At 46.9% G+C, this 67,664-nt stretch overlaps 5 protein-coding genes, 1 long non-coding RNA gene and 1 pseudogene across 19 annotated transcripts in view; 2 read left to right on the top strand and 5 right to left on the bottom strand.

The window, feature by feature from the left end:
* The window catches only part of Snapin (SNAP associated protein), a 2,485-nt gene extending 1,212 nt beyond the window's left edge, over positions 1-1,273 (bottom strand). Inside the window, exons 1-3 of the mRNA XM_005080227.4 lie at positions 1,078-1,273; positions 769-815; positions 381-499 (exon numbers count right to left, since the gene is read on the bottom strand). Coding sequence (XP_005080284.1) covers positions 381-499; positions 769-815; positions 1,078-1,220 — 309 coding nt within the window. The 5' untranslated portion in view covers positions 1,221-1,273. The remainder of the gene's footprint in view (positions 1-380; positions 500-768; positions 816-1,077) is intronic.
* A 7,433-nt stretch (positions 1,274-8,706) lies between these two features.
* LOC101827613 (chromatin target of PRMT1) lies at positions 8,707-19,446 on the bottom strand. 8 transcript variants are annotated; one of them, XM_021233033.2, is made up of 7 exons: positions 19,116-19,443; positions 17,615-17,696; positions 16,192-16,345; positions 15,099-15,182; positions 12,821-13,007; positions 11,842-11,979; positions 8,707-9,873 (listed from the first exon to the last, which is right to left on the bottom strand). In XM_021233033.2, exons 2-7 carry the CDS (start codon positions 17,677-17,679, stop codon positions 9,668-9,670), a joined length of 834 nt encoding a protein of 277 aa, XP_021088692.1. In that variant the 5' UTR covers positions 17,680-17,696; positions 19,116-19,443; the 3' UTR covers positions 8,707-9,667. The 8 variants fall into 8 exon arrangements, with proteins under 8 accessions (XP_021088692.1, XP_040608248.1, XP_040608246.1 ...); XM_040752314.1 differs by having other exon boundaries at positions 12,821-13,004; XM_040752312.1 differs by lacking the exon at positions 19,116-19,443 and adding an exon at positions 18,135-18,157.
* Positions 19,447-20,338: 892 nt separating this feature from the next.
* Positions 20,339-24,967, bottom strand: S100a1 (S100 calcium binding protein A1). Its single transcript, XM_005080230.4, has 3 exons — positions 24,817-24,967; positions 22,641-22,794; positions 20,339-20,667 (listed from the first exon to the last, which is right to left on the bottom strand). Exons 2-3 carry the CDS (start codon positions 22,779-22,781, stop codon positions 20,524-20,526), a joined length of 285 nt encoding a protein of 94 aa, XP_005080287.2. The 5' UTR covers positions 22,782-22,794; positions 24,817-24,967; the 3' UTR covers positions 20,339-20,523.
* Positions 24,968-25,145: 178 nt separating this feature from the next.
* On the top strand, positions 25,146-32,529 carry S100a13 (S100 calcium binding protein A13). Its single transcript, XM_005080231.4, has 3 exons — positions 25,146-25,635; positions 26,438-26,630; positions 32,289-32,529. Exons 2-3 carry the CDS (start codon positions 26,478-26,480, stop codon positions 32,430-32,432), a joined length of 297 nt encoding a protein of 98 aa, XP_005080288.2. The 5' UTR covers positions 25,146-25,635; positions 26,438-26,477; the 3' UTR covers positions 32,433-32,529.
* A 1,335-nt stretch (positions 32,530-33,864) lies between these two features.
* LOC106021954 lies at positions 33,865-49,188 on the bottom strand. 4 transcript variants are annotated; one of them, XR_005879440.1, is made up of 4 exons: positions 48,742-49,188; positions 35,954-37,009; positions 34,153-34,922; positions 33,865-34,046 (listed from the first exon to the last, which is right to left on the bottom strand). It is a non-coding gene; the product is annotated as an uncharacterized LOC106021954 (long non-coding RNA). The 4 variants fall into 4 exon arrangements; XR_005879441.1 differs by having other exon boundaries at positions 34,153-37,009; positions 48,742-48,803; positions 48,992-49,188; XR_005879439.1 differs by having other exon boundaries at positions 34,153-34,361; positions 48,742-49,187.
* On the top strand, positions 45,372-51,135 carry S100a16 (S100 calcium binding protein A16). 4 transcript variants are annotated; one of them, XM_013120692.3, is made up of 3 exons: positions 45,372-45,551; positions 50,027-50,204; positions 50,397-51,135. In XM_013120692.3, exons 2-3 carry the CDS (start codon positions 50,052-50,054, stop codon positions 50,565-50,567), a joined length of 324 nt encoding a protein of 107 aa, XP_012976146.1. In that variant the 5' UTR covers positions 45,372-45,551; positions 50,027-50,051; the 3' UTR covers positions 50,568-51,135. The 4 variants fall into 4 exon arrangements, with proteins under 4 accessions (XP_012976146.1, XP_005080366.1, XP_012976145.1 ...); XM_005080309.4 differs by having other exon boundaries at positions 45,374-45,538; XM_013120691.2 differs by lacking the exon at positions 45,372-45,551 and adding an exon at positions 47,557-47,833.
* Positions 51,136-60,998: 9,863 nt separating this feature from the next.
* LOC121142491 lies at positions 60,999-61,099 on the bottom strand (annotated as a pseudogene).
* Between the last annotated feature and the right edge of the window lie 6,565 nt (positions 61,100-67,664).

The following is a 67,664-nucleotide window of genomic DNA, read 5'->3' as shown; positions in this document are numbered from 1 at the left end:
GAGTCAAGTAGGCACTGAAAGATATCTTAGGCTTGGATTTTTTTTTTTCTTTTTCTTTTTGGTGTTTAAAGTCAGGGTTTCTCTGTATAACAGCCTTGGCTGTCCTGGAACTCGCTCTGTAGATCGGGCTGGCCTTGAACTCACAGAGACCCACCTGCCTCTGCCTCCAGCAGGATAAAGAATTGTGAGAATTTTATTGTGTTGTTTTGATCCAGGGTCTTGCTATGTAGCCCTAGCTGATCTGATAGTCCCTGTGTAGACCAGGCTATGCTCCAAGTCCCAGCCAACCTTCTTGCCTTAGCCCACCAAATGCTGAACTTTCATTATGTGTCACCGTGCTCTGCTAGGATATATTTTTTAAAATTTTCTTTTTTTATTACCTGGGCATTCTGTAAAATATTGTTAACCAAAACAACTCGTCGCCTGGCATTAAGCAGCTTCTTAACATAGGGGTCCAGATCCAGGGCCACCTTCTGATCCTCGTTGATCCGGCAAAGTTCTGGGAAGAGGAAATGGGAAACCAACATCTAATGTCTCATTGTTTTGTTCTTAGGGGATGTAAAAGTGGAATGGGACGAAAAACACTCTTGTAGTCTTGTGCGACCACAGACACCTTCCCTTCACTCCCTTTCACTCTGTCCTAAGATACTCCCAGAAATTAGTCCGTGGGTAGTTCTGATATCGAGGGAACCTAACCTAAAGACTGCGAAACCAAGGCTCGTATAAAAGTGAGTTCAAGGGTTCTAGGTATTCCGGGCGCTCACTCACCTGTAGCTAGGTTGTCAATTTGTTCCCGGAGCTCTACCTGGCTTTCTCTGCAAAGAGGTACAAAGGCCTGCACGGTCAGTGAATGGAACGCGGGAAACTAAATCTACTCATTCCTCCAGGACTGAGACAAGCCAACCTCAGCTTAAAGGGCTCACCTACGCCCTTGCTCCTCTTTTACCCAGCCTCAACATCAGTTTCCCAGCAGAGCCTTGGTCTCAAGAACTTACTGGTCTGGCCTCTTCCTTTCGTGGCCCCGCCCCTACAAAGCCAGTTCCAAAGGCCCCGCCCCCAGCCGTCCCGGTCCAGCACCTGACCGCGTGCACGTGAGAGTCGAGCTGCTGCACAGCGGGTCTCAGGAACTCCAGGAGCCCCTCGGCAAAGAGGTCGCGGCCCGTGAGCCCCGCCACTGGGGTCCCTGCCCCTGACACAGCAGCGGAGCCGGCCGCGGCCATCACGAACTGCCTGACGCCCGAAGCCTGCCGCGAGGGCCGCCGGGAACTACGGCGCGTCGCTGTGCGCCGCGAGGGGGCGCTGAGGTATACAGTCTGTGCGGCAGAGGGATGGCTGGGAAATGGAGTCCTCAGAGAGCCGGGGGCGAGCATGGCCGGGTTTAGAGCCCCCTGGAAATTGTAGTTCTTTCGTGGGTCTGAGGTGGGCGGGATCCAGAACCATGTTTTTGGATTGGGTATTTTTAGATTTTATTTTATTTTTAGAAATAGGGTCTCTCTACATTGCCCTGACTGATTTGGAACTATGTAGACCAGGCTGACCTGGAACTCACCGAGATGAAGCTGGCCTTGAACTCAGAGTACCGCCTGCTTCTGCTTCCTGAGTGCTGGGATCAAAGGCTTGCACCACCACCGTCTGGTGAATTTTATATTTCTAAATATTGTATTATTATGTCATGTAGCCCAAGCTAGCCTTGAGCTCACAATGTTACTATTTCTCTCTCTAGGGCTGGAGTTACCGGGTTGTGCAGCCATAACAGGTTTTACAATTTTTATGCTTTTTTGGGGGGGGCAGGGAGGATCCCTCGGGTTTGAACCCAGGTCCTCGTGATTGCTAGACAAATGCTCCACTGAGCTATATCCCCATAATACCTTTCTCCCCACCCCCCACTTTTTTATTTTTGAGATAAGGTTTCACCGAATTGCCAGAGTGGACTTGGATTTGCTTTTAGTTCCATGCAGGCCTCGAATATGTGATCCTCCTGGTTCAGGTACAGGCTTGCACCAGGTCTGGATCCTAAGGAAGTTTCCAATTTGTTTTTCAGTTTTACTTCCTGTGTGTTTATGTGTATGTATGTAGACCTGTGCCATGGCACATGTGTAGAGTCAGAGGACAACTTGTGAAGTCGGTTCTCGCCTTCCAGCATGTGGGTCCCTGGCATTGAATTCGAGGCTTCAGATTTGGCCCCTTAGCGTTCGGAACCATTTTGTTGCCCTGGTTTGGGAGTTTTTGTGTGTATACATGACTGCAATGAGATCAGAAGTGTTGGTGTTACAGGCAGTTGTAAGCTGTTTGACAAGATACAAGGAAACAAACTAATTCTCTGGAAAAGCGTTACATATGTGCTCTTAACTGCTGAGTCACCCCTTCAGCCCCTAATTGGTTACTTTTTTTTTTTTTTCCCCTTCCGAGGCAGGGTTTCTCTGACCTGGAACCCGCTCTGCAGACCAGGCTGGCCTCGAACTCACAGAAATCCACCTGCCTCTGCCTCCCGAGTGCTGGGATTAAAGGCGTGTGCCACTAAATTATTACTTTAAAACTATGTGTATGCCGGGCGGTGGTGGCGCACGCCTTTAAGCCCAGCACTCGGGAGGCAGAGGTAGGTGGATCTCTGTGAGTTCGAGGCCAGGATGGACCGACAGCCTCCAAGACAATACAGAGAAACCCTGTCTCGAAAAACCAAAAAAAATAAAATAAAATAAAAAATAAAACTATGTGTATGTGTGTATATGGGTGCACATGACTGCTCCTTAAGAACATTTTGTGTTACACAAAATAACCTGGCCTCCAAAGGATAAATATTATATGGTTTCATTTATATGAATGGCCAAATTCATAGAGATAAAAGTGTAGGATGGGGCTGTGTGAAGGCACTTGTGTAGCATGCCAGAGGCTCCAGGTTACATTATCTGCACTGAGAAACAACAAAAGTAGACCTGGATTGAGAGGCAGGAAGAATGGGATTGCTTGATGGGTAAAGTATCCCATCTTGGGAAGATGCGTAACTATGCACTTGCTGCTAGTGAACTGTATATTTTGACATACCTTAAGTGGATCATGTAAAACATACTTCCGTGGCGCACGCCTTTAATCCCAGCACTCGGAAGGCAGAGGCAGGCGGATCTCTGTGAGTTCGAGGCCGGGCTGGACCGATAGCCTCCAAAACAATACAGAGAAACCCTGTCTCGTAAAAACCAAAAAAACAAAAAAAACAAAAAAAACCCCCCATACTTCCTGTCTGGTTTTTGAGGCAGGTCTCACTCTGTAGCCTTGGTTGACCTAGAACTCATAGAGATCAAGCATACAGGGGAAAAGCAGATAAGCAGAGTAGCAGACATGAAGTCCTGTGTCCCTGGTCTGAGGTACAGATACTGTTGAAGAGGGCATAGATCAAGTTCACTGTAATGCTATGTTGGTGGACTGCGCTGGATCCTGTCCTCTGGAGTCCCTGCTGGAGTGCTTTATGGGAGATGGCCCTCTTAGTATGCTGCTGTAAAACACCTTGAGGACACTGGGTGTCACTAGCTGTTCTGTATCTCAGGACCTTGGACGTGGGAGAAGCCACCAAAGCCAGAAAGCAGCATTTCCTCCTGAATGTTTTTCCAGCCTTCTCTGAAGAGGGCAAAGGAAATGTTTAAGAGTTCCAGGACTATTTTTACTGAGTAGATTAGATAAAGAGTTAATACAGGGGCCAGGCGTTGGTGGCGCAAGCCTTTAATCCCAGTACTCGGGAGGCAGAAGCAGGCGGATCTCTGTGAGTTCGAGGCCAGCCTGGTCTACAGAGTGAGTTCCAGGACAGCCTCCAAAACAATACAGAGAAACCCTGTCTCGAAAAACAAAACAAACAAACACAAAAAAAAGAGTTAATACAGGGCTGGAGAGATGGCTCAGAGGTTAAGAGCACTGCATGCTCTTCCAGAGGTCCTGAGTTCAGTTCCCAGCAACCACATGGTGGCTCACAACCACCTATAATGAGGTCTGATGCCTTCTCCTGGGGTACAAGCATGTACACAGATAAAAAACTGTATACATAATAAATAAATAATTAAAAAAAGAGTTAATACAGCATTGTGAGGGTATCTTTTGTTTGAGACAAGGTTTCACTGTGTACTCCTGGCTGGTCTGGAACTCCCTTTGTAGACCAGGTGGGCCTTGAACTCAAGAGATCCTCCTGCCCCTACCTTCCAAGTGCTGAGGTGGAAGGCCTGCACCAGTATCAAAATGTTTACAAAGTATGAAAAGGGCAGAGGGTGCTTGAAATCAGGAGAGAGGAAGGAAGGAAAGGGCAGAATTAGTGGGGAGTTGTATAAGAAAATGCAGAGATCATGATCGTCGCATCCTGGTAACCCTGTGGTCCTCCGCAAACTCACTTTTCTATAGGACTGTCTTTGATTTTTGTTTTCTCCATGCTCCAGCACAGGGCATTTGTGGTTTATCAGTCTTTTCACTTCTGAAATCCTCGTGGTGCATGTAGACTGATGGGGTGAGCTTGAGCAAGGTGTTCATCACCTGTGAAGCAGTAGTAGTACAACAGCGTATACCCAGCCTGGAGTCAGTGACGATGGTATACCATCGATATGGCTGCTAAGCATTCACAAAATTTCGGCAGAGGGCTCTTAGGTACTGTCCATCAACTGTCACAATGTCAGCAGCTTCTCAGTCCTAAGTGGTGGATGGGCTGGATCCTGGGTGACTTTGACTTCTTATCCTCCAACTTGGGCCTCAGTTCTTCGATATCTCATTTCATTTTCTTCTTAACTTTTAACTCAAGAATCCCCTGTATTAGCTGGGCATTGGTGGCACACGCCTTTAATCCCAGCACTCAGGTGCCAGAGGCAGTAGGATCTCTGAGTTTGAGACCAGCCTGGTCTACCAAGCGAGTTCCAGGACAGGCTTCAAAACAATACAGAGAAACCCTGTCTTGAAAAACAAAAACAAACAAATCCCCTGTATTAGACCTACCCAAGCAAGCCACCATCAGCCTGGACAGATACCTCCCTACTCTTTCCATCATCTCCATCAGGAGAAATCACTTCCTTTTTGACTGCTAGGTCACCCCACTGTTCCCTAACAACCTCAACCCAGTGCCCCTTCCCTGTCAGGTCTAGGGGTACTGACCCCCATCACAGTTTGCCTCATAAGTCAGCTGACACACAGAAAGTCCTGTACACAGGCTGGTGAACAGTATACCCTGCTGATCTAGCTGTTCTCTCATGGTTAACCCTCCCTTCTGCCTATTTTTTTTTAAAGGTTTATTTATTATGTATGCAGTGTTCTGCCTACATGCCAGAAGATGGCACCATTTCTCATTATAGGTGGTTGTGAGCCACCATGTGGTTGCTGGGAATTGAACTCAGGACCTCTGGAAGACAAGCCAGTGCTCTTAACCTCTGAGCCATCTCTCCAGCCTAAATTTCTAATCAGCTGGGTTGGTGCTATTGGATCCCAGTGCTTCTAAGCTTTTGTGTTATGTCCTGGAGGTTCTGACCCTGCTCACTTCAAGCTCCCTTTTCTGACTCCACTTCCCCACCCCTTCAACTGTGGCTAGGCTGTCTAGCCTTCGGTCTTGGTTGCCCCAAGGTAGGTAGGTGCATAAGGAAGCTTTGCAGGAATACTTGTGTTGGCTCAGGTAACACAAAGTGCCCCTACCTGAAGGCCACCTGCACCCCGTACTTTTCCTGGGTGAGACATTGTGTACTTGTGGAAGGGAGGGTGCATGAGAACGATGCCTAGCTTTATCCAAGGAACAAGGGTGGGGATAGTCTGGGCTTGCCCTTCTAGGAGGCCAGAACGTAAGGTACCCTACATTTCAGTGGAGAAACTGCAAGAGTTGTAGGGTGTCTGCTGGAAAAGGTTAAACATAGCCAGCCAGGCAGCTTGCGGCTCTAGTTGCTTACTGACAGTTATTCCTGGAGAGCTGCCATCTGCTTGGGTAAAATCTCAGGTGATGCCCAGGATTCCTGCTAACCACAAAGGAAGAGAAATGAGGATGTGGTCCTGGCCTTGGTCTTCCCTCATCTGTTCTCAGCTTTTTCCCCCCCATCCCTTTTGAGAATGTACTGGTGAATTTAAGATTGAAGGGCATTTTGGGAGAACCCTTGTCATTGCACTTCCAGGAAGCTTTTCCATTGCATTCCCTTCCCATGGATGTTGTCTTAAGCTGATGATAGGGTCAAAGCTAATGAAGTGAATCCCGGCCTGGGCCTGCTGGGTGTTTGCAGCTATCAGCACAGATCCCACAGCTGCCCTTGGCCTGCCTCCATTCCCTAGTGTCATTCTGGACTGCTTTATGATATCCCTCTATCCTGAGCTATGTGGTCAGCCTGGAGCCCCAGCATGCTTGGTTGAATCACTAGCCAGATTGTGAAGAGGTTGGAGCTTACCCAAGAAGTGGGGACTTTCATCCCTATCCTCACCCACTCTGCTGTCTATAGTGAGCAGAGGGTACCAGGACCACTCCTCATCGGCATACCAAGCTAAAGAATTGTAGAAACAAGAAAGGCATGGTGGCACATGCCTGTCATCCCAACATTCAGCAAGGTGAGGTAGGACCATGAGTTTGAGGTCAGTTTATGTTGTATCATTAAGAACTAATTTTACAGCCAGGCGTTGGTGGCGCACGCCTTTAATTCCAGCACTCAGGAGGCAGTGGCAGGTGGATCTCTGTGAGGTCGAGGCCAGCCTGGTCTTCAGAGCGAGTTCCAGGACAGCCTCCAAAACAATAGGGAAACCATATCTCGAAAAACAAACAAAGGAAAGAACTAATTTTACCACCAGTTGTTGGTGGTGTACCCCAGTATACCCCCTCAGCCCCAGGAGGTAGAGGCAGGCAGATCTCTAGGTTTGAGGCCGGTCTGGTCTAGAGTGAGTCCCAGGACAGCCAGGTGAAATCTTGACTTGAAAAACAAATCAGTCTTAAAATAAAACAGGAAGCAGAACATCACATATGTACATGTGGATTGCTAGTTAAAAGGGTAGTGTTGGGTATGGGGAGGAGGTAAGGGACCAGAGTCCAGAGAATAGTATTCTCATGATGACAATGTTTGCATATGAGGTTGAGGCAATGAAAATAAGGCCCAAGTACCCTTGGATAGTGGAAAAGCTGGGGCTTAAGTTGGGCAAAAGAGAGGAGACAAGAGACCAGGAGTGGCCCTCTCCAGGTCCAGGCATTTTGAGCCCTTGCATCCTTAGGCCTGCTTTATATTCTGAGCCAGTCTGAATGAGGCTTGGTTCTAGGAAAATAGGCATTAGTGCTAAAAGCCCCAAGACACTCAAGGGTAGGAGGTGCCTTAGGGCTCTTACCATAGCTTAGCAACTGGGTAGCTAGGACTTTGTCCCTGGAGTCTCATCTCCCACCAGGACTGTGAATATTTAAATGGGGGGTGCAGTGCTTCAACAGTTAACCATCTGCAACTCTACTGGGGGATTTGATGGCTTTCTTCTGACCTTCAGCTGGCAAACATGGACACATACACATGCAGACAAACCACTTATATACACGGAAATCTTACACACATGGCTCCAAGATACTTAACATATTTCTGTCTGCTGTAATGCACATATTGCCTTTTCTTATTTTATTTTTTTGGTTTTTTTTTTTTTGAGACAGGGTTTCTCTGTGGCTTTGGAGGCTGTCCTGGAACTAGCTCTTGTAGACCAGGCTGGTCTTGAACTCACAGAGATCCTCCTGCCTCTTCCTCCTGGGATTAAAGGCATGTGTCACCAACACCCTGCTTTTTTTTTTTTTTTGACACGTAACCCAGGCTAGCTTCAACTTGTATGTAATCTTCTTGCCTCAGTCTCCAGAGTGCTTGGATTACAAACAACCCCTTTGCCCTTGTCTTGGCTCTTCGCACCTATCTTTAAACTTTCCTCAGCTTCAAATTTCAGTCAAGCTCCAGCTGGTCAGATCTCTTTAGGCACCCATGTACTTCTGTGACACAATGAGGCCTTGTTTGATTCTGGAAGGCAAGCCCTCAGTAGATGGCAACTGAGGTTTCAAAGGTTGATCAGGACTCAGGTTTGCTCTCTGGTCCACCATGAAATGAGACGGCAGAGATGGAAACAGGCCTTAAGAGAGACATTGAGAACTTGTACAGCAGGTGGGGTGAAGGCCTGAGGCTGGTAGGGATTGAACTTTTTCCTGAGGTAGGTAGGAGTGGCAGGAGGTAGGAAGGGGATCCAGGGTCATTCCCCTTTGCTGAGATCTACCCGAGCCCCAGCCTCCTACACTCCAAAGTTTATCTCCCCTGGGTCCTTCAGACTCTCCACCTCAAGCAAGTAAGGATTTCTGTGCAGATGATTATGTTCATTATTTCCTTCCTGGCTCTTAATGCACACCAGTTAGCAGGCTGTGATCTTTCCTCTTAAACAGAAAAAAAAATCAGTACCATGGGCCAATACTTTCTAGGTGGGTAATTCTAAGTGCTTAATTAAAAGAGCAAAAGTTTTACTTTCTACAAAGCCATATACCTCCCCACCCCTGGATTGCTTGTTTTTTGAGACAGCGTTTGCGTAGCCCTAACTGTCCTGGAACTCGGAGAAATCTGCCCGCCTCCGACTCTTAAGTGTTGGGATTAAAGGTGTGTGCCACCCCCAGAATTTTAGCATGAGAACTTTCAACTATAAAAGGAACATAGTAACACACCACAGAAAAAAAAAGGTTATACAGTATTTTAAGGAACCCAAAAAATAAACAGAAAGCTTGGGTTGAATTTGAGAGAACAGTTTGTTATAATGAACCAGAAATACAAGATTTCACTGAAACTGAACAGCTGACAAAGTATGAACTTAAACCTTCAAGAGGGTCAAATAAAGCCAGTTATGTGGATTAGACCGAGACTGGCCGACAAACACAGGTAACTGCAAATGAGCAGCACACGACCCTTCCCAGCAGCGAGCTTGTAAACAGTCTCCCACCCTTGTTTCTTCTGACACATGCGCCACACCAAATGGCTTCTTCCATACCGGATGTGGGCAAGCCTCTTGGACATGACACAAAACCAAAAAAAGAAAGCTAAAAAATCTTATTTTAGTGTGGGAGTTGTACATATCTAACTCAGCGTGTCAGCTACCATTTATGTAATGTCCACGGAGGCAGCACCAACTTTGACCAGATCCAAGTTGCTACCATGTATAAGCCATTCCTGGCCCAGCAACAATACCAGCATTTCCAGTTTACTACCTTCACCATCAACAGAGCAGACACACCTATAGTTTTAGTTATCAACAGGAAGTCTGTAAGGAAGATGTAGAACTCTATCCCAGTGACCACACAGGCTCCTTCTGGGAACCTTTTTTTGGGATCATAAAGATGAACAGAGGAAATAGTAAAACGTCAGAGTGTATGACAGGTGAGGCAGAGGCTGGAAAAATGTTCACTCACAAGGCCAATGCATTCCTGCTCAAACAGAAGTCTGGGTGACTGGATAAACAACAAAACAAACTCAACCAAATCAAAGGAAAACAGGGTTTCATATAACACAGTATCAAAAAGTAGAGGAACAGACTAGATGTGCCAACTGGTGGCAGCTAAGTCCACAGCCTATGTGATAGGTCCTTCCAGCGTCAGTCAGGGTTCTTCTCGTGTTTTCTCAAGGTTATTTTTTCTTTTTATAGATGTGGTGACTTAAACAAGAGTCTAACAGGTGGACAGACAGGCAGGCAGGCTTCAATCATTGGTTTCAGGATCTGTCTGTGCCATGTAGGCATCCAACTCGGCATCCAGGTGTCCTTTAGTTTTCGACATGTATGCATCCAATTGGTTGTCCAGCTGCTCCTTGGTCAATACAGGGCGAGTGAGGGCACCTCTCCCTCGGCCACGACCTCGGCCTCTGCCTCCAAAGCCCCCTCTTCCCCGACCTATCATACCCCGACCTGACCAAATGAAAAAGAAAGAAAGAAAGAAGACAGTTAGATATAGGTTTGATGGGCCCTAGAAAAAGTACCCCATTTGGGGGCCTAGCTGAGACAAGCTCAAGGACAGGGCAAAGAGGAGAAATCTGGAAAAACAAGAAACACACTGGGTAGAAAGCAATACATGGAAAGCACACACAATGAGTCCCTCTTAAGTATTCATCCCTAAATGCTACTCAAAGAAAAAAATCTGTCCCCTCCCACTTTGAGATAGGGTCTTGCCATGCAGACCGGCTAGCCTCAAGCTTGCACTCCTCGGCAGGAGTGTAGCTCAGTCGGTAGGGTGCTTGTCTAGTATGGACGAAGCCCTGGGTTCAATCCTCACCACCACATAAACACCTGTAAGTCTAGCATCTGGGAGGCAAAAGCAGGAGAATCAGAAGTTCAAGGCCAGCCAGGGCTACCGGAGACCCTGTCTCAAAAACAAAGTAAGAGCCTCCCAGTTGCTGGGATTATAGGTGTGTAGTATTAGCTGAAAAATATTAAACAATATTAACAAAGATTAACAAAGATTCCTAATACAAAGAACCACCTAAAGTTTGGGACTTACTGTAAGTTCATATTAAAACATATTGTATATAATCCTAGTTAGTTAGGAGGCAGTAAAAAGGGCAGAGAGAATCAGGGTATTTATATTAACCTTCTGGAGTGTTATCTCATCTGTTCTAAATTTATTAAGCCCAATGAAGAGACTCTTATGTATCCAAAGACCGAAAAGTTATTCTAGAGAAAAAACTTAGCTGCTACTTCTCTGACTGGTTGGTCACTATCATCTGAGAAGTTATTTCAATTCACTAACCAAACACTCAGCTTTCTCAAGATCAACCTTTGTCTTTCCAATCTCTGAAGTCTTTCCCAGAAACCATGTTAAAGACAACCTGGAAATTGTCTTGGAAATATGGAAATCCTGAAACCCATTCAAGCTTGTACTTCACTCAATAAGCCAAGTGACATGTAATGGCAGAGAAGAAAATAAACCTTTGTTATCACATGTTCTTTTCTAAGTTATTCTTCAGCACCATCAAAGTTGTGGATTATAAAGACCTGTCCCACACTTTAGAAAAAACAAGAACAATTATCCACAGAGCTTACTAGAGTAAGACGCTCAACCTATCAATAGGTGTTGGGAGTTTCTTACTAGGCTCTAAGTCAGAAAAGCTCCCATGAAATTTGGTACTGACACCACCATCATTAAACTCTTTCTTAATCTGACCCATGAGATCACAAGACAAGAATCAAGGCACCAGGGTAAGATTACTAATAGTCAGCTGGCTAATTGGTAGTAACACATCTTACTTTCAACCTTGATCTTGGTTCTTCATAAATCCTATGTTTAATTTACTTGGTTTCAGAGTCAACGACAGGTGCCAGGTCTCACCCCACTACCTCACAGTGCTGCTGGATTGGGTCTAGAGTCTCCATGCAGGCTAAGCATGTGCTGTACCGCTGAGCTCCATCCTTCACCTTTGTTTATCTCCCTCTTATTTTGTAAGACTGAACCCAATGCCTCATATACCACAGCTAATTGTTCTATACTGCATTTCGCTCATCTCAGTTCTACTTCTCTTATCTAAGTTAAACTGGCTTCAGGCTATGGAATGGGTGTATAATGGTGGTGGTGATGGCGGTGGCAACAGCAGGTAGATTGTATCCTAAATTGATCATTACATCATTTTAATAGAACAATTTAAATTTCTAAAAACCTGGGGAAGAATGCCTAAAACGTGGCTCTGGCAAATGTACCTGACCTTTAATCCTAACAGATTTTGGATTAGCATGTAAATTTAGAAAACAAGCCAGGGTTTCTAAAAACAAACAAGACAAACAAACAAGCCTGCCTATGATTTGAAGCTGTGCAGAAAGGTGGCTCTGAGTTTTGAAGGGAGGAAAATAAGGGGAGCTACTCTCTGAAGTTGGTAGCTGACTAACCTCTACCACCGATTCCGCCACGACCCATAGCTCCACGCCCTAGGCCCCCTCTCCCAGGACCTCCACGACCTCGAACACCACCTCTTCTTAAGCCCATTCGGGGAGCTACGGCTCGTCCACCTCGGAGCAGGTTTTGACCTTGGAGAGGAGGCATACAATGTATATGCAGGTAAATCCAAGAGAGACAAAGTAGATTCTAACCAAAGGAAGGCGGTGAGGGTTAAATAAGAAAATTAGTTAATGTTTAGTCTGGGTGGGGCAAACTGCAAAGTGTGTGTGAACAGATTAAACAGCTTATCCATCGGATTCAGTAATTCTGACCACAGCTATCTTTGAAAAGAGCTGGGATTTATGTAAGTTCATACATTAATAAGCTAACAACCAGATGCCTGACATTATGGTAGATTTAAAAATAAATACTACGTATTTCTGTTTTTAATACATTCTTGAAGGGATAAGAACTTTATAAAGGGAACAGGTAACAGTATCCAAAGAGTATGATACAGATAGGTAGGCACTATGGATCAAACTGTCCCCTCTCTTTCAGATTAATAGTTTTTCACTTCAGGAAGGAAGATGGTTAGTCATGAAACAGGTCAAAAGACCCATAATTTTTTCTCTTGGTATTGAGGATATTGAACCCAGGGCCTCGCACATGCTAACCACACATTTCTTAGACTTACTTCAGAACTTGAATGTGCTTTGATTCAAGCAACAGCAGGTGTTGTCAAATGGAATGGAGATGACATGGATTACCTGTTGCTATGTAGGTCATAGCCTCTCACTATTGCATATTACCACAAAAGGAATGATATCAATAAAACACATGCAACAGTACTAAAATGGGATTTCAAAAGTTATTAATTAGATTAATACAAATTTAGGATTAAAGATGCTAAACAAATATGACCATAAGCAGCCCAAGTGAAAGGGGAAGAGGATAAAGCCTAACCACTAGCTGTCATACACAAACACTGACCTCGGAGCGACATCCCGCCCCTAAGCAGGGTCCTGGTGGCACGTCCCCCACGTAGTCCTCCTCGGGGCAAGCCTCTCTGGATTATGGGTAGGCCTCTTCCTCCAATTGCTCCCCTGGCCAGCGTACCTATGGGTCGGCCTAAACGTGCCTGGATGTTACTCTTACCCAGGCGCTGCTTTAAGCTCTTCTGGAAGAAAAGGCGTTAGAGGATTGAGATCAAAAAAGCAATTCAGTGGATTTGGCACTTTAAAGTATAGGACAAAAGAGGCAAGTGAGACACTTGGTGTGGAGGGTGTAAGCCTGTTGTGGGTAACGGAAGAATCCCACCCAAGACTTTACCTCAAAATATGGACAAAAGCACAATTCTGACCCAGAAAAAAGCTCTAAGAAGCTTCAGTATGGTCCACAACAGGCACTGGCACAGATAACTTTACTAGTGTGGCTACTCAAGTCACAGTAGCAGCTGTAAACTTGCTGCTTCTCAGTCACAGGTTGATAATGACATTCCTTCATCCATACCTGCCCAAGAGGCTACACTGTTTTCAAAGGCTTACTCACACACCATTGGAAGGGCATCACATTCTGGGCAAACTTAAATTACAAGTTCACTTGAATTCTTGAGACTTAAGACAAGATTGGCTTCTCAGTCAAAGAGGCCAGTGTGCTCCAGCTTCCCTTTGAGTATCTATCTCCAGACGGTCCTTTTTATTTTTACTTTTTACCTTAAGATGCAAATAAACAAACAAAAATCAACATTCCTTTCCTTACATTTCTTAAAAATCTGCAAATTCCACATTTCCCCTTGCCAAGTTTCCTTAAACCATAAGAATGGCCTTAAAAAACACACAATTCAAATGTATCTTCACAGAGTCAGCCAAATCCATGCTAAAATGGAAACAAGTACACTATTAACCACAAAGAGCCACCCAGAGAACAAGGACATACTAGAGATACCAAGTTTCAATAACTAGTTTCTCCAAAAGACTCTGAAGATCACACCTCAGAGTTAGGTTTCTTCAAAGGAAAAGGCGACAATATGCCCTCAAATACAACCAGGGCCCTAGCAATTCTGCTCTCCACACAGCAGTCAATAGGAATGAAAATGGTCTCTTGCACACAATCCACCTCCATCACACACTCATGGCACAGGCATATATACACAAATGCTTATATATACACTTTCCCTAAATTAAGAGCTCTGAAAAAGATGTTGAGACATTATCATTAACTTTTTGGCATAAAATCTTAAAATGCTTCCAATTAGAGGAGAAAGGCTCTTAATATTAGACACTTGACACAGGCAGGTGAAACCAATCCTAAGGACTTGGACTTGTCTTGCCACTCCCCCAACTGGCACAGTAATTATTTTTTGTGCTGCTGAGCATGAAACTCATGCCCATGGTAGGCAAATACTTTACCACTGAACTGTACCTCCAGACCCTAGCACACAATTATGAAGTCACGACTTCATTCTTGTGCTCAATTACTGAGTATACTCATTCTCCTGAACTGTACAGTGTGAAGTCCATCTGCATCCTTAGTTGCTACCCACCTGGACACTTATGTATACTGATAGTACTACTCAGTTTTTACTCTACAACTGTATTGTATAATACAAGGAGCTACTAACCACATGTGTTTACTTAAAAAATTAGTTTTTGATCTGGGTGTGGTGGCATATACCTTAATCCCAGCACTCTGGAGGCACAAGTAGGTACATTTCTATGAGTTTGAGGCCACTCTGAGCTACATATAGAGCTCTATCCAGGCTAGTAGTAGCTACGTAGTAAGACCCTGATCACAAATCCACACAATAGTAAAAACCAAAAACTAAACAAAATTTGGGTTGGCCTTGAGCTATAACGCCTCTGCATGCTGAGATAACCACCATTTGTCCTTCATTTGACCTTAGCCTCTCCATGGCATTAGCCACACTGGAAGTTCTTAACAGGGCATATGACTACTGAACAGATTTAGAACACCTCACCAATGCAGAAGCTGGTGGGATGTTGCTGCTGTAGAGGGTAGTTTGTTCAAAGGACCTGGCACAGTATATCAGAGATATCATGATTTTTATTTATTCTTGAAAAACGGTGGGCCTATGGCTTATTGCTCTCCGGAGTCACAAATGAATCAAACCACTCTAAGGCCGAAAGGTAGACAAAGCAGAAAGCCTTGCTTATTTTCAGTCAGTGAGCTCAAAAGTTCAGAGTGGGGTGGGTGTTGTAAGTGGTGACTCTATGCACAGCCATGCAGTGCTACCAGTTAAAATCCTTACAGTTGCATGGCACCGCCCTCTGGACGCCCAGCCACAGCTTGGACATATCCTTCCACAGCCACTGTCCGGACTTGCATATAAAGTCTACGAATGATAAAGAGCAGGTTTTATTTCAGGCCTAAACAGGATTCCTCTTATTGGAAATGTGAAAGAGAACTACTATCTGATTATCCTATATGCTTGCTCTAGGTGCTGTTTTTAGCAATGAAAACCTTAGACCAAGGCCATTCAGACACTGCACTAGGAAGAATAAGATTATTCTAGTTTGTAAATCATTTTTATAGAGAGCAAAGCAACTAAAACAAAGTTACTCTCCTGTTTTTTGGGAAGATGTGAGAACTGAACCTGGGGACCTTGCACTTGCTAGGCAAGTGCTCTACCATTGAACAATACTTCTAGACTAAACAGGTTCTTTGTAGAAAAAGGTTTTAAAAAATTATATTTTAAGAGCAAGGGTCAGCTGGGAGTTAGTGGCGCATGCCTTTAATCCCAGCACTTGGGAGGCAGAGGCAGGCTGATCTCTTTGAGTTCAAGGCCAGCCTGGTCTGAGCTCTCCAGGATGGGCTCCAAAACAATACAGAGAAACCCTGGAGAAAAAAAAAAGTAAATAGATAGCCAGAAAATAACCAATTAATCCTCACTGATAACACAAACAGGCTATAGACGTGTCACACTCCTTAGAGAAGAAAGATACTTAACTGTTACTTAAACTGGTGGTGGTGTCACAGACTTTTAATCCTGACATTTGGAGAGAGCTGAGGCAGGCAGATCTCTGAGTTCATGACCAGCCTGGTCTACAGAGTGGAGTACTAGGACAGCCAGGGATACAGAGAGAAACCCAGTTCCCCCCCCAAAAAAAACCCCAAACAAACAAACTTTTGTTTTTGTTTTTTTGAGACAGGGTTTCTCTGTATTGTCAAAACTTTTTAAAAACAAAAAAAAATGTTACTTAATTGGTACCTGCCCAAACTGGAATTCTTTGAACATTTGTTCAAGTAAGTTTCAGCTTTTGCCCTGAGCCATCTTTCATCCATTATATCCTGACAGTCTTGGTAGATTGCCTGACATAGACTGCCAAGACCCGTTCTCTCACCTGCTTAAGTTTTAATGCTGCCTGGACAGAGGGTCTATTCTCCATCTGCTGGGCCAGTCTTCTGTTTCTGGCACTGGCTAGCTGCTGCTGCTGCTGCATCGAAGCCCGAATATTCACTGGCATCGGCTGTTTGTTCTTCAGCATATTAGTAAAGCTTCAAGGTCGAACAGAATGGGTGTTTAAATAAAAGCTTTATTATAAAACACTTATTGGCATTTTCATGGCTTGCTAGACCAGGAGCTCCAGATCCCACGAACTTTAAAGTGGTACATTTGGATCAAGGCTGATGTGGGTTAAAGACTCCTCTGCTTCCACAAACTTGCAAGAACCAGAAACTCAGAAATGCAGCCAAGTGCAGCACAATTAAAAGTGATAACAAGGGCTCAGGTAACAGCTCTTAGAGAAGTGGAAAGCATGAAAAACACGCATTAAGCAAATATGATGACAAGAGACAGAGATGCAGTTACAAAGACAAACAAAAATGCCTACATCTTTTGAAGTGAAGGTTCATCCTAAGGACAAACAGGAGGAAGGACCAGAACACTTTCAAAGTCCACTGAAATAACACAGACAAATACATTATGGAAATTTACTACATTCTAGCACGTTACTTAGTAACACATGAATAAAGGTAATGTAACACATCTTAAGATATGAACAGAGAAGTACATCTGCGCTAGAAGCAAGAACAGACATAAAATGCCTTAAGAATTCTAGCAGCAACACGATAAAATGGTGAAAGACACCACATAAATGTAACTCTCAGAAACAAAACTGCCTTTAACTTTTCAGTCTCAAATAGTCAGTTTTTCTAATTCAGTACTTCTGAGAAAGTTAAATTAGTTCAACCACTTAAGAGCCTATGAGGACACTCTATCATTTCTGTTATGAGTTAGGTTTAATGGAAGAAAACACACAGCTGTCAAAAGAATTCAAAACAAAGCAAACTAAAAGCAGAATGGAAGAAAGTGAAATGGAGCAAAGCAAGTGCCTCTTACAAGGCCCAAGAATGCCATTCAGGGGCCTTTGGACATAGTCACGGCTTGCTACCTGCCTCTTACAGGCCAGACACAACACTGCTGGCCTTGGACTAGGCAGCAAGCCTATTGCAGCCAGGATATACCATACCATCATGCTGCACCACCCCTGTATCAATGTTTAAAAAAAGGAGGGTGTGAGGAGTCTTTCAAAAAAGTATATCCCACCAGGTAAATATTTGAGAGCTTAATATAAAAATCTACTGATAAGGGGTTTTGAAACAACCGCCCAATTTGTTTTGTGTACCACATTAGATGCAATTAAGAACAGAGGTCTGTAGCCTTCTGTTATTTAGCTTACAACTGTTTTTTGTGTATTGGACCCCAGGGCCAACTTAAGTAATGTTTTCTTAGGAAGGAGCTGAAGTTGCTGTTGGCTGCCTCACCGCTCATTTAGAGACATCTTGGTGGTGCTTTTTAGCACAACTTTCGGCGCTGACTGTGCAGCCATCTTCAAATCCCGAGAATCTACAAAGGACAACATGCATAATGAGTAAAGTAAATCACTATCAAGACTGCGTTTTCTTTCTTTCCTTTTTTTTGAGACCAGATTCCTGTGTAGCCCTGGGACTCATAGAAATCTGCCTGCTCTGCCTCAGGGTGCTGGGATTAAAGACTTGTACCACAATTACCAGCTGAAGATTACATTTTCACAAGGAGCAAAGCATAAACCAATGAAAGGCCTATATTACAAACTGTTGTCCACATTAAAATTCATTTTAAGAATATGTTTATATCACAGTTATCGCAATTTATTAAAATGTCAAAAACCCCAGTATGGAGAATGTCTGCTAAAGTCTACAAAATGATAGAATCAGATGTAGCCAAAGCCTAGGAGCCTGGCTTTCAATATAGAATAGTCCTTTCAAACTAGACTGATTTTAGCCAAGGAACATGAATTTTTACCTTGATGTCTGGACCCAAGCCAATTAAACTACAATCTGGCCATGAGGACTGGGGAACAGCCACTGGGGTTAGGAGCATCTAGGTACATCTTAGATGTCTACAGAAAACTGAAAGTCATGCATCAGGGTAAATGCAGGATCTGGGAATATAGTCAGTGGTAGAGTGACTAGCACTAATGAAACCCACAGCAGGAGAATGGTGTAACAGGCTGAGGCCACGGCGGGTTACACTGTGACACTGTGAGGTACGGTTTCTCCCCCCACCGCCATCAAATGAAAGAAATGCCTAGTTTCAAAAGATCCTCACAAATCCAAGTGGAGTTCTAGTAAGATACGGCAGGGTAAAGACAGAGAAGGCTTTCCAAATGGGTATTCTGAGAGCTCTGTCAAGAGCACTCTACAAAATTTCACCATAGCCAGACTTGATGGCAGAAGATCAAGGCGAGCCTAGGTTACTTGAGAGGCCCTGTCTCAAGCTACAGCAAAAAAAAAAAAAAAAAAAAAAAAGGTTGGGGACATTAGGTCGGAGCGCTTGTCTAGCCAAATCAGGATTTTGGGTTCAATTTCGGTGCCGCAAAAAGCAAACACCCAGAGCTGCCGCTCAATTCTGTAGCGCTCATCTATTTAACCTCCCATCCCGCCCTCTAAGCTTTTCGAGACCCCCACTTGGGTCAGTTGCTCATTTCCGTTGTTGTCCCCGTCAAACACTACTCCGGGGGGTGCCGGGGCCCGGGCGTAGGGCGCTCGTCCAAGGCGCCGGGTTCAAGGCCCAGGACCGGAAAGCCCAGACCGAACCGCCGCAACCACACCAGCCGCCCAAACCCGCACCAACAGTCCCGCCGGCCGGCCGGCTCGCCCGCCGCGGTTCCGGCTCAGCCTCCGCCCCCCGGCTCCGCCCCCTCCCCGGCCTCCGCGCCCCGCAGCGCCGTCCACACCTGCCGCCCGCCCGCGCCGCCGCCTCTGCTTTCACACGGAAACTCACCGAAGGAGACGGACGCCAGCGCTCCTCCCGGGGCTGCCACCACGGCTGCGGCGGGCGGGCGGGCCGGGGGCCGGCCGAACCTGAGCTGACGGGGGACCGCTGGGGTGAACTTAGCTGGGCGGTTGGGTGAGACGCTTAGACGGTATGGTGCGGAGCTCACTCGTTGTGGGCTGGGTGTCTAGCCGGCCGATCCTCCCGCTCGTCAGGCCTGCCCTTCCCTGCCTCTCGTCTGTGCCACCACAGCCGGCGCCGCCAACTCCCGCTTGGTGTCCCAAACAAAATGGCTGCCAGGCCCACCAGTGCGGCGTGACCGGCTAAAATGGCGCCGGCGGACTTGCGTCATTGCGCGCGCAGCTAGGGGCGTGGCAAGTGGGCGCTTCGGCCGGCGCTGGGATCGCAGGCAGATCTACGGGACTTTGGCGGAGGTTCCCACAGTTAGCCGGAGTGCTCCGCATCAGGGCGCCGTCAGTGGCCTTAATCGCTAGGGTACCTTCTAGACTACTTTCTGGACGAGCTTATGCCCCACTTTGAAGGGGTTTTCTGGTTTGCAAAGACCAGCTTAGGTTTGATTGAAAGCAGTGTTTGTATTGTTATTCCCTCATCACTAAACTAAAGACAACTCTAACATGTTTTTGTTAGGACATCAGAGCCTGGGTGATTTGCTCTGGACTTCTCATCCCTATTTGCGATGTATAGGTATTTGGTTTTGTGTGTGTGTTTTTGAGACAGGGTTTCTTTGTGTTGACCAGGCTGTCTTTGAACTCACAAAGATCCACCTGCCTCTGCCTTCTGAGTGCTATGATTTTTTGTTTGTTTTCAAGGCAGGGTTTCTCTGTAGCTTTGGAACCTGTCCTGGAACTCGCTCTGTAGACCAGGCTGGCCTTGAACTCACAGAGATCCATCTGTCTCTGCCTCCCGAATGCTGGGATTAAGGCTGTGCGCCACCACCGCCCAGCTATTCAGTTTTTTGATGGCTTGTTTGTTTTTGTTTTTGGAGACAGGATCTGGCTATGTAGCATGGGCTGGCTTGGAACTCAAAATCACTTATACAAGTCCCTGAGAAGCCAGTGACACTTCAGTTTCAGTTAAAACTCTGGACACCTACACTTTTGGGTCTTGAGTGTTCCTTAAGTAAGATCTAACCACATAAACTCTCCAAGACAAGGAGTGTCTGGAGTGAGCACCCATACTTCACACATATCCTGACCCAGAGGAGACAGACGTTGACAGCTAGTGAGGGAAGCCTTTATTAGAGTGAATGGCAGACCTGGACCGACACTCTTGTGCCCTTGGTATGGGACCGGGCAAGGATGGGGACATGAGGCGTAGATGGGGTAAGGAGAAAGCAGGATAAAGGGGAAGTCTGATCAGGTCAAGTAGGAGGACACTGCCGGTTAGGGCCAAGTGCTCAACTGTTCTCCCAGAAGAAGTTGTTACAAGCCACCGTGAGAGCAGCCACCAGCACGACATACTCCTGGAAGTCCACCTCCCCATCTCCATTTTCATCCAGTTCCTTCATTACCATGTCCACAGCATCTGCATCCTTCTGGACCTATGGAGGGAGGAGATGGAAATTTATGTCCCTAAGTTAGAGCCTGCACAGTGGTTGAGGAGGCAGAAGTGAGCAAGTGAGAGAATAATATTTATGGGAATCTTCTACAGCACTGAAGAATGGTGAGCTCCTGTTGGGTGCAGAGCCTAGCAGAGTTAATACTAATATCAGTTGTCATACATGATTGTCTACAATGTGACAAATGCTACACTAGGAACCTGACAGACTTTGTTTTAATAATAAACACGAGAGAGAGAGACAGAGAGACAGAGAGAGACAGAGAGAGACAGAGACAGAGACAGAGACAGAGACAGAGAGAGAGAGAGAGAGAGAGAGAGAGAGAGAGAGAGCCTTGAGGTGGTGGCACACACCTTTAGTCTCAGCGCTTGGGAGGCAGATGCCAAGGCCACCAGCCTGTTCTACACAAAGAAACCCTGTCTCAACACCACCCACAAAAAACCAAAACAAAACACCCATGATGACTTTACGGCGCAGTGATAGATGCCTTTAACCCCAGCACTCAGTGGGGAAAGAAGCCGGTGGATCTATTTGAGTTCAGGGTCAGCCTTGTCTACAGAGCAAGTTCCATGACGGACGGCTGGGGCTACATAGTGAGATCCTGTCTCAAAAAACAATCCCAGTTTTTGTCACTTGACCCAGGCTGGCCTGGAACCCAAGGTCTTCCTCAGTCTGCCTTGTCAGTGCCAGTATTAGAGATGGGTGCCACCAAGCCTGTGTTTAACACTGAAGCAAATAATGTGGGAGGCATTTCCACTGCTTGCATTGCAGAGAAGAAACAAATTGACAGTTGGGGTATAAACAAAAGTTATGCAGCAACAAAGTAGCAGGGCCACAGCTTCAGTGAAGCCTAACAAAGCTGGAGGTTTGTATGTGGTGGCTGCCAGCATCTGTCTCCTGCTTCTCTGCATCCTCCAGTCAAAGGAAGCTACTGAGCATACTTTCCACCCTTCTTCCCGTGATTCTTTTCATGGGGATGCCTCTTACAATGTCTTAATTTATCTACAAACTTCCATGGAAACCTATGGCTCAAGTGCCACCTACCTAGAGAAGCCATGTGACTCCAGAGGACTAATCTCCACAATTTTTTCTTTTTTTGGTTTTTCGTGAAAGGATTTCTCTGTGGCTTTGGAGGCTGTCCTGGAGCTAGCTCTTGTAGAGCAGGCTGGTCTCGAACTCACAGAGATCTGCCTGCCTCTGCCTCCGGAGTGCTGGGATTAAAGGCGTGCACCACCACCACCTGGCCTAATCTCCACAATTCTAAGGCTCTGTATTTCTTTGAGTTCATAGTCTTTTTTGGGGGGGGGTTGTGGAGACAGGACTTCTCTGTATAGTTCTGGCTGTCCGGAACTCACTTTGTAGCCTAGGCTGACTTCAAACTCACAGAGATCTACCTGCCTCTGCCTCTTTTTTTTTCCCCTGGATTTTTTTTATTAATTTATTTTTTACATTCTAATCCCGGTTCCGTCTCAGTCCTTTCCTCCTACTCCCTCCACTCTGCCTTCCTCCCATCGGCTCCATGGAGGGTAAGGCTTCCCCTAGGAAGTCTACTAAGTCTGTCCCATCATCTAGTTGGGATAGGACCAACTGCCTCTGCCTCTTGAATCCTGGGATTAAAGGCATGCACCACCAAAGCCTGGTCATGACTCCATTCTATGCAGTGGGTAATGTTATTGGTAAATCTTCAGAGCTTAGTATTGACAGGCGGTCTGTAAACTAGGGCATTTTGACTTTTCCAGGGAGGCATTAAGAAAACCTGGAAAAACCTAGTTAAGAGGTGAAGAGGATCCAGGACAGCTAGGGCTGTTACACAGAGAAACCCTGTCTCGAAAACTAAAAACAAACGAAAGAATGGAAGAGGAAGATGGCTGGACTGAGCTCAGGGTGAGGCAGGGATAGATATAGCAGGGGCTCCCATCCCCTTCCTCCCCCCTGTGCCTCAACCCTCTGCTCACATCCAGGAAGCCAGAGAGTTCCGTTTGTAGCAGGTCTTTCAGCTCCTTCTTGCTCAGCTTGTATTTGTCCCCTTCCTTGCCCGAATGGGCATGGAACACGTTGATGAGGGTTTCCATGGCAGTCTCCAGCTCAGAGCCCATTTCTGCAGCACACCTACCCACCCCCACAAAGACGGAAGTAAATTGTAAACCAGGTTCAGGATATCTGGAGTCTGGGTAAGGGAATCCTCAGACTTGATCCTGGTTTCACAGCTCAAATAGGTACAAGGTGGGCACCCTTGTTCTTTACCTTTCATTGGGATTTTGCAATGTGGGGGAAACCCTAGCACACTTAAATCCAATCCATCGTCCTGGGTCTCTCTAGAGGGAGTCAGGGATGGGCATGGAAACAGCAATAGGAACTGGGCTGTCGTTAAGCCTGAAACAGCTGTGGCTGGCTCCTGGCTGCCTGGGCAGGGGTGGGGTGGGGTGGGGCAGGCATGGGTGGACACAGGACCAAGCAGCCTTCTAGCTCTATTTTTACCTTCCAGGCCTGTCACAGTCAAACTTTGCTCTTAGTAGTAAGTGAGCTGAGGTCTCTACTGCCCACTCCAGGAAGAAGTCTGGTACCTTTGTGGGTAGGCAGTCAGAGTGGGAGACTCAAGAGTTGTTGGGGAGGGAGCCTCACTGGTTTGGAACTTCCTGTCTGTTGGCAGCATGGCCCTTCCTCCTTAGGCATCGAAGATTAAGCCCAGGGCAATTGGCTATATCCCCATTTTTTTGTACTTGGGATGTATTTATTTATATCAGGGTCACATTCTATAGCCTATGCTGTCCTGGAACTAGCTCAGGCTGGCCCTCAACTTGTGGGCAGTCCTGTCTCCATGTGCTGGGATTACTGGTCTGAGCTACCATGCCTGACTCCCCTCTCCTCTCAGTATGTCATTTTGGCTTCTCCGGAGTGTGCTTCCCCAACCTTCTGTTCTACTCATATCTTCTACAAAACCACCCCTGTGCATCAGGTAGGCAGAAGGAAGGGCGAGGGAAATGTCTGAGGTTTTTTCCTTGGAGACAGCTTCTAACCAGGGAGCTAACCTGAAGGCATTGTCCCTGATGCTGTCCATTCCTGCCTCAGGCCCGCTGTCTCTGCAGCTACAGTGGGGTCAGAATGGGGCTGTTGGGTTAGGTAAAGGACTGAGTGCATTGGGTCATCTGAGCCCAAGGGGCTGAGCAAGCGCAGAAGAATGGGACATCTATTGAGAAGGAGCTGCATGCAAGGGGGCCCCAGTCCTGTGGCTCCGGGAGGGTCACGCTCTCCATAGTCTGGGGGCAGCAGCTCAGGTGTCTCAGCTCAGGTGTCCTCCTCCTTCCTCACCACTGGGTGTCCTGGACAATAGGTCCTGATTAGATGTCATCCCAGCACTTCAATGGAGCCCTTGTGACTGTCACCTGAACTCCAGTCACAAGAAGCAGTTGTCACAGAGACAGGGGGAGATAGAACCCAAGACCTGCTGATGAAAGGGATAAGAGGTGCTCAAGGGAGGAATCTGGGTGGCTCAGTTACCATCCTCATCTATGAGGGGCACCCGGAGGTGTGCCTGGAGCCCTCCAGCAGCTTGGAATTTTATGAAAGGGAGGCCCTAGGGGTGCAACAGTGGGGAAACAGAGAGGGGAAAAATTGAGGAGAGAGACGTGGGGGTCAGGACTGAAAAAAGGGATAAGGAGGAGTTCTTGAGAAGGCAGAGATGGGACAGGGCACAGTGCCACAGACCCCCTTCTTCATGATATCACATGGCGTATGAGCTGCTGCTCTAGACTAACCTGGGATCTGTGGCAGGGACTGAGGCTAGAGAGGGGGCAGGAGCAGCCTTTCTAATTCTTACCCTAAAGGAGCAGGGCTGTCTCTCCTTCCTCTGGACACCTAGAGACTGGGGTACCTGGCAGGAGGCACAGGGTTCTGTGTAGGAATGTCTGGTGGCATCTTTATTCACCGAGCTCCTAGTTCTCTGAACTTACCTCACCTCCTCTCACTGCTCTCCAAACCTCATCTCCCCTAGATCCCAAACTCCCCTCTCCCTTGACTGATTCCTCCCAGTCCCTTGCCAGACCCTCCAGGGCTCTTGGGGTCTTTTCGAGAACCCCTTTCCCCCAGGCTGGCCAAGCCAGGAATCTATGCTAGTCAGGGTAGGGTACTCACGGTTGGCCTGGGCCTGAAGTGGGAGCAGGTTCTCGACAGACAGACAGGCAGGCTGCAAATGTGGCACCTGGAGCGGTTTGGGGAGACCTGTCTTTAGCCGTCCTTCCCAGACGATCCTCCTCCCCACCGGCTCCACCCCTTCACAAATGACACCACGAAGGGCAAGGGGCCAGAAGTGGACAGAGGCGCCCTCTGTCTCCCGGGCGGGAACAGGCTGCCCTATGTTTCTTTCCGTTATTTGTTGCACCCCCTCCCCTAGCCCAGCAGGAAGGAGGTGGAAGAGAAGTCCTGGGAAGGGTGCCGCGGTGCGCGCTGAGCAGGGGAAGGGGAGGATTCTGTCCAGGGGTGCTTAGCCACTGCGCCTCCGTGAGGGGCTTCGGTCTCGGAACTCAGGGAAGAATTTCAATTGGGGTTCCATTATAGGGGCCTCAGCCTGGGGCTTTCCGAGTGCCCTTGGACTGAAAGGTCTTTTGCAGGGTCTCTGGTTTCTCAGACTGGGCTTTCCAGCGCTGAATTTCTCAAGTGTTTTTAATTTTTCCAAACAGCAGTAGCAGCGCCCCCTGACAGACTCCTGATTAGTCCCCATAATTGGGAGGGATGGGACCCTAAGGTCCCTCCTGAGCAGGCTCTGTCTGGTCGCGTGGCGCAACGTTGGGATGACTAGTGACAGCAGGGGCGGTCCCGGCTTTTCCGAATCAGCGGAGGCGGAAACTTGACACTTCGGACTTGGGAGTGGCTCTCTCCGTCCCTGGTGCTTAAAAACTTCAGCTTTGAGGCTCTAGCTCGGCTCGCTGCATCCCATCCCATCTCCTTTCCCGGGTGAGTTGCTCTCTCTGACTCTGCAGAGAGGCCGGAGACTTTCTTTTCTTTATCAGCTACCAGGTTCCTTCTTCCAAGCTGGTTCAGGCAGAGATTCAGGAAGTGGCTTTAGGAAAGCAGGCGAAGGTCTTTGCAGGACTATGCGGGTGGGTGGACAGAAATGAGGGGGGTGAGTGAGTAGGCGTGTTTCTTCCCTTCCTGGAGCCCTGACGGCACTGTGGGCTTGAGGAGTTTGAAGAGTCCCTTTCTGGACCTTGTCAACCATGGACAGGAGTGGGGAAGGTCGGTGGGGTCTGGTGCTCAGCACCCTTCGACCCCATTAGAAGAGGTAGAGTATGGGGCAGAGAAGATGGGTCTAGCCCCGATTGAGCCAGACCTGACCTCAATTGGGCCTTCGCCAACCCTAGGCTTCTCTACTAGGAGAGACTCTGGTCTCAACATAAATAAGCATTGGAGACAAACAACTTCCTGACCCTAAGACAGGGAGTGACAACGAGAAAGGGCCATTAGGACGGAGACCCCACCCGGGATGTTACCACACCAGAAGACTCCAAAAAACAAAACAAAACACCCTCAAAGGTAGAGTGGTCGCCATATGGAGGGACCAATGCAGGTGCATCCCAAAGACAGACCCTTAAAAAGGACACACAGACATGAGAGTCAGAGAAAAATCATCTCTGGAAGCGAACCTCAACTACAGTACTTGCCCATTCTGGACCCTTTCATCTTTCCCACACTTTTAGGCAGCCACCTTACCCATGCTCGGATCCCTAACTCTCTTGGTCTCTTTCTGCCCCATCAGGTCAGTCTGTGAGGACATCAGCTCCTACTTCGCGGTACTAATGGCAGAGGAACAGCTGACAGAACTGGAGGCAGCCATTGAGACCGTGGTTACCACTTTCTTCGCCTTTGCAGGGCGGGAAGGACGGAAAGGCAGCCTGAGCACCAACGAGTTTAAGGAACTGGTCACGGAGCAGTTGCCTCATTTGCTAAAGGTTGGTAGAGGTTTCTGGGACTGAGACTGTCTATGAATGCCAGGTGATGACACTGAATAGATAATGTGGCAGAAAAAATGTGAGTGACTGCGTGTGTAGGTGTTCTGTGTTTTCTCTGTGTGTGTGTAAAAACTAGACGAGCAAGGATGCTGTGATGGTGCAAATGGGAATGTGTTATTGAGCTCTATTCTCCTGTCAAGCAGTATTGCTGAGTACTTGAGTCTGCCTGTGTCTCTCCAGTCTCATTTTCTCAACATATTACTGGACCCAGAGGTGGATTCCCAGAGATTTACAGATGGTAAGAGCTAGAAGGAGGCTTAACAAAAATAAAACTACACCCAAGAATGGTGCTGTCTGCCTGTAAGTCTAATCCCAGCACTCAGGAGGCTGAGGCAGAAGGATCAGGAATTTAAAACCAGCTTAGGGAGACCCTTTCTCAACAAACACCACATAAAGTCATAGTGAGCTATATATTCTCAGTGTACCCAGGTCTATGGAGAGCTTCTGTGATTACTTCCATTACCTATGGGCATCTCCTCAATACAGGGAGATGTGATTGGGGGTTCTAATGTATTGACTCTGAGTTTGTATGCTATTCTAGTCTGTTAGCAGTTTATTTTAATCCTTTATGAAAATTCACAGTCACATAAGAGTGTGCGAATATGGCTGGTTGTGGTAGCTCATGCCTTTAGTCCCAGCACTTGGGAGGACGAGGTAGTCGGATCTTTGAGTTTGAGGTCAACCTGGTCTACAGATCGAGTTCCAGAACAGTCAGGGCTCCACAGAGAAACACTGTCTCGAAAAACAACAAAAAAGAGTGTGTGAATATGGATTTTTTTTTTTTTTGAGATAGGGTCTCACTGTGTAGTCTTGGCTGGAATTTGCTATTTAGTCCAGGCTGGCTTAGCCTGCCTCAGCTTTTCAAGTTCTGGGACTGTGCTACCATGCCCAGCAAAGGTTGTCCTCAAAGTCCTGATTCTCCTGTTGCTACTTCACAAGTTCTGAATTATAGGTGCATCCCACCAGTCCCAACATGAATAGGAATTGATATTTTTTTCACTTTCACTTTATATGTATGGGTGTTTCGCTTGCATGTGAGTCTGTGTGCTTAGTGCCCACAGAAACCAGAAGAGGGCATCATCAGGTCGTCTGAAAATGGAGTTACAGGTGATTGTGAACTGCCATGTGGGTTCTGGAAAGGGAAATAGAGACCGCCTGGCCATAGTGGCACACACCTTTAATCCTAGCACTCAGGGGCAGGCAGATTTCTGAGTTCACCTCCAGTCTGCTCTACAGTACAAGTTCCGTGAATGACAGGGAAACAGAGAAAACACTAACCAAAACCAAACAAAACCAATTCCCTTTATCTCTCTTCTAAAGATCGATCATGTTGCACCTCATTGTTCTGTTCAACAGTCCCCGTTTCAGTAGCCATCTCAGTCTGATTTAACTGTATGTGCTTCATTAGCCAAAAATGTGCTAACTGGAGGCTTTCAAAACCTCCTCAACCTCCTTTTGTCTGGTCACCCTCTGTTATTCCACTTCTTGTTTTTGTGTTATTTTTTAACGGATTTATTATTTTGTGTGCACATGTAGCACATTCATCCTGGTGCCTGCCGAGGTCAGAAAAGGGCATCAGATCCCCCGGGACTGGAATTACAGTGAGTGGTAGGATTAAAGGAATACACTACTGTTTGAAGCCACACATTTGTGTGGTTGCTTTTTTCTTTTCCTTTTCATTTCCGTTTTTCGAGACAGGGTTTCTTTGTGTAGCCCTGGCTGTCCTGGAGCTTGCTCTGTAGACCAGGCTGGCCTTGAACTCACAGAGGTCTGCCTGCTTCTGCCTCCTGAGTGCTGGGATTAAAGGTGTGCACCACCATCACCGGGTGACTGCTCTGTTTTCATTTCCACCCGTCAGCTTCATCTCCTCATGGCTCTTCTTGTTTAGTTCATGTTCTAAGATGCATCATTATAACCATGCTTGCAAACCCCCTGATCCTGTCTCTCTGCTGTCAGTCAGGACCCCCACAGACCTACATTTCTGCCTAAATCCACCACCTGTGTCTGCACGTGGAGAGCTAGTCTACTAGAGGAACACACAGCCGGGTTGACTAGTTTCACAAACTCCAAAGGAACCCTTGGCAATGCTGAGCAAGTCTGTATTTTACTTTGAATGGTTAGGACACAACTTTTCCTTCCTCAGATTCCAATACCTGTTTCCACATTCTCCTTGTCACTGAGAAATTAACTCACTTCAAAAATAAGCAATCAAGAGGATTTTATGTGCTTCCCCTGTCCCCAGATCATCTACTGGGTCAGCTTACACTGTGCCTTCCTCCCATTCCTCACAAATGATCTGTCCATGCCTCTAAGGCCAGCTCTCTGCTGGTGTCCTGGATTCCATTCCCTCTCACCTGCTTAGAAGTCTTGTTCCTTTTTCCCGCTGCATGTCACATTTTCCTTTTTTCTGGATCATTTGTATTAGTTTACAATGTGCTGGAATTCATAACAAGATCAGCTTAAAGCTCGATTACTTGGCCCTTTCTCTTCTTTTCACCTTCCAGTTCAAAATGCTTTCATCGCTTTTAAGAGCCAGTATCCTCTCATATCCGCAGTAGGCTCAACTCTCAAGCCTTAGTGAACTCGGGGTAATTTAGCCTTTTTGAGGAAAGTAGACTTAGTGTGCCCACTGTAGCCTGTCACAGGGCCACTTTCCCCAAGCACACAGAGAATCCTTGCTCTTCTGTATTGTGTCACTTTGTGGGGTATAAAGAGTTCTTTTCTGTCCTGCCAGCCAAGCAATGACATGGAGACTTCTTTAATAATAAAAGCTTGGTCATTATCTTAGGCTGGTCCCACTAGCTCTTACAACTTAAATTAGCCCATTTATATTAATCTATGTTCTGCTACTTGGCATTACCTCTCTTCCATTTTGCACCTCCTGTTTCCTCTTGATGTCTGGCTTCTCTATGGTCAATTCCGGTCAGCTAGTCAGTGGTTCTGCCCCCTGATTCAGGGTATAACTTTCCTGGGAAGTCTTGGGAATGTCAGAGGGCGATCAGAATATCCCACAATAGAAGGGTTCATGCTTGTCACATTTCTTGCAGAAAGTCAGGAAGGTTTTAGAAAGTTCAAGATGTTCTTGGGAGTGCCATTGAAACAGAAATCTTTCGCTTATTTATTTTTAATAGTTATTTTTTATTTGATGTGGATGGGTGTTTTGCCTGCGTGCCTATCTGTGCACCATGTGTGTACAGTGTTGGTGGGGGCTGGAAGAGGGCATCAGACCCCCTGGAACTATAGTTACAGACTGTTGTTAGCAGTCATGTGGGTGCTAAGGATTGAACCCAGACCCCCCTTGGAAGATTAGCCAGTGCTCTTAACCACTGAGCCAACTCTCCAGCCCCGTTGTTTTCTTTGTTTTATTTTATTTTTTGAGACAGAGTCCCTCTGTATGTCCCAGGCTGGTCTTGAACTTGAGATCCTCCTGCCTCTTCCTCCCAAGTGTTAAAGGTGGACACCACAGGCTGGCCTTGAACTCAGAGATCCACCTGCCTCCTAAGTACTGGGATTAAAGGCATGCGCCACCCTTCTAGTTTGTTTCTTTTCTCTTTTTTCCTTCTTATTTTTTACTTTTGACACAGGGTTTCTCTATGTAGCCCTAGCTGTCTTGGAACATGATGAGTATCTCCCATTTCACCAGCCCCCTTAAAAATATTGAGACACATATTTTTCCCCTTACTGTGTATTCTCAAACTGGTTTTTACCTCCCACTCTTAAAACAGATTGATATCCAACTCACAGCAGTCATCTTGCCTCAGCTTCCTTTTTTTTTTTTTTTTTTTTTTGGTTTTTACGAGACAGGGTTTCTCTGTATTGTTTCGGAGGCTATCGGTCCAGCCTGGCCTCGAACTCACAGAGATCCGCCTGCCTCTGCCTCCCGAGTGCTGGGATTAAAGGCGTGCACCACCATCACCCGGCTTGCCTCAGCTTCCTAAATGCTGGGATTACAAGGGCACTACAACCTATATGCATTTATTTAAATTCTTTTCTTTTTATCTCCTGAGACAGGGTTTCTCTGTGTCTGTGTAGCCCTACCTGTCTTGAAACTTGATCTGTAAACCAGGCTGACTTCGAACTCACAGAGATTCACCTACTTCTGCCTCCCCAGTGCTAGGATTAAAGGTGTGAGCCTCCACTGCTTGGTTTAAATTCTTATTTTTCAGAAGTTTCAAGGCATTTTATTAATTTATTTGATTATAATTATGTAGTTTTGACTGATCTGGAACTCACTGTACCAAGCTGGCCTTGAATTTACAGTGGTCCACTTGTCTTGCCCTCCTTCCTGATGAGGATTCCAGGCATTTGACACTATACCCAGCCCATAGCATTTTTTAATGTTGAAAAGAGTTCAATAACAGGAGGTGCTGTGTCTGCCCCCTGAGGCTGGGCTTGCAGCCTGGGCCGTCACACCTGGTTTATGTGGTGCTGTGGACAGAACCCCAGGCTTTGTGCATATGCTAGGCCAACACTCTGGCAACTGAGTTGTTTTCCCAGTCTGTAGTTTTCTTAAGGGAGGCTTAATTGTGACATTTATGTATACGTGCTGCTTCACTATTAAAAATATATATTAAATAGGATTTCTCTTTATATTTTCTTGGTTTCTTCTTTTGTTTTGTTTTGTTTTTCGAGACAGGATTTCTTTGTGTAGCCCTGGCTGACTGTCCTGGATCTAGCTCTGCAGATCAGGCTGGTCTTGAACTCAGAGAGACCTACCTGCCTCTGCCTCTGGAGTGCTGGGATTAAAGGCAAGTGCCACCACCACCCAGTCTCTCTTTATATTTTCTAACTGGTTAACGTTCTTTTTAAAAAACAAAAGAGGAAAAAGCAACCTGGATTCAAGTACAAGTCTAACTGTTCATCTATGCTTGATGCCACTACCTGGCCTTTCTGAGGTTTAAGTTTCTCATCTGCTAGACAGGCTTATGCCTTTTTTGTTGGACTGGTGATGTACTTCAACTTATTGAAGATCTACTCTGTCTTTTCCTGTCTTGGTAAACAAACTTAAGCTGTGTACTTGACAGTGAAAGGATCATGTTGAACGAGATAGTACATACATATGCATACCACATGTTGGCAAAATGCACATAAAATAAAATGAATGAATCTAACCCACCCCCCCTCCAGAAACCCCTCAATGTTGAGAATCAAGCTCCATGTGGAACATCCTTCAATCTGACACCCATCACCCTACCATACACTTATGGTTGTAATTGTTTATCTGGCAACAAATCCTTTCATCACGAAGGCAGGCTTACAGTATCTTCTGGTTTTATAGCCATGAGATACTTTGTCAAGAGCACCCTAGAAAAACATAACCCAGTGTTTTTACTACTCCTCTGACCTACCCGGTGGTGACTAAGTTGAGATGTCAGGATGATGCAAATGAGCAGCAGTGGCAGTAATATAAAGGAGAGAGGCAGTTTATGCTCAGCCACAGTGTCTGCTGGTGTCCCTTGGATATGGGACCTCAGGCAGTGCAGTCCCAGGTCTATAGCCTCATCCTTAGGGCAGGCATCACTGAGGGAAGTACCTGATGGTTCTTCCGGCTTTCCCTGCCTCAAGAGCCCTAGTTTCTAACCCTTTTATGTCTTCTAGGACGTGGGCTCTCTAGATGAGAAGATGAAGAGCTTGGATGTGAACCAGGACTCGGAGCTGAAGTTCAGCGAGTACTGGAGACTGATTGGGGAACTGGCGAAGGAAATCAGGAAGGAGAAAGCCTTGGAAATCCAGAAGAAGTAAAGCTTGCTTGTTGGAGTGGGAGTCCAGCATGGCCTGCTGGGCAGGGCCAGGAAGAACCCCACTCCCCCTAATAAAAGCTTCCTTCTTGAAACACAAATTTCTATCCAGATTTCTTTTATTGAGACCAGGGGATGGGAAAACTCTGTCTTTACCTGAGGTGAAAAAATGAAATTGTAGGCACTTGGAAGGCAAGAAGTGTGATTCATCTTCAAATACCCTACAGCATCTAGCATCCTACATACAATGAGATTTGTTTTGTCCCTCTGGTGTCAAGGACAGAACTCAGGTCCTTGAGCACATGTGGCATAGCAATAGGTCTTGCATTAAGTAGGTGCTCAATACGTAGTTGATGAGTGATTTGAGGCAGGCGGCTCCTGGGGCTCAGCTCCATGGCTCTAGTTCCTATAGGTTTCTCCCATATAGCTCCTGGAGTTTGTTCTTTGGCTGGTAGTGATAATAATGAGCACCTGCTAAATATTTTACTCACATTCCTCTAATTAACTGTCACAGCAGTTAAGGTTGACTAATTCAATTAATTTTTGCAGTATTGAAGATTAGCCTAAGATCGTGCGCATGTTAGGCAATTGGGAGTAGTCACACCCCTAGTCCTCTTTTAGCTTTTTTCTTTATTTTTGTGTTGTGTTGTTATTGTTTTAATAACTTACTTATTTTTATTTTATGTGCATTGGTGTTTTGCCTGCACGTATGTCTGTGTGAGGGTGTCAGATAATTAGAGTGAGCTGCCATGTGGGTCCTCTGGAAGAGCCGCCAGTGCTCCTAACTGCTGAGCCATCTCTCCAGCACCCTTGTTATTGTTTGAAGATAGAGTCTTGCTATCTTCAGCAATTTTCCTTCCTCACCTTCACAGGTGCTGGGGTAACAGCCCTCCCGGCTTTGAAGAAACGCTTTTAGGGAGGTTAGGTTACAAAGACAAGAATTGCTAGAATTGGCCTGGAGAAGTGCTGCTCAAATGTGACAGGGAGAGGGAGCTGTGGTAGTATGGGGAGCTTGTCCCCACCCTGCATTCTCTGACTTGAGGGGCAAGTGGTTTGTACAACTTACCACTAGAGAGAGTAGGGGTGTGGCAATGATGTAAGCCTCTTGGGCTGTCAGGGCTGTAACTGTGGGTGTCCACTTGGGGCAGCTAGTCAACCAGGAGAAATTAGCAGAGACAAATTCCCCAACTCAGACCAGGAAGGAGGCCCCAGAGGGACTTCAGAGTGATTTCTGGGCTCTCTGAGGGGACATTGGAGAGGCTTCCAGGCTGAGGGACTCTGAGAAGCCTCTGATGGTGAGACCCTATAGGGTCTCCAGCAGAAAGTCCTTCAGAAGAGCTCCCCAAATGAGATCGTTGTGGAAGAGTCCCCTATCGAGAGCAGAAATGTAGGGCACCTCCAGCAGGTGACACAAAGAAGACTGGATAGACGTCCGATTCCAGAGTTAGGAAGGCAATTTTTACTCTAGGCCCACGCAATCCTTCTTCTGACCTCTCAACCCTTCCACCACGGTCTGTCCTTGCCCATGAGTTCAGGTCCTAGTTCCTGGGCAGGTGAGGAGGGCTAGTTGGGTTGGTCACAGTCCCAGGAACTGCAGTCTAGGCTTCCCCTGGGGTTCCTGGGTAGTAGACAGGAGGGCTGGTGTTGGCATGCTCTTCAGGGAAGGGGTAGGATTTGCAGGGAGGGAGGAGGTGGCAGCCCAACCAGTTTGGAGAGGTTGTTACCTGCCAAGCAGCTCCTTTGAGCCTTGCACATGGGTGCCCTGGGCTGCTTCAAGGCGCTGGCAGGGCATCAGGGAAGGCTCAGTGTGTTCCCAGCGTCAGGGTGCGCGGCTCTGGCCCTTCTTTCTACCTTTTCATACCCGTGCTGTCAGGACTAGGGAAGGCTTGGCTCTGGGTTTCAGCAGGCCTGAGCGTTACTAGCCAAGTCAGTTCTGGTTAGGAGGGAGAGGAGAGAAGGGAGTCAAAGCACAGAGACGCTGGGGACCTCTTTCCTCATCCCACAAACCCACCTTGGTCAGCCCTTGCTTCTCCTTCCCATGCAGACTCCCTCTGCTTCCCTGCCTCACAGCCTCTACAGGTCCCCACTCTCCCAAGTAAGGTTCCTTCTGTACCCCCTAGCCTGCCTTCTCTTCTCTCCCTGGCACGCTGGGAGGTGAGCTCGTGCCAGGGGTATCCCATACCCAGCCCTCCATGGCTTCCTCCTCATGGTAGGGGTGGGGACCAACTCTAGGACTGTAGAGGGTGGGGCTCACAAAGCTGGCTCCCAGCCCAGGAGGCTGCAATACCTGGGGTGGCTGAGGGATAAGGCACTGGCCCTGCCCCTGCCTTCCCCTCCCTTCCCCCAGGTATAAGAACTGAGCTCAGGTGAGCTGGCTCCTCCATCCCGTCTCTGCAGCTGCCAGCAGGTAAGCAAGTCCAGTGCCTTCAGCCTAGATGAGCTGTCTCTTCAGGGAGGACCGCACACCTCTCTTGCCCAGGTCTCGCAGGGGTGGCTGGAGGAGGTGGGAAGAATGAAGCTGAGGTGGGGCCTGGGGGGGATCCCCTTCCGAGTGGGTTGGCCTAGGAACTGTGACTTTAGCTCCTGGAGTTTGGGCAGGGATGGGATCCGTGTGAAGTAGACGTCAACTGCTTAGGTGAAGGTGTATGTTGGGTACAGCCAAAAGCGGTCATGAGAAAAAGAATGATGAGTTCTCCCCCTTCCTCTAGGCAGATCATGAGCCATCAGCTCCTGTGGGGCAGGCTATAGGACAGACGACGAAACTAACTCTCGAAAGGACCAGTGTACCAGGCACCATGGGACAGTGTCGGTCAGCCAATGCCGAGGTGGGCCCGCTCATCTGGTCTGTTCTCTTCTTGTTATGAGGGTTCGTGCCCCCGATGGCTTCGGCTTCTTTCGTAGGCCTTACCCTGCAGATACTGCCAGAAAGCCCCAAATCTCCTCCCTTATGCCTACACAGAGTGATGCAAATGGAGTTCTTCGGGAAATAGGATGTCTGGGCACATGCCGGGGCCTGCCCTGCCTGGGATTTGGGGCGGAGAGGTTTACCTAATCCATGGCTTAGGGCAGAGGCCACTGTGGCCTGGAGGCTGGGCTCTGGGAGAGCGAGTGGGGCAGGATTCTGGACTCCAGAGAGGATTCTAGCTGCTTTCTATCCTGTTGATTTTCTGAGGCTCCTGAAAAGGGTTTTGTAGGGTGGATGGGGGCCCTCATGACGTGGGTTGTGTCTGCTATTTTCAGGATGCCCAAGAATTCAGTGATGTAGAGAGGGCCATTGAGACCCTCATCAAGAACTTCCACCAGTATTCTGTGGAGGGTGGAAAGGAAACACTGACCCCCACTGAACTGCGAGACCTGGTTACCCAGCAGCTGCCACATCTCATGCCGGTACTGAGGGAGTGGACCCCACCCCATTCAGACCCCTGACTTTCCAAGCTAGCGCTCCAGAGTTCACTGGAGCTGGCACTGGTAACCCCTGCCTTTCCCTCTAGCCAACACCTGGTAGGCTCCTGTCCTCCTACTCACCCCAGGCCAGGGTGGGGCAGGAAGATCTGAAGGTACTGTCTTGCTGAGTTGTGGTGTCTTTCCTGTCCTCAGAGCAACTGTGGGCTAGAAGAGAAAATTGCCAACCTGGGTAACTGTAATGACTCGAAACTGGAGTTTGGAAGCTTCTGGGAGCTGATTGGAGAAGCAGCCAGGAGTGTGAAGATGGAGAGCCCTGTTGCTCGGAGCTGAGGACCTCTTCTTGGAACTTGTTGAGGGTGTTGGGGGCAGGGGATTTTAGAGGCCCTGGACCTGGAAATAAAACTTCTCTTTACCCCCACCACCTCATTCCCCAGTCTGCACCTCTCCTCATCTCTGTAAGGTCCAGGCTCAGGACAGCCTTCCCTATGGACTCTGAGCACTCATCTGGGATGCTCTGCGGAGCTCCTGGCTTCAGAAGTCCTCATCCCAGGGGAGTTCAGGGGGCGGGTTGGGGCTGGAAAAGGTGTGCAGGGATTCTGGTGGGGGTAAGGGCCAAGGCCTTGGTAGTAGGGGAAGGGCAGAAAGGAACTGGGCTATGGGAAGTGATCTGGAGAGTGGGGCTGGGAAGCTGGCTGGGTGCTGGGTCCTGAAAACGGTGTCTGAGGACCTACCCTTCTAATCTTGTCCAGCGTCAGCTGGAGCTGTCTGCCCTGTGCCATGCTTGCTGCTTTCAGCTCTGTCCCACCCTCCCTCCAGGGTCTGTCTCTGAGCTGGAGCAGGGAAAGCAGGAGCAGAGTTGCAAAAGAGGCTGAGCAGGGCATTACTTCAGTACTTTGGGGTGAGAGGACCAGCTAGGTGCTTGGGCATTTATGGATGATAGTTATTTTTTAACATTTGATTAATAAAAATGTCAGAAAAAGGAAAATATGTTGTCTTGGCTGTTTGTTCCTCTCTTCTGCCCAGTATTCAGGATCCGGGGATGAGGAGTTCTTTGGGACAGATGGCAGAGTCATTCGTGGGTGGGAGATATGAAGATGGAGTGGTTGGTGGTGGAAGAGATGAGGGGCTCACTTCTCTCCACAGACTTGGGTTGAGGGTGGTCCCCGGTCCTAAAAGCTAGAGAAGGCATTCCTCTCAGAGAGACAGGCTCCTCCTTGCCTACACCTCTGATAGGAGATGAAAGCATGTGGGCATACCCGGGGAAAGGGCTGAACCCAGGGAAGCAGGAACCAAGAAACAGGTTGCCTGGCTGGAGTTTGGATCCCAACGCTGCGCCTTATGACTTTGAACTCTGGGCACTCTCTTATAGCGTGTTTCCTCATGGGGATGTGAATAGTCCTCTCATAGGGGGAGGATGTGACACAGGAAGTCCTTACTGGAAAGCCTGACACCGTGAGTACCCAGGAAGTGGAAGTTGAATGGAAATGAGGACATTGCTATGGTGGGGGAGAAGGTTTTATTGTAGATACGAGGGAGAGAGCAGCCAGAGTCCAGACTGAACAGGGCCAGCAGACTAGACCCGGCCATGAGAGGAGAGAGAGGGGCAAGAGAGGGGACCAGGGAAGGCTAGGACCGAGAGGACAAAGAAGAACCCAGACAGCAAAAAATGGCGGGCTATATAGGAATCGTAAGCTGTGGGAAGGGAAGCAAAGATCAGGGCCTGGAGAGGTTTAGGGTGGGGCGAGAAGTGTTGAGAGGAGCCAGGACTCTGTATCAGGTCCTGGCAATGGAGAGAGCCTGACTTTGGTAGCTTAAATAGGCACCACAGTTAGCCATGTGTCTGGGGGTTTCTTTGGGATCTGACATTCCAGTCTTTTTGATGATGATAAGGGGTGATGTAATCTCTTTTGTAACTGCTTCTTAGTTAAAATTAGGGCATCGTTGTTGGGGGCCCAAGAAGGCTGGAAGGTTGGTCAAAGGCTGGGAAGAGAAGAGCAGGCTGGAGGACATCTGTTTTGCTCACTGCCCGGGTTCTGAGGGACCACCTGGGGCAAGTGAAGTACAGGCTGCTTTGGAGCAGTCTAGGATGCAGGTTCCAAGAAACACCTGGAGCTGGAGCGTTGCAGGCAGTTTTGGAAATCTACTGGGACAGGTGTAGGCTAGGGACAGAAGGCAAAGTTAAGGAGCTTAGGGGACATTTTTTATCTTGGGTGTACATTTGAAACTTCCAGGCCCATGGTCCTGGTGGTTGCAGTGACAGTAGAGGGAGAGGCGTGGGGTAGGTACCAAGACCAGGGGAGAGAGAGAAATCTCACCCTTAGGAAGAGGCAAATAGGGAACTTAGTCTATTTAACCTGTGAGAAGTGGGTCCAAGTCTCATGACTCCCTGAAGCTTACAAGACCATTTTAAGTTTATAGATAAAAGTTTTATATGTACTAGCATTATCAGTCTTTGTGATCTGTACTGAAATCCATGTTGCAGAAAAAGCAGTTGACTCATGCCTTCAAGTCACAATAAAAGCCTGGAAATCCCCCCAAAATGATTAGGAGTCAAAAGCACGAACATGCCTTTCTCTATCAAGAAGACTGGGTGTATAGAGATTGGACAGATGGCTTTAACACAATGAGAAGCACTTTTAAGTCCGTACTTAGAAAACAACTAGCCAGGAGGTAGCCTTTAGTCCCAGCACTCGGGAGGTAGAGGCAAGCAGATCTCCGTGAGTCTGAGGCCAGCCTGGTCTACAAAGGAAGTTCCAGGATAGCCAGGACTGTCATCTAGAGAAATGCTCCCTGTCTTGAAAAACCAAAACCCAAGCCAAACAGAATCAAAACAAAACACCTTCTTAGACCCTTACAACTAACTTAAGCTTTCACGTTTTTTACAACTTGCACTTACATAAACTTCAATCACTTTCTCAGACCCTCACAACTTACACAAACTTCAAACCTTTCTTTCCACTCAGTCATTTACTATGAGACACATGTGGTTGGTTCCTGAGAGCAGTCATTTTAAAGCAAGTTCCTTTAAATAAAGGAATAGTAAAATGTGACACTGAAATCTGTTCGGGGAGCTTATGTTTTCCAGCGTGAAGTCTTCCAGGAAGGTAACATCTGTGTCTGCCTTTCTCAGCAGGAGACCTAGTAGCTCATATCACATGAGATGGGTTGACCAGACAGCTGCAGCCTTGGGGGAGGAGCGGATTTGCTTGCTTCTGTTAACATGAAGCTACAGTTAGTCATCAACAGTATCAGAGACTTGAGAGGGATAAAGTATAGCAGAAAGTTAACCCAAATGGCCTCTGTACCAGTTAAAGTGACAGACTTACTGGCTACCTAAATGGTTAGCCTACGTGCTCCATGGTGGTCTTGATGGCTTTGTTGGGAGCAGAAGTATTATGTCTTTGGCTGTCACACAGGACAGCATTAAATCTTTAGCTACCACACTGGACAGTATTGGTCTTTGACTGCTAGACCCAGAGATCTGAGAGATTTTCTGGTGGAGGAGGACCTTGGAAAACTGGCATACCTTGACGAGGGAGAGCAGGATAGTCAACCCAACAGTGTCCACAGCTTGGGCAGAGCCCTGTGGTGGCTGAGGCATGAGTCAGTTCTTTGCCCAGTGGTTAGTGTTGCCACAATCCAGGAGTAGATTGTGCCCTATTATCTTCCTTGGAGACTTCCTAGGGTCACTGCTAGGGGTAGCGGTTCTGTCTATTACAGGAAGTTTTTCCATTAAACATTGAAAATGCCATATTCAGGAGATCTCTGAGGAGTTTGAGGACCATCATCTATTAAGCATACCTGAGTTAAGGGAACTTGTTTTCAGCTACTTGCTTTAGGCTTAACCTTGAAAAACATATATAGAAGGCTCAATAAAACTTGTTCCTGAGAGGCAGGTGGATCTCTGTGAGTTTGAGGCCAGCCTGGTCTACAGAGTGAGTTCCAGGACAGCCTCCAAAACAATACAGAGAAACCCTGTCTCAAAAAACCAAAAAACAAACAAACAAACAAAAAACCCAAAAGCCAAAACTCGTCCCTGTAAACAAATTGCATTTGTACTTAACATGGCTTATGAGCATACTTTTGAGTAAAGAATCTGATCATTTATAAGGTGGCTGGCCGTTAACTTACATGTCTTAATTATCTTTTTTTTCTTTTTCTTTTCTTTTTTTTTTTTTTGCTTTTCGAGACAGGGTTTCTCTGTATTGTTTTAGAGGCTGTCCTGGAACTCGCTTTGTAGACCAGGCTGTCTTCGACCTCACAGAGATCCATCTGCCTCTGCCGCCCGAGCACTGGGATTAAAGGAGTGCGCCACCACTGCCCGGCCGATTTTACAATTTTATCCCTGTTAAGTCTGAGCCTTAAAAATTGAAGTTTAAGAAACTTTAGCATCAAAGTGATACTTTAAACCATAAACAAAGTCTCCAGAGAGATGGGGAACTGTACAAAACCATAAATACAGTCCAAGGGGGATTGACAACCTTATTTTGTTGATCCTTTTGTTGTTGCTGTTTTTGAGATGGGGTTTCTCTGTGTAGTTTTGGCTGGAACTCACTCTGTAGACAGAGCTGTCCTTGAACTCACAGAGATCTGCCATCTGCCTGCCTCTGCCTCCTGAGAGCTGGGTTTAAAGGTGTGCTTTAAACCTGATTTCTTGATCCTTTTGTAGTGAATGACTACAAAATCAGTTTCTTGTGTGATTCAGCTTATTCCAGAAGACAAAGCTTAGAAAAGTTAGCAAAGATGAAGAGGTGAGACACGCGTCTGCCAGTCAGCTACTGTTAACATGAGTGGATCTTAGGGATTTATAAACCTTATTTATCGCCGGGCAGTGGTGGTGCACGCCTTTAATCCCAGCACTCGGGAGGCAGAGGCAGGCAGATCTCTGTGAGTTCGAGGCCGGGCTGGACCGATAGCCTCCCAAACAATACAGAGAAACCCTGTCTCGTAAAAACCAAAAAAAAAAAAACAAAAACAAAAAAAACCCAAAAACCTTATTTATCAAATAAACACTATTTATCAAACATGTTGGTTATTATTTTAAATGTTCTAGAAGTCTACTATTGAACAGTTAGCAAAGACATAAGTGGTTAGACTTATGCCTCTAAAGTCAGTTTCTGTTAACCGGAGTTGACCTTTATAACCTTAGGAATTTATTATCACATAAAAATCCATCCTAATCCAAAATATTCTGGAGACCTGATACTGCCTTCCTAGTCTGAAAAGGAGATACAATGATAAGAAGTTTTATGATATTTGCCTTAGTTGGTTTATACCATGTGGTCACCTTAATCAAGATGGTGGGGAAGTTACATTGCATGTGCTCTCTTTTAACCATGGTAAAGATGGCTGCCAGCCACTGGTGCCTTCTGTCCCAATGAGGTAATCAGCCAAGATGGAGGTGAGCCATGCGGCTGCTCTTTAAAAACATCTATTTTTTTAGTAGACATATTTTCTTAAATAAGAGTTGAATCCAAATTACATATATAGTACATTTTAAACAAGAATAGAATCATTGCTGGTCCGTGGTGGTACATGCTTTTAATCCCAGCATTTGGGAGGCAAAGACAGTCAGATCTCTGTGAGTTCAAGGCCAGCCTGGTTTACAGAGCAAGTTCCAGGACAGGCTCCAAAGCTACATAGAGAAAACCTGTCTCAAAAAAACCAAAATATAAAAAAATTAAAAAAAGAATCATATATATAAATATAAGTTGTAGCAAATTAAATTATCTATGTATAGATTTGTAATTATAAACCTCTTGCTATAAGTTTTAAGTTAAATTTTGTTACAGATTTTAAAAACACACCCAATTATTTTACAAATTCTGAGGTAGATTACAAGGTACTCTTAAGATTATTTTTTTTTGAGAGCAGAAAGCAAAGAAAAAGTAAAGATAATTTTTTTTTCCAGACAGGGTTTCTCTGTGTAGCCCTGGAACTCACTCTGCAGACCAGGCTGACCTCAAACTCAGAGATTCTCCTGTTTCTGCCTGCCTAGTGCTGGGATTAAAGGTGTGCGGCACCAACGCAGCGAGATAAAAGATTTTAAAGAGTGGAAAATAGAAAAACCTTAGCGATGAGACATTTTTGGAAGTGTAGGGCAGAGAAAGTTTAGATGTAAGAGATTCGAGGGATCATTTGCTTGTGCAGTGGCAGAGGTTGTTACCATATGAGAGTATTTGAAAACCCATGATGTTGTCAAGTTTTGGCTGTTGATTGAGCTGTACCGAGACCAAGCCATTTGCAGTAAGGCCCGAGGCTTTAATGAAATCTCTGAGTCTGAGGAGGAAGAGATAAAAGGGTCATATGAGGGGCTGGAGGATGTAGGGAAGCAGTGGGACTTGTAGGAGGGAGCTGAAAGACAGAAGGGACAAGGGTCACGGAAGGGACTCTGCCTCAGGGAGGATTCCAATATTGCAGAGGCCCAGGAGGGTGAAAGGAAGCCACGGGACTGCAGTTCCGAGGGAGAGGTGAAGAAGTTCCAGAACAGTGGAGAACAAAAGAAGCAGAGGAGGTGTCATGATGATAAGGATTTCAACCTGGGGCATCTCCAATGGAACTGAGAGCTTGTCAGAGAGAAATGTCCCAGATCACAGAGGAGAAGTATCATTTTCCACGTCATAGGGACTCGGAAGGATGAGAGGAGCTTTCTGGCATACCTGTGTGGCTTTTGTAGCAATAACAGACAAATTAGGCAGCTCCAGGATGACACTTACTCAGTAGAGCAGAAAAGACACGTGGTTAGATGAGATAGAGGAGAAAACAGCTGAAGAGGTGGACTGGGAGAGGCCTTTGGGAGAAGGGAAGGTTCCAGTAGAACAGTGGTTCCCAAACTTCCCAGTGCCGCAACCCTTTAATACAGTCCCTCCCGTTGCGGTGACCCTCAATCATAAAATTATGTTCATTGCTACTTCATAACTGTAATTTTGCTATTGTTATGAATCGTAATGTAAATGTCTGTGTTTTCTGATGGGCTTAGGCGACCCTTGAGAAACGGTTGTTTGACCCCCAGAGGGGTTGTGACCCTCAAGTTGAGAACCACTGTAATAGAGGGAGAGGAGTAAGGAGTAGATGCCTATGTGGTGGTTGCCCTCAAGGGCATAGCAGTCTCCAGGAGACACACAGACACTTACTGAGTAGACGAGAAGAGATGAATAGTTAGAACAGGTGGAGGGAAGAGAAGAATGAAGAGGCAGACTGTAGAATTTGAGGTCATATCTGGTGGGTAGCAGAAACCAGCAGAAACAAATGATCGGTACATCCTTTAGTCGAGTCAAATCAGCAGGTTGGTTCTGTTAAGAGAGAGGCTGATCAAAAAAAAAAAAAAAAAAAAAAAGAAAAAAAAAGAAAAAAAAGAAAAGAAAAGAAAAAGAAAAAGAGTACAGATCTAAACAGAATTCTCAACAGAAAATCTCATATGGCGGAAAGACACTTAAGGAAATGCTCAACATCCTTAGTCATCACGGAAATGCAAAAATTGAAACAACTCTGAGATACCATCTTACACTGATCAGAATGGCAAAGATCAAAAACACTGATGACAGCTTATGCTGGAGAGGATGTGGAGTAAGGGGAACACTCTTCCATTGCTGGTGGGAATACAAACTTGTCAATTTCTCAGAAAATTAGAAATCACCCTACCTGAAGACCCTGCAATACTACTTTTGGGCATATACTCAAAGGAGGCACACTTACACTACAAGGATATTTGCTCAACTATATTCACAGCAACATTATTTGTAATAGCCAGATCTTGGAAACAACCTAGATGCCCCTCAACCGAAGAATGGATACATTTACACAATGGAGTGCTATTCAGCAGTAAGAAACAATGACATCCTAAAATTTGCAGGCAAATGGACAGAACTAGAAAAAAACCCATCCTGAGTGAGGTAAGACCTAGAAAGACAAATGTAGTATGTACTCACTCATAAATGGATGCCAGACATAAAGCAAAAGATACCCAGCCTACAATCCACAACTCCAGAGAAGCTTGAACCCTCTTCCAGAAACAGATGGAAACAGATACAGAAATCCACAACTAACCAATGGGCCAAGCTCCTGGAATACAATTGAAGTGAGGGAGGAGTGATAATATGAACAAAGGAGTCAAGACCATGATGGGAAAACCCACAGAATCAGCTCCCCTGAGCTAGTGACAGATCACTGACTCCGGTCTGACAAATGGGGAACCTGCAGAAGAGTGAACTGGACTCTCTTAATATAGGTGACAATGGTGTGGCAGGGGTAGTATATGAAGCCATTGGCAGTGGGTCCAAGTTCTAACTCTACTACACAAACTGACTTAGTGTAGCCCATTCTATACTTTGCTTAGTCTAGACACAGGGGTGGGGGGAAGGGTGGAGAGGTGCCTTGGTCCTGCCTCAAGGAGATTATGGGACAGACTTAGTAGACTTCCTAGGAGAGGTCTTACCCTCTCCAAAGAGCAGATGGGAAGTGGGGGAGGGGAGTGGGAGGGGCAGAAGGAAAGGAGGAAGCGGGAACTGGGATTAGAATGCAAAAAATTAATAAAATTGAGAGAGAGAGAGAGAGAGAGAGAGAGAGAGAGGGGGGGGGCTGAGCCCTTTGCAAGGAGGCTCATGTGTACCCTCCTGGGTTTCGAGCATCAGATGAATGAAAAGGAACATGAGGACATCAACTGCTCCTAGGTCAGGTTGAGGAGAGGGTTTTATTGTAGATATGAGGGAGAGAGCAGCCAGAGGCAACTGGAGGAGTCCAGACTGAACATGGCAGCAGAGGAGACCAGGCCATGAAAGGAGGGATATCGAGAGGAGCAGGAGCCAAGAGTGGAGGACCAAGAGAGAAGCCAAAAGGGCAAAGACATCCAAGGGTGCCTGAGAGGAGCCAGGTGCTGTAACACGTGCTGAGGGAACCTGCCATACGCTTTGATATGCCAATAGGCACCTCAGTCAGCCATGTTTTTTGGAGGGGAGGGCTCTTTGGGACCTGACAGAAGTCATCATGGGAGAGGGCCAAAGGGTCCTCTCTGTTTCGACTGCCACCCCCTGAAAGGAGGCCAAGTTGGCTGGTTTCCTCAGGTACCTGCAGGAAAGCTGTGCACGGGGTTAGGTGTGTGCAGAGGAGGTGGAGAAGGGTCTTAGAAGTGGATTTCTGAGCTCAGGGTGGCTGAACTGGAGAGGCGAGACCAGAAAGAGCTGCTGTGTCTGCCCTCTTCCTCTAGCCAACAGAAATACGGGGTTAGATTCCTTAAATCCCAACAGCAAAGAAGTTCCTGTGGCCAGGTAGGCTGCCTGGGAATCTAACTGAACTCGTCTTTGGTGGAGGCTGCCCTGAAACCCGGCTTTCAGTGACCTGGGTGAGAAGGGCAGGTGATCTTCCCCTTCTTTGCTCTACCTCCTTGGGCTCTGCTCAGAGCCTGTGGGGTTAGGAGGGTGGGGTTGGGGGAGTGCCAGCTTCTACCACTCCCTCTAGGGTGAGGGTAGAGGGGTGTTTAAAAAAAAGGTGTGTACCCCTTTAACAAGGGCCCAACCCCAGGGCTAAGTCAAGAGTTCAGTCACTACCTTCCCACAGCCAGCTCAGCCAGGCAAAGCCGAGGGAGTGGGACAGATTCTGGGAGTGCAGTGGGGAGGAGCCCTGGCTGCTGAGCAGGAGCTGCCTGGCTGTCAGTGCCAGAGCCCAGGCCTCAGAGCCCTGCTGCTGGAGGAGGTGGACATCTGGAGGCAGGTGAGCACTCCAGGTCAGCTGGGGAGGTCTGGGGCTGCCGGGGGACCCTGAAGCCGGGGCAGGTCAGAAGAAGGGTCAAGGAAGGGAGCCGGGGGAGAGGTGCCTGCCAGACACAGGGCAGAAGGTTTCGGGAGTTAACTTTCCCCAAAGGCTAGTTAGGGAATGAGGAGCCCTAGTGGCTTTGTGAAATCTTTAGAGACAGGGTAGTAAGCCCCTCTCCCTGGCCAAGCAGCTGACCTGGCTCGTCTCCAGGGGCTGAGACACTGGGCAGAACATTCCAGGGCCTTGCCCACAGCTGTTGCGTCCTCTCTAACCGGGAACAGGGCGAGTGTTTCTTGGTGGTGGTTGCTCCCCTCTCTCTAGACACAGACCTCACTGGGCTGTGGCAGCTGTGACCTGGGAAAAATAATGGGGACCAGGAGGGACTGGAGAGGGCGCAGAGCTCCTAAGAAGCCAGGAAAGGGAGCTAGGGGCTGAGGAGGCTTCTCCTCCACCTGAGGCACAGGCAGGGTACAGATGCAGGCCTCGTTTGCTCTGGGTGGTGTTCGTTGGGAGGGGCCTGGGGAAGCCTGGGAGGTCCCCTGGATGGGGAGAGGGAAAGAGAAAGGAAGGAGTGGAGCTTCAAACTGGCAGCTTTTCCATTCCAGAGCCTAGGCAGGTCCCAGCTTGACTGACTTTGCCTGGCAGAGCTACCTGCACTGTAGGAGTGTTTGCCTGCCCTGCCCAGCTGAGGTGGGGGCAAGGGCAGGGGGTGATGGTAAGGTGGGCTCAGCCTCTCTCCAGGAGAGAAGCCCTATGAATGTCGGGGAGGCCTTGGGTAGAGGGGTGTGTGTGTGTGTATGCACACATGCCACACGCTTACAACTTTACAAGCTGGGAAAAAAATTCAAAGGACTTCTTGCTACAGTAGAAGTTGGCTGAGGGCAAATGGGGTACCCAAGCAAATCAGGACTGGCAGAGTTCTGTGTTCATGGATGTTTCTATACGGGTGTGATGGCACGGTCCCGCAAGGGTGCAGAGGTGGGAGCATCTCTGTGAACCATTAGCCTCCAACACTGGGAAAAGCACGAGGGAACACAGACTGGGCCTGGGAGGCTGGAGAGAATCACCGAAGAGCCTTGAAACTAGAGATTCCTAGCCCAGTTCAGTTACTTCACTAGCCCTGCGTATTGACGGCCGTTGGGAGGAAATTAAGAAGGGAATGACAGCTGAATGTATAAGCACGTGAATGAAAGGGAGTAAACGAGGCCACTGGCGAATGAGCAAAGAAACAAATGGTGAAATAATGAGTGAGCGAGAGGCCGCTGAGAGGGACACAGCCTGCCAGAGGTAAAATTGACAATCTTGTGGTCTTTGGAGAGGACACTGAGCGAGAGATAACAGTAGGGACATATTCAGCGTTGGGAACTGAGTTGCAATGTGTATGATGTGAACCTTGGAGGGTATAGTGGACGTTCAGAGCTCTAGACCGAGGTGGACTAAGGGATCTGTGAGCCGGCTCTTCCAAAGGGGTGGGGACCAGAACTTGGGGGTGGGAGGGCGGGGCTAGAGTGGCTGAGATCCAGGGGCATGGTGTCAGGGCAATTTGGGCTTTTGGAAAGTCAGCAAGCTGGACTCAGGTGGGCGGGGGTGGGGGGCGGGAGCCTCCTGGTTGCTCAATGATGAATCAGTCCAGGAGACTAAGAGAACACTGGGGGAAGGGTGGGCCCTAGGCGAATGGCCCCTTTAGGGGAGGGCCCTTTGGAGGGCAAGCGATTACTCTATTCTGCTCTTTTGGGGGAAAGCTTCAGTACACACTGGCATACCCCCCATGCCCTCATGACCCCCAACTCTCTTTCCAAGACTTGCCTGTGAAGAAATGACCTCCTGGATAGGTCTGCCTAGGAAAGGAACAGTGCCTTTTCCCTCTCCCCATGACTGGAGGTCCTCAGGCCTAACTGGTTGAAGGATGGGGGCAGCTGCAGGAGCAGGTGGCTGTGAAGTGGGTGGGGCAGCTGATCCTGTCTTCTGCCCCCCAGGGCAGGGTGGAGAAGGAGAGTAATGACACCTGACTGGCTGACTCTGATACTGTCTTCAGAAAAAGCTCCAGAAAATCACTTCTCCTGATGGTTATCTCAGAGCTGTCCATTTTATAAGAACGTGGGGAGGAGGCAGATCCCTGGGAAGGAGGCCTGGGAAGGAGTCAGGACACAGAAGCTGCATCTCTGGTCGGCCCAGTGCTCCTGGGACAGGTGTCTGCATCATCTGCTGGGTGTTTCTCTGCCAGCTGTTTGGTTGGCTGCCGCAAGAGGCCAGGTAGGCATTGGGCATAGCTCTAAGGGGCAGGAGGAAGCTACCCTGGTGGAAGAACAAGACGTAAGGCAGACAGAGGGAGAGTTGCACTGGCCTTTGGGGAGAGCATCAGATGCACAGCACCCCAATTATCTCCTCCTTCCCTATCTTCTCTTGGACTGTTTCCTACAGAGCTCCTCCCTTGGAACAGCTATGGGACAGTAAGGGGTGGGGGTTTTCCAATTGTTTTCTTGCTCTTAAGGCTAGGGCAGGGAAAACCTGAGTGCCACCCTTTCTGATCCTGGTGCAGGTTCCAGAATCTCCAGGAAGGCTGGCCACAGGCCATCCTCACCCCACCCGAGGGCATCAGGGCAGACAGACCATGGGCTGAAAAGTCTTTTTTTCTTCCTTATTTGTGTATGCTAGAGTATTTGTCTGAATGTCTTTCAAACATTAAACCACGCTGTTACACCCTTAACAAACAGAGTATGGGGAAGAATATAGTTTCCTGTGGGTCTGGCACAGGCCACAGTGGTCAGGAGGGTAAGGAGGGAAGGATCTCCCACCACAGATGCCCCAGCCTGACCCCGCTCCCTCTCAACTCTCCTTCCTCCCTGCATCCCAGCCTCGTTCTTCCTGTTCTGATCATTCTTTAAGAAAAGGATGCATAAAAGTGCAGAAGAGTGGGAGGGGCCTTGTCTGCTGGGCGTTAGGGCTGGAAGGAGTTGGAATATTAGAACATCTTCCTTGATCACGGCACTTGTCCAGGCAGTGCAGTTACAGAGATTAAAGAGAGGGTAGTGGTATATTCAGGTTTAAAACACCTTGCCCTCAAATCTACACATTCTGCTATTTGGATCAGAAAACAGCGCCTGAATGTAAGAATCGCTAAGCTGGCTCCATAGACGGAGAGATAAGAGCTGGGAACTTACCAAACCAGCTAATGGCCCCAGCTGGTGTTGACGGGGTGAAGACATACATGGCTGTGGGAGTCCTGGAAGAGTGTAGAGATGACAGAGGTCAAGGCAACTTCCCCTGCAGGCACAGTTTGGGAAGGGCCGAGTGACAGCCTCCGCTGAAAGCAGTGTGCAGCTGAGGCACAGGCGTGGAAGAAGGCTAAGCAGAGGATGGAAAGCGGGGTGGAGACAGGAGGCCTGGAGGGGCCTGGTGAAGGGAGACCACCTTTTTGAATCCAACTGCGGGCCCATAGGCCTGCCCCAGTGGCTGTTTCCTTTGGCGTCCACCTCCCCTTCCTAGGACCAGCTGGGTGAGGGCAGCAGGACTTCATTCTTATGCTTGAGTCCGATTTGCCAGGCTGGTATGGAGGGGCTCTGGGCATGGGCGGCGACTCACAGGGTAGACCCGCCTGCTCCTCTCATATCCTGTTATTCAGAAGGCCGTATCCGCTTGGAGTGTGAGTGCCTTTTGTTCTGGGCCGAGGGGGTGATGCATCTGGCCTCTGCCAGGCAGCTGCTGCGTCCAGAGGCCAGAGTCTGTCTCCAGCGGGGGCAGAACTGGGCCCGCATCTTCTTAGGTAAAGTCTTGGGCCATGATGCATACTCAGGAATGGTCATCAGGGAGAGGCTGACAGGGTATGCTAAGGAGGGGAGCCATACAAAATCTAATCTGATGGAACTGGACCTTGCTCTTTCTTAGAGAGGGGCAGTGGTGGCCTGAGTCCCTGAACTCACTGCCTTGGAGCCCTTGCAAGGGGTTGAGGTGAGCAAGGGCTCCTTTTCCTGGTTTGTGGCCTAGTGCTGGGATCTCAGTCAGTCCTTGGGGTGGAAGATAAAAGCCCCTAGCCTTCTATGTCTCTACTCTTTCCACTACGGTTCCCTAGAATAGGGGACCTGGGTGTGTGGAGGGGGACAGTTACCTGCCTGCTCTTCCCACGGGAGCCTCTTGTTCTTTCAGAGGGCTCTGACAGGCAGCATGGCTGCCTAGGGCACAGGAAGGACCTGGAGAACCTGTTTTGGCAGTTGGCAGTCTGGCTGGGGAACACCTGGATTAGAGGAGCCACACAGGGCTCCTTGCAGGGCCACCCCCACATCATTTGCTATTCCAGGCCTGCTCCCCTCCCTGCGGGAGACAAGCCGTCTGGGGGCTCCGTGTGCGCGGATCTCTCTCTCTCTCTCTCTCTCTCTCTCTCTCTCTCTCTCTCTCTCTCTCTCTCTCTCTCTCTCTCTCTCTCTCAGCGCCTCTCTTTCTGGCTCCTAGGCCCAGAGAGGAGTGAGGCAGTGAAATGGCTGACTGCTATACGGAGCTGGAGAAGGCCGTTGTCGTCCTGGTGGAAAACTTCTATAAATACGTGTCCAGGCACAGCTTGGTCAAGAACAAGATCAGCAAGAGCAGCTTCCGCAAGATGCTTCAGAGAGAGCTGAACCACATGCTGACGGTACCCCACCTCTGCTCTCCCTGTCCACTCTGCTCCTCACAGTGATCCCCCCTACGCCCTGCGCAGTGACCCGGCCCTGTGCCCTCCCGGCCTGGCCAAGGCAACAGCTGGCAGGGCTGCTCCTGGGACTCTGTCTGCCTAGGGTCCTGTCTGGGTCATCCCAAGCTTCACTGACTCCAGTTTCTTCTCCAGGACACGGGGAACCGGAAGGCAGCTGACAAGCTCATCCAGAATCTGGATGCCAACCACGACGGGCGCATCAGCTTTGACGAATACTGGACCATGATAGGCGGCATCACCAGTCCCATGGCCAACCTCATCCGCCAGCAGGAGTGCCAGCAGGAGCCGCAGGGCAGCAGCTAGAGGCCCCTCTCGGGCCCCTTTTCATGTCCTGACCCGCGCATGTCCTGCCCAGTTCTTCCCATGCTTCTTCTCATTCACCTCTTCCTCTCTTCTCCGTCCAGACCGGCTCCTGCCCTTGCTGAACAGCACAAGGGGTGGGGGCGGGGGCTATCAAGGCCTCTTTGTGAGTGTCTCACCCTGGCTGCGCTTCCCCGAGCATTCTGTCTGCAGGCCCTGGGGGACCCCTTTGTGAAATATCGATGCTGTTTGGGGGCCCCCAAGGATTTCCTCATTTGTTGAGTCTGTACACCCTCAAAATGGCTGCTGCTCCTGTCTGAACCTTGCCTGATTCTGGGTCTGTCCTGACCTCTGGAGGTCAGCTTGCTGCTTGAGGTCTCCCAGCTCCTGGCTGTGGCAGCTGTGCAAGTGGCAGCACCAGTATTATCTTCTCTTCCTCCCAACCTCTGAGCTGGGTGGAGAGGCATTCCAGGGCTCCTGTCCAGCCCTCTCTGTCTGGGAATGACCTAACCTGGGTTGAGCCTCCTCTCTGCTCTGCCACTGAAATAAAGGCTGGATTTGGAGTTTGTAACTCCTGGCTGGTTTCTTTGTGGTGTCCTTTAAATCTGCTACACTCTCTGGGCATTTATCCCATGATGTTGGTCTTTGTTCTGGACTCAGAGGCGCTAGGAAATCTCATAAGCAAACCTCACATGTAAACAAAGCAAGGGGAAAAAATAGACAGAAGTTAAACTGGGCTTGATGGCATACATGTGTAATCCTAGAATCCAGGCTGAAATGCAAGGGTCTGGAGTTTGAGGACAGCCTGGGATACATAGCTCAGCATGGTATTGCTTGCCTGCAATCCCCAAAAGTCCTCATAGCCTATTCTCAGACTCAAATTCAACTTCTGGGTGCATAGTAGGTGTCATTTAGTTCTCACTACAGTTAAATAAAAGGGCCCATGACCCTCAGCCTTGAGCCAGGAGTAGCACCGAGGGACTTAGATCTTCCTCAGAGCAGAATTCTAACGTGCAGTGTTGATATGGAGACACAGGGTGTAAAGGGACAGAGGTGTGGGAAGCCAGAGACAGAAAGGGAACCACAGTTTTCAGATGCTGGGAACAATGCCAGCTTTTCCATCTCCCTGTACTGCTGCACCGAGAAGCCCTCAGTAGGCACACGGCAGGAAACCCAGCCTGGCCCTACAGTTTAAGATTGCCCGGAGAAGCACGGGTGCAGACAGTGTCTTGTTTTTGTTTTTAGGCAGGGTTTCAGTCTATAGCCTGGGCTGGCTTTGAACTCACAGAGATCCAAGTGCCTTTGCCTCCCAAGTGCTGGGATTAAGGGCGTGGCTCACCACCAGACCCAGGTGCAGAGACTTTTTATTGGAGTCCATTTAAGGGTTTTCAACTTTGTGAAACTGGTGTTTACTTATATATCTATTTATTTGTTATTGAAAATAGATTCTTCTCATACAACATATCCCAATCACAGTTTATTCTCCCTCTATTCCTCTCAGCTCCTTCCACCTCTTCTCTCCCCTGGATCCATTCTGCCTCAGTCTCCCTTAGAAAAGAGCAGGCCCCTGAGAATCAACAACCAAACACAACAAAACAAAATACAATAAGACAAGGCAAAAGCCTTATACCGGGGCTGGACAAGGCAACCAATAGGAGGAAAAGAGTCCCAAGAGCAGACAAAGAGTCAGAGATACGCCTGCTCCCACAGTTAGGAGTCTCTCAAAATCACCAAGCTGACAGCGACAATGTACACAGAGGACCTGGTGCAGACCCCTATAGCCCCAAGCTTGACACTTCTGTGAGTCCGTGTGAGCCCTGCCTAGGCCAAGTTCTCCTGGTGTCCTCCATGCCCTCTGATTCCTACAGTCTTTCCTCTCCTCTTAGTGATTCCCTGAGCTCTGATGGGATGGACCAGATGGAGACCTCAAATATAGACTCTTTCTCCACACAATGTCTGCCTGTGGGCCTCTGCATCCTATCTGCTGCCAGAGGAAGCCTTTCTTAGGACTACTGCACAAGGCACCAATCTATGAGTATAGCAGGATATCATTATGAATTCTTTAAGTGATTTTTTTTAAAAAAAGGCCAGTCCTATTTAGTTCTATTCTAGGTCTCTGGGCCACCAAGTCTCTGGTTGCTGCCCAGCCAACTAATGCCTGGGGTGCACACCCTCTCACTGAGTGGGCCTCAAGTTAAATCAGACATCGGTTGACCACACTTCCACAAGTTCTGCAGCGTCATTTCTCCAGCATATCTTGCAGGCAGGATGTGGGACAAAGTTTTCATGGCTGGATTGGTGTCCATGTTTCTCTTTTGGTGAGAAGGTACTCTGGCGCCTGCAGAGTAACTTTTTACACCAAAGAGGCTAGAATGTGGCGTGAAGGCTCCATGCAAGCACCGGCTCTCCATGTTCAGTGACCATAGGGTCCTGCCAGAAGTTTGTGGACAGCATCCCTCTGTCCTGCCTCAGCTGTTTGGGGAATCTCCATCGGACCTCCTTGGCCAACAATTCAACTGAATGCAAGCTAGTCCTGCCATGGGAGCCTTGACTGGCTACAAGAAGTGGCCAGTTCAGACTCTGTATTCCCCATTACTAGGAGTCCTTACAAGGATCATCTTCATAGTCACCAGGAAGTTTTCACTGCACTAGGTTCCATACCATCCCCCAGATGTGGCCCTATTCCAGCTGTCTTTCCCTGCCAACCCTATCAATGAACATGGGAGATCTTTTCAACTTCTTCAAAGACTTGAAGTTTTTGCCTTTCATTTGCTTGGTTAGAGGTACCCCAAAATATTTTTGCATTATTTGTGACTATTGTAAAAGGTGTTGTTTCTCTGATTTCTTTCTCAGTCCATTTGTCATTTGTATATAGAAGGGCTACTGACTTTTTTTAGTTAATTTTGTATCTAGCCACTTCCCTGAGTTTATCAGCTGTAGGAGTTACCTGGTGGGCTTTTAAGGATTGCTTATGTACATTATGATATCATTTGCAAATAATGATACTTTGACTTCTTCTTTCCTAATTTGTATCCTCTTGATTTCCTTTAGCTGTTTTACTTCTGTGGCTAAAACTTCAAGTACTACATTGAATAGACAGAGAGAGGACAACCTTGTCTTGTTCCTGATTTTAATGGAATCGCTTTGAGTTTCTTTCCCTTTAATTTGATATTGACTATTTGTCCCTTGTATCCCTGATCTCTCCAGGACTTTTTCATGAGGGGTGTTAGATTTTGTCAAAGGTCTTTTCTGCACCTAATGAGATGATCATGAAGTTTTTTCTTTTAGTTTGTTTATAGGGTGGATTACATTTACTGATTTTTGTATGTTGAACCATCCCTGAATCTCTGGGATAAAACCTAACTTGGTCATGGTGGAAGATCTTTTTGATGTGTTCTTTGGATTCAGTTTGCAAGTATTTTAGAATATTTTTGCTAGACAGTGGTGGTGCATGTCTTTAATCTCAGCAGTTGGAGGGCAAAGGCAGCTGGATCTCTGTGAGTTCAAGGCCAGCCTGGTCTACAAAGCTAGTTCCAGAACAGCCAAAGTTACACAAAGGAACACGGTCTCAAAAGAAAGAAAAGAAGAGAAAATAAAACAGATATTCATCCCTAAGCTAGGCTGTGGTGGCTCACACCTTTAGTCCCAGCTCTCAGGAAACAGAGGCAGTCATTTCTCTGTGAGTTTGAGGTGAGTCTGGTCTACAAAGTGAGTTCTAGGACAGCCAGGGCTACACAGAGAAACCCTATTACGAAAAGCAAGTAAGCAAAAAAGAGTGTTTTTGTGTCTATGTTCATAAGGGAAATTAGTTTGTAATTCTCGTTGTTGAGTCTTTATGTGGTTTGGATATCAGGGCAATTGTGACCTCATAAAATGAACTGGGCAGTGTTCTTTCTGTTCCTATTTTGTGGAAAATTTGAGGAGTATTGGCATTACTCTTCTTTGAAACTCTGGGAGAAAGAATTCTGCACTAAAACTGACTAGTCCTGGGATTTTTTGATTGGGAGACTTTTAATGACTACTTCTATTTCACTAGGGCTTATAGATCTGTTTAAATTGTTTACCTGATCTTTATTTAACTTTGGTAAGGGGTACCTATCAATAAAATTATCCATTTCTTTTAGATGTTCCAATTTGGTGGAGTACAGGTTTTAAAGTACATCTTTATTTGGTGATTTGAAAGAAAATGGTCCCCAAAGGGAGTAACAATATTAGGAGGTGTGACCTTGTTGGAGTAGGTGTGGTCTCATTGGAGGAAGTGTGTCACCATGGGGGAGGGGTTTTGAGACCTCATATATGCTCAAGATACCACCCAGTGTCTCAGACCACTTCCTGTTGCCTGCAGGATGTAGAACACTAAGTTGTTTCTCCAGCATCATGTCTGCCTGCACACTGCCATGTCTCACCATGATGATAATGACTAAACCTCTGAACTGTGAGTGAGCCACCACAATTCAATGTTTTCCCTTTTAAGAGTTGCCATGGTCGTGGTGTTTCTTCACAGCAATAGAAACCCTAAGTAAGATACTTTATGATTCTCTGAATTTCTTAAGTGTCTGCTGTTATATGCCCTTTTAAATTTCTGATTTGTTAATTTGAATATTCTCTCTCCATCTTTTAGTTAGTTTGGATAAGGGTTTGTCTATTTTGTTGATTATCTCAAAGAACCAACTCTATATTTCATTGATTTTTTTTGTATTGCTTTCTTTGCTTCTATTTTATTGATTTTGGCCCTCAGTTTGATTATTTCTTGCCATCTACTCCTATGTAGTGTGCTTGTTTCTTTTAGTTCAAAAGCTTTCATGTGTGCTGTCATGTCGATAGTATGAGATCTCTCCAGTTTTTTTTTTATGTAGACAATTGGTGCTATGAACTTTCCTCTTAGCACTGCTTTCATACACATATTTGGGGTACACTGTGTATTAATTTTCATTAAATTCTAGAAAGTCTTTAATTTCTTTCTTTATTTTTATCTTGACCAATTTTTCATTCAATAGAGAATTGTTCAGTTTCCATGAGTTTATAAGCTTTCTGTTCTGTTAGATATTAAAATGGCTACACCAGCTTGTTTCTTAGGTACATTTGCTAGGAATATCTTTTTCTAACTCTTTATTCTGAGGTAATGTTTATCTTTGATGTTGAGTTGTGTTTCTTGTATGTACCAGAAGGATGGACCTATTTTCACATCCATTTTTATTGGGGATTTGAGACCATCGAATTGAGAGATATCAATGACCAATGATTGTTAATTCCTGTTATTTTATTATTGCTGTTGTTGGTGTGTGTGTGTGTGTGTTTGTGCTTTCCTTCATTTGGTTTTGCTTGTGTGAGATTTTATTTCTTGTGTTTTCATGGGGGTAGTTAACCTCCTTAGGTTGGAGTTTTCCTTTTAGCCCTTTCTGTAGGGCTGGATTTGTAGATAGATGTTGTTTAATTTTGACTTTATTGTGGGATTTTCTCCGTTTATGGTGATTGAAAGTTTTGCTGTGTATAGTAGTCAGGGCTGCCATCTGTGGTCTCAGAGTCTGCCCCACATCTGTCCAGGCCCTTCTGACTTTTAGAGTCTCTGTTGAGAAGTTGGGTGTAATTCTAATAGGTTTATATATTTTTTATTTGTTACTTGGTCTTTTTCCCTTGCAGCTTTTAATATTCTTTGTTCTGTATGTTTAGTGTTTTGACTGTTGTGTGTCTAGGGGAACTTTCTTTTCTGGTCCACTCTATTTGGTGTTCTCTATCCTTATTATACTTTTATAGGCATCTCCTGTTTTAGGTTAGGAAAATTTTCTTCTATGATTTGTTGAAAATACATTCTGTGCCTTTAAACTGTGATTCTTCTCCTTCCTCTGTTCCCATTATTCTTAGGTTTGGTCTTTTCATAATGTCCCAGATTTCCTGGATGTTTTGTGTCAGGAATTCTTAGGTTTAACATTTTCTTTGACCTATGTATTCATTTGTTCTAATCTATCTTCAGTGGCTGAGATTCTCTCTTTCATCTTTCATATTCTGTTGGTGAAGATTGCTGTAGTTCCTGTTTTAATTCCTAAATTTTTCATTTCCAGAATTCTCTCATTTCATGTTTTCTTTGGTGTTTCTATTTCTATTTTCAGGTCTTGAAGAGTTTTATTCATTTTCTTCAACTGTTTGTTTTTTCTTGGCTTTTTTTTTTCTTTTTTGAGACAGGGTTTCTCTGTGTAGCTTTGTAGATCAGGCTGTCCTGGAACTCACAGAGATCCGCTTGCCTCTGCTTCCTGAGTACTGGGATTAAAGGTGTGCGCCGCCCCGCCCTGCTTCTTGGCTTTTTTTAAGGCAAGTATTCATTTCCTCCAATTGCTTGCGTTTTCCTGGCTTTCCTTGAAGGGTTAATTTATTTTTTCTTTAGGAACCTCTATCATCTTCATATAGTTGGTTTTAAAGTGTTTTTCTTACTTCAGCTATGCTGGAATATTCAGAGCCTGCTGTGTTAAGAGAGCTGGACTCTGGTAGAGACATATTGCCCTGTTTTCTTACTCTGGTGTCTAGGCATCTGAGATTGGGGAACTATAGATGTAGGCGCTGATTCCTGGACTTGTCTTTGTCAGGTGGGTGTTCTGTTCCTTGGTTTATGTTTCCTTTCTGGATTCTCAGGGAGCACATGGTTGTGTTTTGGCTGTGTTACTGCCATGTTCAGCTGGTGTGTTCACTGGCAATGTCCGCTAATGTTGGAGCTGGGATGCATCGAGGAGCGGGTGAGGGAGTTATGAAGGGATGGTTTGTGGGATCCACAGGAGGCATGGACATGGGGAAGGGAGGCTGTAGCTGGTGTTCTGTGGCCTGAGGGACTGGGTTTGTTAGGGGAAGAGAGAGCCACAATAACTCTTTTCCAGTCAAAAGCAAAGGTAGAGGCAACACATTTGCCTCCTCCAGATAGTAATCATCTGGTAAAGAACTTGCTCACACTTTTTTTGTGTGTTCCAATCCTCTATAGTCTATCCATCTACCATCTACTATCAAAACACAGCATAATGGTTTCTTGGTTTTTGCTTGTTTGTTTGTTTCTTGTTTTTGTTTTTGTTGTTGGATATATGATCTCTCTATGTATTTCTTGCTGGTCCAGAACTCACTATGCAGACCAGGCTGACATCCAACTCACAATGATCCATCTGCTTCTACCTCCCAAGTGATAGTTTTGAAGGTGTGTTTATCATTATTTTTAATCAACATCCTCTATTTTTTAGTATACAAGACATAATATATTATTACTAATGATATGCACATGTTTTCCTGGTCTTTCATGACAGGGTTTCTTTGTGTAGCCCTGGCTGTCCTGGAATTCACTCTGTAGACCAGGTTGACTTTGAACTCACAGAGATCCGCCTGCTTCTGCCTTCCAAGTGCTGAGTTTAAAGGTGTTTGACACCACTGCCCAAACATTTTTTATGTGTATATGTGTGTTGCCTATGTGTGTGTATGTGTATCATGTGTATGCTTGGTGCCTTTCGAGACTGGAGGAGGACACTGGATCCACTGGAACTGGAGTCACAGATGGCTGTAAGCTTCTGTGTGTGCTGGGAACTAAAATAGGTCTTTTTCAAGAGCAGTCAGGGTTTTTTTTTGGTTTTTACGAGACAGGGTTTCTCTGTATTGTTTCGGGGGCTGTCGGTCCAGCCTGGCCTCGAACTCACAGAGATCTGCCTGCATCTGCCTCCCGAGTGCTGGGATTAAAGGCGTGCGCCACCACCGCCCAGCTGCAGTCAGGGTTCTTAACTACTGATCATCTCTCCAGCCCCACGCAGGATTTGAGACAGTATTTTGTGAGTATAGTGTTGTACACCTATACTCTTAGTCGTTGGGAGGTTGATGCAGGATTGCTGTAAGTGCAAGGTTACTACAGAAATCCATGAGAGGGAGAGAGAGAGAGAGAGAGAGAGAGAGAGAGAGAGAGAGAGAGAGAGAGAGAGAGAGAGAGGCGATCCTTGTCCCTCAGTCCCCTAAATATCTGGGACTACAGGTGTGTTCCACCTTGCCAGGCTTACTGTCTCTAGAACGTTTTCATTTTGCCCGACTGTGAGTCTGTATCCATTATTTGTGTGTGTGTGAGTGTGTGTGTGTGTGTGTGTGTGTGTGTGTGTGTGTGTGTGTGCATGTAGAGGTCAGAAAACAATCTGTAGGAATTGGTTCTCTTTTGTTACTATGTGGGTCCTGAGGATCTAGCTCAGGTTGTCAATCTTGTCAATCTGGCCCTTAACCCAGTGAGCATTTTGTTGACCTGTTTCTAATCTATTGAGAAGTCTCAAGACTGTTTTCCATAGCCTCGCACCATTTCACAACTTTACCAACAGAACCCAGAGGTTCCATCTTTTCTTTCTTTTTCTACATCTTTTTGTTTGTTTGTTTGTTTGATTGATTTTTTTGTTTTTTCAAGACAGGGTTTCTCTGTGCATCAGCCTTGGGTGTCCTGGAGCTCGAGTGCCGGGACTAAAGGCGTGGACCGCCACCATCACTGGCTTCCCATCTTTATCAGCACTTCTCCTCCTCCTCCTTCTCTAGCACCAGGATTTGAACCCAGTGTCTCAACTGTGCTAAGCATGTGCTGTACAACAGAACCGTTATCTCCAGTTTTGTGCCTTTTCTTTATTTAACCTTTGAGGCAGGTTCTCTGCTCTCCCCATGGTATGTCCCATCTACCTGGTTCCCTTCTCTCCCTAGGGGCTCCCTCCTTCTGCTTACCTATCACGTTTTTGTGGGGTTGGCTTGTTTTGTTTTGTTTTGTTGTTTTGAGACAGGGTCTCATGTAGCCTTGGCTAGTCTTGAACTGACTACATGGAATAACTGAAGTTGACCTTGAGCTCTGGATCCCCCTGCCTCTACCTCCCAAGAGCTGCATGCATTTCCATGTCTGTTTTACAACATTGTCTACATTTTGAGTTTTTTCTTTTGAGTGTGAGCATCCTAACACGTGTATCTCACTGTGGTTATTTCTAACATAGGACAGCTGTATGTATTTCATGAGGTGCAATGTCAACTTGTCACAAGTATGCAATGTATAATGATCAAATCAAGGTAATTAGCTTGTCTGGCCCCTTCAAATGTGTCTGTTTGATAAGAACAGGAGATACAAACTGGTTCTGTAGGGCAGGGATCTTAGAGCGGTGGTTCTGAGAACATCCTTGCTGGAAGCAGACATGCCAGAAGAGAAGAGCAGGGACTTTGTTTCTTTGTTATCTCCTGAAGGAGCTCTATATGTGTCTGCTTGACAGGGAAGGAGAGGAGGCCCTTGGATCTCTGGACTGACCATTGCCTCCCTTCCCTGCACCTCACCTTAGTTTTTGCCAGAAGTCTTTTGAAAAGGCTGCTAGTCAGTGGGGCTGGGGCGATAGTTCAGTGATTAAGAGCAGGTACTGCAGCCAACAATGATGGCATATACCTTTAATCCCAGGACCGAGGAGACAGAGACAGGTAGATTTCATTGAATTTGAGGTCAGCCTGGTCTACATAGCAAGCCAGTGACTACCACATATTGTTAAAAAAAAAAAAACAAAAAAGCCAGGCATTGGTGGTGCACACTTTTAATCCCAGTACTCGGGAGGCAGAGGCAGGCAGATCTCTGTGAGTTCGAGACCAGCCTGGTCTACAAGAGCTAGTTTCAGGACAGCTTCCAAAGCCACAGAGAAACACTGTCTTGAAAAACCAAAAACCAAAACCAAAACCAAAATGAAACAAACAAACAAAACTATAAAGTACATACTGCTTGTGCTAGGACCAAGTTTGGTTCTCAGCACTCACTGAGTGGCTACAGCTTCCCAGAGGATCTGATACTCCTCTGGTCTCTACAGGCACTTGCACTCATGTGCACAAATGCACAAACCAATGAGGGTAAAACACATTCACAGTACACAGAAGGATTATCCTATCGCATCTTCCTCTTGAACTTCTACCTGTAAAATTTACCCTCTGTGGTCTGTGTTGTCTTTAATAGCCCTAGTTCTCCAAGCAGAGAAAGGCCCCATTGTTCTCAAAGGCACTGAATATTCCCTTATCGCTTTCATGTTGGAAATATTTTTAAAAAATCTCTATTATATATTTTGAAGCTAAGTTTAATGGCTTGTATAATCCTGGCATTTGGGTGATGGAGGCAGGAGGATTGCTATGAATTTGAAGCCAGCCTGGAGTAATAATGAGACTCCATCAAAACAATGAAAAGAAGATGAAGAAGAAAGATGAGGAGGAAGGGGAAGGAGAGGAAGAGAAGGAGGAAGAGGAAGTCGTAGCAGCAGCAGCAGCACATGGTGTGAAGCTCATTGCTCATCCATAATCCCAGAGTTCCTAAGGCCGAGGCAGGACGATTGGAGGATTGCTGTGAGTCTGAGAGATCATCCAGAACTATATATCAAGAGCCAGGTCAGGTAAGACTACATACAAGACTGTCTCAAAAATCAAAACAAGAATAAGACATTAAAAAAACTAGTTCATGAATTTGCATATCCTCCTTATGAGGGCCATGATGATCTTCTCTGTATTACTCCAATTTCAGCAAGCTCAGCCCTAAGAAATTTTGAAATACATAAGAATACTAGGACTAGGCTGGGTGATCGTGGTGCACGCCTTTAATTCCAGCACTCAGGAGGCAGAGGCAGGCAGATCTCTGTGAGTTCAAGGCCAGCCTGGTCTATAGAGCAAGTTCCAGGACAGCTAAGGCTTTTGTTACACAAAGAAACCCTATCTCGAAAAACCAAAAACCAAAATGAAACAAAACAAAAACCCAAACAACAAGCAACCAAAAGAAATGGTGAGAGAAAGCTTTCCTGTCTTGTCCCAAGTCTTAGAGGAAAGTGAAGGCTTTCATTGTAGAATGACAGCTGTGGGCTTTGCATTTATGGGCCTATATTATGTTGAAGTTGTTTTCTTCTATCTTAGCTTTGAGTGTTATGTTTTTTTTTTGGTATTTACGAGACAGGGTTTCTCTGTATTGTTTTGGAGGTTGTCGGTTCAGCCTGGCATCATGAAAAGGTATTGAATTTACATTGAATTCTTTTTCTGTATCAACTGAGATGATAATGTGTTTTTTGTACTTCAATCTGCTTATATGGCTCATTTCATTTATTAATTTTCATATGTTGAATTCCAGGGATGAATTTACTTAGTTACGGTTTATAATCATCTTGATGTACTGTTGAATTTAATTTGCTAGGGTTTTGTTGATTATTTTTGCATTAGTGTTCATTAGGGATTTTAGTCTCTTGTTCTCTTGCAGTGTCTTTATCTGGCTGTGGATCAGAGACGAGGGATGATGGCTTCATAAAATGGACCCAGAGCTCTTCCCTTCACTTCAGTTTTTAGAAAGCTTTTGAAAAATATTAGTTGTTCTATTTGTTTGTTTTTGAGGTAGGAACTTTCTTTGCAAGTCTGGCTGGAGCTTCTGATTTTGCCTCTACCTCCCAAGAGCTGGGTGTCTAGGTGTAACTACCCCTCCCCTCCCCTCCCCTCCCCTCTCCTCCCCTCCCTCCCCTCCCCTCTCTCTCCCTCCTCTCTCCTCCCCTCCGTTTTCTTCCCCTCCCCCTCTCTCTGCTTCCCTTGCTCTCTCTCTCCCTTTCTCTGATTAGGTGAGATTAGCTTCAAACTTACTATGTAGCTGAGGATGACCCGAACTCCTGAGTTTTCTGCCTCTATATCTCAAGGGCATGGATTACAGGTGTGGGAACCACCCAGGTACAAATTTTCTGTTTCTTTATGATTAAGTATTCATTGTGATTTATATGTTCCTAGAAATTTATCTGTTTCTTGAAGGACATTCAGTTTGTTAATGTTAGGTCTCAAACCTGGGACAAATGGCTGAGATACCTAGTAACATATCAAAGCCGCTGCTGTCCACCAGGTTCTTCCCGCATCCCTCAGTATCTGCCCCCTACCCTAAATTCCAGCCCAGGAATTGGGCTGGACCCCCCTCAATTTCTCTGATTCCTATATAACCTAGCCATTTTGGCTACACCAGTCCTTTTTGGGCATAAAATTATTCATAGACGTCTCTTATAATCTTTTTAATTTTGTGGCATCATTCCCCTCCTCCACCGCATCCTGATGTCTTGTTTTGACAGGTTGACCTTAAACGCTCAGCCTCTTGAGGGCTAAAACTATAAGTGTGAGCCACCATGCTCACAGTTACCAAGGCTTTAGAAGCTGGTTATTAGAGGGTCTAAGTTAAAACCTAGAGTTACGGGGAGGATGCTGAATTTCTGTAGAGGTCAGAAACTTCAGTGGCAGCCTGGGTTTTGCCTTGGGGCCTGAGCCAGAAAGGTCCCAGAGGAGCAAATGCAGCTAAGACATGGTCAGGCCGCTTGGCAGGGCTTAAGGCTCCCTGGAAAATGTGGGGTGAGCAAAGGCTTGACGGTGTAAACTGAGTAGGCCAGAGGACCATCAGTGAGCCTTGGCAAGCTGGCTCTCCCAGTTCCCTCAGTCCAAGGTTTCACGCTGCCCTGTCTCAGTACAACCTGGAATATTATGTGGCAGGAGGGCAAAATACCTAAAAACCTTATGCCAGCATTAAAAAAATTATTCATTTACTTTGATGCATATAAGTGTTTTGCCTGCCTCTATATGTGCAGCTTACGTGTGTCCAGTGCTGTGGAGGCCAGAGGATGTTGGATCCCTTGGAACGGGAGGCACAGATGGTTGTAAGTCAGTACCTGGTGTTGGCAGCCTAACCTGACTCCTCTACAAGACAGTGAGTGAGTGTGCTTAGCAGCCAAGCCATCTCCCTAGCCCCTCACATAACCTTTGCTTTCCATCTAGATTTCTAGTAAAAATCCCTTTTGAAAAACTACAAGCCTTTCTGTTGTCCAGCATTAAAAGTTTGTTTTTCAAGTCTAAGCTTATTTGTTCCTTCTGGCAGCCCCGTGAGGCAGGAATCAGTACCTATACGTCACAGTAGAAGACACTGAGGCTTAGGACATGATGTGACTTATCCAAAGATGTGTTGCTTATGGCCAAAAGATCTGCAGTTCGGGTCCCTTCTTTTACTAACTCTGTGGACTGAGCAGAGGCCAGGAGCCCTTGTCTATAGTTGATACCAATACAATGGAGAGCCAAGAGTGTTCTCTACAGGCTCTGCACAGTGGTGAGACTTGGTAACCTTGAGGAACTGAGGAGATAGCTCAGTGTTTGCTGCATGAGCAGGAGGACGGGAATTCCATCCTCATTAACCATGTATTTAAGAGCAGGCAGGCAGGCAGGCAGGCAGGCAGGCATAGTGTATGTGCATGTAATCCCAGTGCTGGGGAAGCAGACAGCAAGATGCCTAGAACTTGCCATCCAGGCTGTCCAGCTGATTTGGTGACATTTTCCTTTTGTGGAGAGGAGGGTATATGAATATTTGGAATATAGTTTGGACATGTGGTGATGTAAAAGAGGAAGTTGTATATTTACACCTGGATTGGTAGTTTGGGAGTCAGAAACGTTTAGATGGTGTATAAAGGTTCTGCAGAGGAATGGAACTGATAGAGTGAACATTTGTTACAAAGAGGACTTATTAGATGTCTTATCTGACACAGGCTGGGTTGTCCAGCAATAGTTGTCTGCATGCTGGAGCGGCTTAGAAGCCAGTGGCTGCTCAGTTCACAAGGCTGTTGTCTCTGCAGCCCCATTCTGGCTCAGAAGGGCCAGAGCATTACTGGAGAGCTGCTGGTCTTCAGTCCGCGCTGGAAGCCTGAAGAAGCTGGCCTGGAGACTGGAGACTGGACTGTAGGCTGGAGAGGTGGCTCAGTTGTTGAGAGTGAGCACTGCTTTCTCTTCCAGAGGACCTGACTTCAGTTCCTAATTACCCACATTGGGTGACTTAACATTGCTTGTAATTCTAGCTCCAGAGGCCTCAGCACATCTAGTTTCCTCAGGCACCTGCAAGCACATGCTCTTACCAAAATACAGACACATACACCCACTCTTTTTTTTTTTGCTTTATTTTAAAAGAATCTGGAATGGTGGGGCATGGTGGCCCATACCTTTAATTCCATCACTTGGGAGGCAAAGTAAGGCAGAGCTCTATGAGTTCAAGGCCAGTCTAGTTTATATAGCAAGCTCTAGAACATCCGACTACATCGACTGTGTTAGCTCCCTCACCCCAAGAAGCTGGAAGCTGAGTTCATTTTGCTTTTTGAACATTTTGTCTTAGTTTGGGTTTCTAGCTCTGTGAAAAGACACCATGGCCATGGCAACTCTTATAGAGGAAAACATTTAATTGTGGTGGCAGCTTACAGTTGAGAGGTTCAGTCCATTATCATCATGGCAGGGAGCATGGCTGCATTCAGGCAGACATGGTGCTGGCTACATCTTGATCAGAAGGCAACAGGAAATGGACTGTGACCCCGAATGAAGCTTAAGCAAAGGAAACCTCAATGCCTGCCCCAATATTTGGTATACTTCCTTCACCAAGACCACAACTGCTTCAACAAGGACACACTTACCAATAGTGCCACTCCCTGTGAGCTTATGGGGGCCAATTACATTCAAACTGCCACAGCCCTCCTACTCCTGAAGCATAAGCCACCATGTGTGTGCTGGGAATCAATCAAATCTAGATCCTCTGGAAGAGCAGCCAGTGCTCTTAACCTCTGAGCGATTTCTCCAGACCCCGAAGCTAGGTTCCGATGTCAGGGAAGGGTAGCAGTAGCAGCAGCAGCTATAGAGTAGATGCATTCACCAGCAAGGAGTGAAGGCCAGAAGGCAAAAGCAACGCCATTTCTTCTTTGGACCTCTTTGTATCTGGGTTGCTACTGCAAGGTGCTGCTTGCTCTGCTGAGGACATCCCCTTCTCAGTTAATTACTCTAGGAATTTAACCTCAGCCTCTCCCAGAATCATGTGTTCAATCAAGCGGACAAACAAGGAAGATGGCAACCTAGGTGTTGAACATGGCTGGGTTTGCCGAGGGACTAGAACACAGAGCTAGAAGCAGAGAGATCCTTGTCCAAAGGCATTTCAAAGTGAACGTGTAAATCCAAGCTCCGGGTAGCCTCCCTGCCTCTTCACCAACTCTATTCCTTCCCTGAGCCTGGAGATCTGGAGCTGCCTCCGGCTCCTCTCCCTATCCCACACGCCCTGAGAGTCTGTTTTCAGGTCTCTCCGTCAGTCCTCACATGCATCAGAGTCAGTCAGTCCCTTATTTCCACCGTCTCGATCATTATCACACCAGTCAGAGTCACGGTCCCTTCTCGGTGAAGCAAACGCTGGCCCTTGTCCCTTCAGGGAGGCCAGATGCTACACACTCCCTTTATATCCATACAGCAGCAGGAGTGAGTCTGACTTGTAGATAGGTCGATTTGCAGTCCTCACCCTGGATCTGCCCCAGTCCCAAGCGCAGGAATTACAGGTGTGCTCTCCCACACCCAGATCCAAGTGCATTAGAGCACGTCCTCTGCTTCCCAGTTTCCCAGGGAGAAACTGAGGCAGGAGAGAACGGCAGGGAGTGATGGTGACATGGGGAAAAGGCCGGGCGAGGAAGGAGACACCTCATCCGCTTTTACTGCTGAGAAAGGCAGGGGCTTCAGACTCCACTGAAGGACCTAACGGCTGCAGACATCTGTGTTTTCCAAAAGACATCTTGTCAGAGGCGACAGATAAATTGCTTCCATTTAGGGCCAGATGATGCGTTTTGCAGAGATCCCGCCATCGAGGACATCACTGACAGTAATAGGCAAGGCTAAAATGGCGGATGATGCTATTGTCCTGGCACTGCTCCTCCTAGACTTATTTGCTGCTGTCCATCAGTCTACCCGTCCACTCTGCTTTTTTTTTTTTTTTTTTTTTTTTTTTTACGAGACAGGGTTTCTCTGTATTGTTTTGGAGGCTGTCGGTCCAGCCCGGCCTCGAACTCACAGAGATTCGCCTGCCTCTGCCTCCCGAGTGCTGGGATTAAAGGTGTGAGCCACCACCACCCGGCCTGCTCTGCTTACTGAGAAAATCTCTTAACTTTTAGCCTCCATACAAAAAATTACACTCCTTAGGCAAAGTCCGAAAAAAGGGAGTGGTTTCTCAGCAGTCTTCAGAGATGTACCTCGAGGGCCACCATGGACACCATCTGTACAGGGACACAGTGGTGACTCACCCTGCGAAGACCCTGTTTGTCCTACAAGGTGTGTTTTGCTCCCTTGGAGGTCACTGGGAGCGTGTGCCATCAGGCCTGGCTATCTTGTTTCTTTATTTTTGTGCTAAGGATTGAACCCAGGGCATCATGAATTCTAAACAAGTACCTTCCCACTGAACTGCACTCTCACTCTTCACGTTTTAATTTGAGGCAGGCTCTTCTGAAGGTTCCCAGGTGGACCTTGATAGCTCGGATTGCAGGCTCGTGCCGCCATCCTGCTTTGTTTTTTGACACAGCATTTATACATCTCTAAAATGTTAAGTGTTTTACTTGTTTATCGCTTTTCTTTAATTACAGCACAGTCTCCACGAGGGAAGATTTTTCTCCTGTCTTGTTCACTGTGTTTGTTCCCAGTACCTGGCATATAGTCAGTGCTCAATATTTGGAGGATAAATGGACTCCCACGTGGAAGGGACCTGGAGGCAGGAGCTGATGCAGACGCCATGGAGGGGTGCTGTTTACTGGCTTGCTCTCCATGATTGCTCAGCCTGCTTTCTTACAGAACCCAGGACCACCAGCCCAGGGTGGCACCGCCCACAGTGATCTGGACCCTCCCACATCAAGCATCAATCAAGAAAATGCACACAGGCCAATCTTGTGGGGACCATTTTCTCGTTGAGGCTCCATCTTCCAACACAACTCTAGTTTGTGTCAAGTTGACACAAACGTAGCCAGCGCAAGTCCCAGGAGTCTTCCTGAGTTTCTTCCTTAGCCCTTACTTCTCATGCTGATCACCAACATAACTGCTTTTATCTCAAAAGTGAAGAGCCCAGAAATACAAAAATTGTAAGCCTCTACACATATTCTAGGGGAATTGGAGTTGACAGCTACTGTGGACAAAGGCTAACTTTTACCAGTTTCTCCCTGCCTTACAGTTAGCAGCTACTGCCGACCAAGGTTAACCTTTAACAGTTGCCTCTGCATGACCTCCCATTTTACATTCCTTTAACCTTTAACCCTTCCCTCTACGTGATTCTCTGCCTTGCATTCT

This window comes from Mesocricetus auratus, unplaced genomic scaffold (genome assembly GCF_017639785.1).
Source record: "Mesocricetus auratus isolate SY011 unplaced genomic scaffold, BCM_Maur_2.0 Super-Scaffold_100009, whole genome shotgun sequence".
Lineage (NCBI taxonomy): Eukaryota > Metazoa > Chordata > Mammalia > Rodentia > Cricetidae > Mesocricetus > Mesocricetus auratus.
Note: the sequence above shows the minus strand (reverse complement) of the source record. Positions and strands in the feature narration are given on the sequence as shown.

What these genes read in the sequence shown, in the direction of transcription:
- S100a1 (XM_005080230.4), bottom strand. Translation starts at nt 22,781, where the DNA reads ATGGGCTCTGAGCTGGAGACTGCCATGGAAACCCTCATCAACGTGTTC. An exon ending in AACTCTCTGGCTTCCTGGAT is followed by an intron (nt 20,668 to 22,640) that starts GTGAGCAGAGGG and finishes CTCCCTCCATAG; the next exon opens with GTCCAGAAGGATGCAGATGC.
- LOC101827613 (XM_021233033.2), bottom strand. Translation starts at nt 17,679, where the DNA reads ATGGCTGCACAGTCAGCGCCGAAAGTTGTGCTAAAAAGCACCACCAAG. An exon ending in AAGATGTCTCTAAATGAGCG is followed by an intron (nt 16,346 to 17,614) that starts GTGAGGCAGCCA and finishes TCGACCTTGAAG; the next exon opens with CTTTACTAATATGCTGAAGA. An exon ending in GAGGGCGGTGCCATGCAACT is followed by an intron (nt 13,008 to 15,098) that starts GTAAGGATTTTA and finishes CTTTTCTTCCAG; the next exon opens with AAGAGCTTAAAGCAGCGCCT.
- S100a13 (XM_005080231.4), top strand. Translation starts at nt 26,478, where the DNA reads ATGGCAGAGGAACAGCTGACAGAACTGGAGGCAGCCATTGAGACCGTG. An exon ending in AGTTGCCTCATTTGCTAAAG is followed by an intron (nt 26,631 to 32,288) that starts GTTGGTAGAGGT and finishes TATGTCTTCTAG; the next exon opens with GACGTGGGCTCTCTAGATGA.
- S100a16 (XM_013120692.3), top strand. Translation starts at nt 50,052, where the DNA reads ATGGCTGACTGCTATACGGAGCTGGAGAAGGCCGTTGTCGTCCTGGTG. An exon ending in AGCTGAACCACATGCTGACG is followed by an intron (nt 50,205 to 50,396) that starts GTACCCCACCTC and finishes TTTCTTCTCCAG; the next exon opens with GACACGGGGAACCGGAAGGC.